Consider the following 72,089-nt stretch of genomic DNA (forward strand, 5'->3'; position numbering starts at 1 on the left):
GAGGGGGATAGTAGTCTTCATCCAGTTTGCACCCACAAATTGCAATGGGGAAATTCCCAAACTTTTCCATCATTTTTATATTTTGAATGGACAAGAATATACAGTTTTACTGAGTCTAGGTAAAAGCAATTGCCACTTTTCAAATTAATTATATGATAAGTTAAGATTGTATGTATACAATCTATGTCTAAATTAGCAATTTCCTTTGTCTCCCTTCCTACCCATCCAAAAACCTGAAATGCTTTTTTCAAATTCTTGTGTATGCTAAGTTAAGGCTTCTCTGTTGTTCAGTACCAATCATCCTGCTTTTTTCACAGAAATTCACACAGGGTACAAATCTTAACTCTAATCTTCTATTTATTTTTCAATTTTCTATGAAATACTTAAAGAAAGATGGATAGGTTTGGGTGTTAAACAATGAAAAAAACTCAAGAACAAGTGTCCCACTCAATGCCAAAATAAGATGATGATTTTGATTTCTAAGTTAATAAGTAACCCTAAATTAAGTTTCTAAGTAATCCCAGGATTTTTGAGATTAATTCAGAAGAAACAACTTTTCCAATATTCAGCCTTAGAGCAGTCAGTGATCTTCAATATAATGAACACCACAACACCGGACTAAAACTATGAAACCATGTGTCAAACAGTGAGCTATTCTGAAGCATTCAATCAATAGAATGCTTTATTCTTTACTTATTAGTTTTTTATGGCACATTTTATACAAGGCTCAAAGGAACATACATAGTTCTCTTCCCCATTTTTTCACAACCACAGCCCTGCAAAATAGGTTGGGTAAGTGCGACTGGCTCAAAGTCACCTAGCTACCTTCTATGGCTGAGGCTTGACAGGAGCTAACAGACCGGGGGACCCAACCATTACCAGTCAGAAGATCTTCCGTCCCTCCTTTCAATATTTTTTCATAAAATAAAAATGAAAGTTCATCCGTGCTTGCAAATCCAAGAAGTTTGCAAATGAGTCATAGTTCTTCCAAACAACCTGCTTTTCTGCCCCTAGATTTCTAGAAGCATCATGAAAACAAAGCAAATCTTGAGACCACTGTTCCAAATATAGTTGTTAAAACTATGATACAACTAGAACTGGTGTGCTCACTTGTTGAACCTACAGTGTGCACGGAGCTCTGATATGGGATTGGAGCTTGTGCTTTCTGGCCAGGCATGCAGGTGGACAAGTATTTCTGGATTCACCTTTTGGTTTTGTGCCCAAACCCTGACTCTTTACCTCAGAATAAGAATTTGGTGTGCTTATCAAGATACCAAATAGATAAACTCTTGAACCTCTTGCAATTGTGATTCCTATGCCCATTACTGATTTTCTATCACTTGGATATTAGCAATTGGAAGGTAAGGCATACTAGGTATCCCCTCCAATGATAGCCTACATCAGCAGTATCAAACTTGCGGTCCACAGGCTGGATCATCACATACTGGCCACGCCCACCCCATTTTAGCAAAGAGGAATAAAGTCATGATACGTCATGTGACTATGTGATGACATGAGTTTGACACCCCTGGTCTGGATGGTCCAACATTCTTCCGTAGCAACAATCCTTTGTAACAGAATTTGTGGCTGCAGCAGAAAGAAACCAGAACATCCAAGCATGACGGAAGCCACTATATCTGATGTCAATTATAAGATGGGAATTAATTTCATTTAATGAGGTAATTGCATCTCCCTTTTGAAGAACTTGGTAAAGTGCATCCAACCCAAAGTGTTTGCTATATGGCCTGAAACATTAAGAGGAAAACACCTTGTTTTTATCAGTTTCATTCTAAATGAAATAAATGCTCAAAAAACAAAATTCATGTGTCTTAATGTTTTACTATGCTTTTAATGGTATCTCTCATGGAACAAATGATGCAACTGCCATAGGAGACAATTTCAAGGCTCCCACTTTTAACTTTCTTGTTCTGTTAATACATACTTTCATCTAAAACATTATTTTATTATTTTATTAAATTTAACTCCCTTGTGATGGCTCTGGGGGGCTTACATGAATAAAATCCCAAATACAAATCCAACACACCTCACCCTCCTGCCACAGCGATCAAGCACAACATTTGATTGGCTCCATATCAACTCAGGATCGTGTTGGTAAAAGCACACCTTCAGGGCCTTTTGGAAGAGTAGCAAGATGGGGGCCAGTCTTATCTCTATGGGGATGATATTCCACAGATAGGGAACCACCAAAGACACAACTTTTTCTTGATCCTACTAGGTGGATTTCCTTGATGAAGGGTACCTGTAACATACCTGGCCTCCCTCTCTGGTGGGTGGGTAGATACAATTAGGAAAATATTCCAAATATGATCTTATTTATATTTATTGAATTTCAGCACCTCTGAAGATATTCTTGGGGACATCTGTTGAGGCCATTAAATAGTCTTTTACCTTTTACCTTACACATATCTATTCCTATGCCCCTTTTTCTACAAATTATCATGGGATTTTGGTAACACTTCACTTTGCAATTTGTTAATTTGGGGGGAAGGTGAACATCTACAATGAGAAATACCATGATGACAGAAAAAAAGAGAAAGACACAATACTTAGAAACACAGAGGAGGAGACTTAAACATTATAACATGCACTTTATTCAACTTACATTTCAATATTTTCAAGTCATGACTTATTTTAGAAGAAAACATTAGATTGTAAAAAGTGAGCTAAAGAATTGCTTGTGAAATAAATCTATAACTATCTGATAGCAAAACAATTTGAAAAGAAAACAATTTGCACACCACAGTTCACTCTATTCTCAGACCTAATTAGCAAGAACCTTCATTCACCTTATCTTCATTAACATCAGATGTTTTGCAATCTATCCTTGTTTGTAACATTTTCTTGTTCTAATGCTTTCAAGTCAGGCTTTGCACACAGGATCTGGGTAAGGAAGGTTGGGGAAATGTTTTTAAATATTTGTTAAATAAATGAAGTGGGATTAGCTGCCTAGAGCAGCACTACTCTAGGCAGCTTACAATAATAAAAAGGAGGAAAAATGAAAAGGCACATAAACAGAATGATAGTACAATGAAGTAAACAATGACAAAGACACAAATGAAAATAAATACATAAAATATGATAACTAAAAGATGGATGGTGGAGAGCAGAGAGCAAGGGAGAGAGGGGGAGTCTGCCATCAATCTAGCAGCCACCTCCACCACAAGGATGTCCACTGCTTGCTCTACATCCTTCTGGTGTTGTTTCCAGTCTCCATTTTCATTGCTGCTGGTTGACACCTAAGAGTCTTCCATAAAATAAAACTGAAATAGATAGTGGATAATGAAAAAGGGGCAAAACACTGTAGTCAAGAAAACTAAATAGACAGTTTATGAAGTCTCCAGATGAGAACTTGGCTCCAAAGAGACTACTTTTAAAGCATTTCCTACCCTTCTTTATACAATGTAGACGTTATTGTTTCATTCAGAAATGTTTGGATGTAACACCACCTTGCATGAAAGGTTAGGAAAAATTTCTGCATCCAGATTTACTTCAGTTTTTTTTCCAGTAAGAGCACTGGCAAAATACAACACTATTTGGCAGGAGACAAAAGAATTTCCTCTTGGCTTCAATGAGGCTTGCAGAAGCTGTGATTACTAGTTTGGTCTATGTTAACTCTATTGAACACTTCCCCACAGAGATAAGTAAGGTTCCTCTGCCTATATTATGATGCCTGGAAGTAATCCAAACAGAAATTACTTTTGGAAAATATGCAATACTTCTCACCTGATCCCTGTTGTGTTCAGCAACTTAGGAATTCACTGAAGGCAGAGAAAAAAATATCACAGAGCCTTTATTCTGCCCTGTAAATGAATTAACTATAAAGCAGGAATACACTTCTTCTTTTGGGTTCAGCGCTGCTCTGAGTCTTTGTCACGTTGTTCAAAATGTAATGAAATGCATTTAACAGTTATTCTCCATGCATTCAATAGTTTTCCTGTCCATCGCATTAAACATTATAATTCAGGAACAACTTCTGAAATAACTGTCAGGGAGAGCATCCAAGGCTCTTGCAGCTGCATGGAATTCAGATTTGGCATCTATACAGATAGTCCTCAAATTACTATCATATTTAACCCTTATAATTATAGTTGTAAGTTTTGATGGTCATAAAGCAAATCATCATGTGGCTGACCTGATTTTACAATCTTTATGGTGCTTATTGTTAAGCCAATGTGGTGGTGGTAAAGTGAATCTGTTGTTCTCTATGGGCCATGGATTTGTCAGAAACTGGAAGAAAATGTTGATTTCCAGGGAAAAAAAAGTTTAAATCATGACAGGAAGCTGCCAAAGGCTGTAAATGCAGGTCAGTTGCTAAGCACCAAAATGTGGTCACATGACCTCAGGGGGAGGTACCCATTGGAAATGGATCATAAATAACTATTGGGAATCGTAACTTCAAATGGCCCCTGGTGGTAAGTTCAGGACTCTCTGTATTTCAGATGCCATATTTCAACTACCAATAATCCCTGCTGCTCTTTGTTCACTCATCCTTTCCTTTCACTGCTTGTATTTAACAAAAAAAAATGATAAGGCAAGCCTTGGAAAATTAGATTCATAAAATATCAATCAGATCTAACAAGCAAGAAATGGAATAAAAAGAGCCAAACCAGGAGAATCTGATATATTTTACGAATGGTATTATACTGCAATGGAATGAGTTAATTTCTGTTTTCCTTTTTTCCATATTTATTCTGCTAGTTCTTTCCATGTTTTAAACTACAGTTCACCCATTCCCTGGAAGGGATTTCAAAAATATATGTAAAACTGTATGTTGACAACCCAAGAACTAGATCAAGGCATTTTCTTTACAGTAATTTTTTTGAACTCAGCTGAAAGGATTGCAGTTATTCAGTTATGTAGCTTGGAGATTCCATTCAGTGATAAGATGCATTCATTATCTATTTGTGCCAAGGAGAATTACAGATACATTTTTTAACAGAGCTTTACTCCATTAGATCAAAGCATACATAAAACCTTGGGATAAAATATGTCAGGCAAGATATTGTAGCTGTCAGACACTGTTCTAGAACTGAATGTCCTAGAGTTTGATATTTTAAAAAAAGATATTTTCCAGATCTCATTAATAATATTTCCTCTAATTATAATTTAAAGAAAACCTCCATCATCTATTATATACAACATTTCTATTGACTCCTCCATTTATTGCTCCATATTAGGCCCCTCAAAGATTTATGTACATAAAAACTGGAATGGAACAAGTCATAAAGGAAACTATTGCTACTGTAATAATGAGTGCCATTCTTCTGAATTTGAAGACTTTGGATTTTATTTTGAAGGAAAAAAAATCCTATTAGCATTTAAAACTCACACTTGTTAATATAAACGATGCAGTGCTTCAATGCTTAGAGGGCCTAGACATTGGTATTTGAAGAGAGATCTTTTTAACATATTGTATTATGTTTTACTAATCTAGGTGAAATACTTATATTGTTAGTCCATATATGATACCCCACATAATAAATCTGCAGTCTTATTTTATCATACGGTAATAGTATTTTCACTATAGTTCTAGAACCACTAACTGTTGTAACAGATGTTACGAAACTGTCTGCTTCAACCCAGAACCCAGAAAGGTGTCCTTCAGTGAGCTGAACTACACACCAGAAATTGTAGATGGGATTATGTTAAATTAAAAAGCCACTTAGGATGACTCTGGTAATGTTAGAACAATGCTTTAGTATTACATGTTATGCCAAGGGCTAAAAATGTATCTTTATTGGGGGAGAGAGGTTTAGGGTAAACAACAGATTTTGGCGGCATCATTCCAAGGCTTTAACTTCCACTTAGAGCAGAAGCAAGATTTTTAAATCTGTATTCTGTAATTGTTTCGTATTTACTTTCTACTTTCATCCCCCTTCCTTTTTAATTTCTTTGCACACCTACAGCTAGCATTTGAAGTACTGTTATTTATTCAACTGTTCAGTGATGTTTGCATTTGGGTGGGGTAGGTTTATAATTGCAATAACATTTACTACATAATACAACCTATTTTGTTTTAAAATAGATCTTTTAGGTAGGAATGACCAAGAAAACAAAAAAGCAATCTTTTGGCTTGTAATAGTCACATTTTTACAAAAAGTAATGTGTCTAAACTTGGAGGGGGCAAGAAATTCAGATAAAAACCCTCTAGATTAGGAAAGAAATCTTAATATCCAATGAATATAATACTCGCAAACCATCCTTACAAAACACTAGCTGAAATGCCTCATATCGAGCTCACACATTCAGCTTTATTTTTTACAGAAAAGTTAAATTAAAATGTAAGGCCCAGTTTGTACAGGAGACAGGTGCTGCAACACACCCTTTTTTGCCCCACACAATTGGGCCATCTCATTGGAATCCTTGCTGGGCCTGCTTCTCTGGCTTTTGGGAACTCTTTCCACCTCCCTCTCGCCTGCATCAGCTCTCCCCGGGGCAAAGAGAGTGGCAGGTGAGAGAGAAGTGGGTGTGGGAAAGGAGCAGGTGTCTTAGGCATTTGGCAGGCACCCAATGGACAGCAAGTTGCACAAAATGCGCCCGGCAGATGCAGCCGTTGCTTGTGGGATTTCCACAAAGGAATGAAGTTTCTCCTGTACACACACAATCCTGCATATCCTAAGAGACATGTAGGCCTACTACTCTTTAGTGCATTTTGTCTGCCTTTTCCAGAAAATGAAATGTCACTTTTATAAGATAGCCACTTAAAAACAAAAAACAGGGCAAGAGGCACTTTTTTTCATTATTAGGCCTTTGTTACATATGATATGTTGCATGTATACATTCAAAATTTAAAATAAATATGATCATGTTATTTTGCCATAATGAAGAAGCCTTTGACCAAGGGACCAATTTGTTAGTCAATATGCTGCTTAGATGAAGGGCGGATTCAATCCTTTCTGATGTTCTTTATTTTTTTAAACCAGATTTGAACATGAATAATCCTTTGAATAGAGGATAGGAATCTATAAAGACAGAGGCAATTTATTTCTGGAGCCAGACAAGCAATAATGTCTGGACTTGTTTCTTCTACAGACACGGTAGGTGAGAATTTTTTTTTTTAACCAAGGTTGTGTCCAACAGAAAAGAGAAAGATGTATTTTCAAATATTAAGTGGCACATGAGGATTGTCTAACTCATACATTGTGCCAGAATTTGAATAAGCACACAAGCACCTTAGATGACCACTCTAGTGTGATCACGAGTGTCGTTGTATGTTTCATTCAGAAATGCTTTTCACTAGAAAGCCTTTCAGGAAAAAAAAACATCAGCAAAGTTTAGGCTTATAAGACCTTTGTCTGGGATACTGTCCTTGAAGTAATCAGTCTCAGAAAGTAAAAGGCAACAATAAGGAGTGCATGTTGTCCCTCTCATCTCAAGAAAATCTCAAACTTAATTTCAGACATTTAAAGTAAGGGAAGTGTATAAATTCATTGACTTCAATATCTGCATTCTGTCACAAGCAAGGAGGAAAATTAGGGAGCCTCTCAACACATGCATAATGTCTTGTCCTTGTGGTAGAACTTCCTCACATAGGCGTATAAAATTCGGAACAATTTCCTCATAAAAGCCTAATAGCTAATAAATTGAGTTTACAGCATTTCATCCGATATTAATTTTTGGAGTGCCATTAAACTGAAATTAAACTAACCACTTTATTTACTCTCACCCTCCCACTACCCTCTCTGCAACATACTCTGTGATATCTGTTATCAGTAGTTGCCATGGTTAATAGGAAGAAAGTTTTGTTGAACACCATGTAACGAATCTTCTTTAGGTATCACTAACTTGCACTTTCCTAGCTAAAGTGTTTAATAGATCAAAACTTATAAAGTTAGAACTGCAAGTTCTTGTAAATGTTATAACTGCAGTCAAAAACTTTATTGCTAATGCTGGGAAAACAGAGAGGGCACATTAAAAGAGCCAATATTTTCCCCTCTCTTAACCAAAAAAATAGAAGGATTCTTCCTTTGGGCTGAGTTAAATTTTTAATGAGCATTTCCCAAGCAATAGATATTAAATATTGCCTTCCTCCCTTGTTTTCTGGCCTGGACATGTCTGGACACCTTCATGTTATTAGGCTGCATGAGATCCCATGTGATTTTGCTCGTTTCCTTAAAAGTTCTCCCTTCTGCAAATAGTATGAAGTGCACAGCATACTGTGCAGGAAGGAAGGGCAGAAGCAGCCAAGAACATTGCCATCAGCCAGAAAGTGCATGAATTAAATCCCCACTGGGTAACAGGCAGTGAGTGTGGTTGAACTTCCCAGGTGGGGTCATTAATGAGGAAGAAAAATGTTAAGATTGTGAGGTGTAGGAAATTGCTTTGAAGAACCGAAACAAATTGGGGGTGGGTTGAAGGAGATTTTTGAGTAAATTATCCTAAATCAGATTTGCCTATAAAACGTCACTATCATATAGAATATAATTAGAGGATTACAATATCAGTTGGAACAGTAAAACTGATTAAGTTTTATAGATAAAAACTACAAAACTGTGGGGGAAATGTTTCGGGTTTTTTGTGGACAGTTAATGCAGTTGTTTTAGTGAAGACAATTGTGTTCAAAGTACACTTCCAAATTTTGATCTTAAAAAATATTTTAAATATCAACCAGTCTTACTATTTATGGTAAGCTCAATGGTCTGCTGAGAAATTAAGAGACGGGCACAAGGACACTGGATATTGCTTTTTGTGCAAAATATACCTCTGGTCACTGGGACCAGAGTTTTAATCTTCTGAGCTTTTGGACTAGTGCTAGAACTCCTCTTCAGGGAACTTTTCTCTCACCAGAATATGTGCTTTCAGCTATTTATGTGATGCCTGGTTGTATGTGGTTTTTTTAAAATTGTTGATTGAGGTGTTATTAAATCATTGGCTGTTATTTACTTGTGCTGCCAAGTCCTTGGCTTCTAAATACCTGACAGGCTGGTGGTAAATCAACACTTCTGTTGACTGACAAGGAGCCTGTTTTCCAGGCTTCAATCATTTTCCTGGCTACTTTTGTACCTGTTTGGCCAACAATCTTAGTAGTTGCAAAATTGAATGTCCTTGTTCATTGCAATGTAAGGCTACCAATGAGTTCGGGTCTCCTCATCTTTAAGCTCCCTTGTGTTCTTGCAATCTGATTCTTAGCTTCCTCCTCATCTGTCCTATACAGTCACCGGGTCAATTCATGCAAGTGACAGGGACAATCATAGTTACAGGGGAAATTCATACAATGCCTCAACGGCTATGTAGGACACACAAGGCGAAAGCTAACCACCAGATTGCAAGAATCTGGTCAAGGAAATGACTGAAGCCTGGACTGAAGTCAGTCAACAGGAGTGCTGAGCTAAGGACTCGGCAGCACAAGTCAACAACAGCCAATGACTTAATAACCTGCCATTAACAGGCCATCAACTCAACAACTAAAAAGCTAGGCACAATTTGGCATCACATAAATACTATGCATAGAATAGCCCAAAGTAACATTCTGGTGAGAGAGAAGTTCCCTGAGGATGGGCTCCAGCACAAGTCTGGAAGTTTGGAAGACTAAAGCTCTGGCCCCAGTGACCGACCCAGATTGAATTCTGCAACATTATCCTGGGACATGTATATTTGCCTTCATTTGTGAAAATATACCTCAAACACTTACCTGGCTCAAAAAGAATTACTAGCAATCCAGAGTATACAGTATGGTGCAGCCCTTCCACATTCATTTTCTGAGCAGAAATCTGCATATTTCTATCCAAATTAAAAAAACAAGTACAAATAAGGTTTTTTTGTAATGCTTATATTATTTTCCTTGAACAACATGTATTGTCATTGCAATTTGTATAAAATTGCACATAATGTCTGATATAAAGGCTACAGCTGAAACAAAAATTGTTCTAGATCTTAAGTCAGATCTGATTTAATTGTAGAACCTGGTTAAATTTGTGAATCGGTACCGTGAGAAAAGTTAAATCACTTTTTATACAGCTGGAAATCAAGACTGTATTAACATCAGTGAAAGATAGCCTCAATTTACTATAACCAATTCATGTGCTTGAACTAGTTTGCCATCTGCTGTAAGAACACAAAAAACAAAACAAAACAAAGCACATCCTTAATTGCTGAATTTGCCCTGAGGCAATCAGAAACTGAGTTCTAACCCACAACTTTAGTACATACTTCCCTTCAATGAAACTTTAAAGGGATAGGGAAATAGGGGAAAAGGTTTGGAGGACTGAGAAATGCAGAGTGTGTATACAGAAAAAATGCTAGCCATTTCTACTCAATCAACACAAAATGGATTTTCTCCCTTGTATTAAGGAAATCCTCTCATTTCTGTGGAACCATAAGAAAGCATTCTAGATATTAACATCATATTAATTATGAGAAAGTATGGTATTTCCATCCTGCCCTATTCCCAAAAATATTCAGTTGTCTTTTTTCAGAGGCAGGAAAGAATCATTTTCCAGTTCCTTCAATTTGTACATTTCTTTATCTTCTCATTCTTTTCTCTCCTAAGTAAAGGAAATGGTCATACCTCCTGGAGAGACCAGATGCTTCGTGTTTGGTTGAAAATATAAACACTTTTAGAAAACCTATTTTTAATAGATAACCTAAGCAAAATACTAGCACCAAAGGCATATATAAATGTATATTTCAGTTGGGACTTCAGGAAAATTTAAAGCTTGAATTATGTTATTCCATATTATAGTAATTTATGTGTCACCAACTGCCATAAAAAAGCTAATTTACTTTTAGAGCCACCTGTATCCATAGTTAAGGATATGGTCTAAGATCACTGCTTTGGGAACAGAGTGAGGTAGCTGTGTCTGAGATGCAAGCCAAGAATTCTATCATGATCTTCCCCAAAAATCCCCATGGAAACTGAAGTGTGGTTGACGTTTTGCATTAAACTGGATTTACCATGTTATCTACTAAACTGGAACCAAACTTGGGATGGTTAATATCCAAACCACTAAAACTCTAAGAGCTTAAACTAAAGAATGAGGTTCCCCTATAACCCTTGTATGTTTTTGTGATTTTGTATATAGCAAAAACATGAAGCCTAACATTCAAATGGAAGGAGGCAAGGACTGCATCCCTCCATTTGTAACTGTCTCAAGATGCCACTTAACCCACCCACCTCCTTAACTATTCTTTTGACAGTATCTTCCTATATTCCCTAAACAAAAGAACAATATGAAGTCCCAGCCCGAAGCTGCTAAAGGCCTGGACTTTCCAAATTGTCCCAACAATATCACCCTTTCCTCCTACAAAATAAATAACATTGCATTTGAGGACAGACTAATGTTCATGCCAGAGGATGGATTGATCCTATAGCCATGAGTAGGAAGTTACAGACCCAGGATTGACCATTATAGAGAGATAGGAAGGGCTGGACATCCTTGAGAAAAGGCTCAATTAGATTGAGAAGTAGCACTTGAAGCGCTTCCCTCAGGTTCCTGTTTGATTTTAGCAGGAACTTCTGTTCCAGTTTTAGCCTCTCCTTCTGCTTCTTCCTTGGCACCATCATGTGTCTTCATATGCTTGCTTAGATGATCACTTCTCATGAAGACTCGGTTGCAAACTGGGCAGGTAAATTTTTTGGTTCCTGTATGGGTCTGAAGATGCCTCTGTAATTCATCAGAGCGGGTGAAGCGCTTTCCACAGAACAACCAATTGCAGACAAAGGGACGGTCGCCACTGTGCCATCTCAAATGAGCCTTCAAATGGGATGTCTTGGCATATGCCTTGCCACAACCAGGAATATGACAGTTGTGGAGATGCTTCTTTTTGGAATTGTCAGGGCACTGGCCCAACCTTTCAGCTTCTTGACAGTTAGGACATCGACAAGCAGCTTGGCCAGAGCTCCGGGTTACTGAACGCCTTGAGCTTTTTGGTCTTCCACTACTATCCCCAGCTTGCTCCATTGGATGAGGTTCTTGAGTAGAATCCAGGGATTTAATAACTTCTTGGTTCATGAGGTGTGGTGCTGAAGGCAGCAGATGATGAGGTGGACCACAGAGTTGATGTTCTGCAGAACCATAGCCACCCAATGCTGGCTGCAGCCCACTTGTGTGGCCTGGTGGTTGGAGACCACTTTGAAGATCCATCCAGCTAGATCCAGCATGGAGATCCCACCATGGATTGACATTGTCATCAGTGGGATTGCCTGAATGTGTAGGTCTAAACCAAGGTTCATAATGCTGAGACATATCCGGTGTTGCTTGTAAAAGCTTAGAGTATGACCCAGGTGGCAGCTGGCTTTCACTGTCCAGATCTACCCTTGAAGACCCATGCAGTTCGTAACCACTGTTATCTGAGTATTCCGTGTCAGGTGCAGTCAAAGGCAAGTGCTGGAGTTCCGTGGGTTGCAGAGGGGATGGGAAATCTCCCCCACTTTCTGGGCTAGTATGAGGTTGATATGTCTGCAGAGGCTGCAGCTCTAAGTGGCTTGGAGAAGAACAAGGTGTCTCTGAGCACTGGTTGCCAAGAGAACCACAGACGGCTGTGAGCATTGCAGAACTCCCGTTGTGAGTAGTTTCTCAGACACACCTAAGCATGAAAGAGGGAAGAAACAGAAGTAAGACATCACTATTCAAAGTATCCATGCATTAAAATTAACTCTCTTTTAATTAGCACAACCCCAACTTTCTGGCTTGGGCTCCAACCCAACTGTTTTTGACAAAATGGAAAAGATGTGCCTAAAATAGCAATAGCACTTAGACTTATATACCATTTTACAATGCTTTACAGCCCTCTCTAAGCGGTTTACAGAGTCTGCATATTGCCCTCAATAATTTTGAGTACTCATTTTACCCACCACGGAGGGCTAAAAAGCTGAGTCAACCTTGAGCCTGGTGAGAATTTGTACAAAGAAATAAATAACAGTAGTTCTGGACAGTTGAGCCAAAAATTTTCTTATTTAAATCTCCTCCAGTATTAATTCGCTAGACAAACACATACAATTTTTAAAACTTTCCTCTTACATGAAAAAACAAATACCTTGGTGAACAAGGTAAGTCTTTAAACAAAGTCCACTGACATAAAATAACTTGTTGTTTACAATTACTACTGAAAACTAGAGACATCAGTCAAGAAGAAAGGCAGTTTTTAAATATACAGTATAAATATGTCATCCAAAGAACATAAGGAAGAAATCCCAAATCCAAAAATCAATACTGTATAATGGTGAAAGCTGTTGAGTACATGTACTGTAAAGAATGTGTAGGCTCTCCACTGAGAAATATGGCCATCTTTCCCAATATTTGCTGCACTCACATGGATTAAGGCAGTGGTTTTCTCACTCCAGTAATTCAAAGCCAGCAATAACAAACTAGTAACTTCCTTCAAATAACTCTGATATAAACACCTGCCATAATATCCAGTGCCTTGAAACAACAATGATTCACAAGCGGCACTTCATATCATGATACTTCTAATCAAGTAGGATATATATACTGTATTTTCATGGTACTTATCTTGTATTTATCTTTAAAGGAAAAAAAAAACCAAGCACTGTGGTAGAGATTGTTGCGCTGGGAGTATGGGTTGGAGAGAAGATTTAAACATAGTTTACTCCCTGTTCTCTCTTTAAAAACCTCTCTTAGAGACAGACCCTCTAATCGTCAGCTTCTGAGAATAGATAACAGTAATTATATCATCTATATGCAGTCCACAACTCTCACTTCAGCCCAGAGGAAGGAGAAGCCTTGCCAAGTACCTAGAATACAAAACACTCAGCCTGTATTTCTCCAGAGGGAGGGAGGGAGGATCAACTTGCTAATCTGAATTGCTGAACTATCTTTGTCTTTTAAATACGTTTCAAATGTAAATATAGAAGACAGACTTAAAAATGATGCAATTTCTCTCTCTCTCTCTCTCTCTCTCTCACACACACACACACACACAAACACACACACACATGGGGGGGGGACAAGTTTACTCCTGTCAGGTTTCAACCAATTACTCTGGATAGTCCAGAAGACAAATAAGATCAGATGTGATGGAACATCCCAAAGAATGCCTATCCCTTTCTCCAGAATACCATGCTCTGATTCATTGTGTGTCTGTGTGAGAGAATTATGCTTCCTGTATTTACACACACCTCAGAAATCTCTTCCTTCTATCTATGCCAGATCAGCTTTTCCCAACTTGGTGCCCTCCAGCTGTATTGGTTTATAATTTTTATGGACAATGATGGGATTAGTAGTAGGACTTCCATCATATTGGGAAGATCTAGTCAAAGGAGAAATTGTTCTGATTTAACATTCTTCCACTCCTCCCTTTTTAGAGCAATTGAAGTTATTACCATAACTAGCTAATCTTCCTCCTAAATTATTCCTTGTGCAAACAACCTGCTTGTGCAAGCAATGAACAATCATATCCTTTCTGATGCTCAGAAATATCCAAGCTCTATCTTTCTTCTTGTCTCTATCAAGACGACAACACAAACAACAACAAAATGTCTCAATAGTTTATTCCAGAGTCCTAATAATACATGGCTATTGGAAACACTAATTGGGAAGAGCGACAAAATACCATCAGGTGAAGCTTTAATTAAAAAAATAATGGATTGTACAGAGCTAGACAAATTCATTATGGAATTAAAAGGCAAGGATAATCGAGAATATTATGTGATATGGGATAGGTGGTATGAATGGTGAAGAATAAAGATAGAAATTAATGTATAGTTACAAAACGAGAAACATGTATATACAATGACACAAACACTGTTAATGGGAATGAGAGTTTTGTATTTTTGGTTTTTAAAGAATAAAAATTTATTTTTTTTAAAAAGAAAACACTAATTTGATTTGCGTTTATTGTAAATCTTAACAGTTTTGCATTTTAAAATCAATATATATAGAAAAATTCAAAATTTGCATTCCTGCAAATTTTATTACTATCTAAAATGAATATCTGTAAAAATAATTACAGTATTTACAAAAACATGTATATTCAGCAAAGTATCTATGAATATAGATGTATAGGGAGAAATATTAATTTTTGTAGGAATTTTAAAAAGTTCACAAGTAATAGGAGAAAGAATTTAAAAATGAATAGAAAAAGTGATAAATTCCATTGTGTCAGCTTCAAATTTTAAACAGAACCAGAATATGTTGCTTATGAGATACATTACCTTTTATTTACTTGGAGGGAGAAATTATCAATTTTCTTTCTTACTTTACTTTTTAAGATCCTATTCTGAAAATACAATTACAGAAAAAGAAAATGGGACTACTATTAAGTGATAGATTTTCAGTAAACTGAAGGTAGTTTTTATCCTAGTTACTAATGATGACTGGGATTTTGCCTGATTACATTAATGACTAATGTCTCATCAGCATTATTTGTTTCCCATTTTATTTTATTTATTAAATTTATATGCCACCTGTTTCAATATCTGACTCTGGGCAGCTTACAATACAATATTTTCTTCATTTATTCAAAAATTGCCATTTTCCTCCAGTTTATTCACTGGCACATAATCCCAAAGCTACTTTAGCAACTGATAACAAGTTTATTTATTTTATTTTATTTTTCTTTCCTTTCTTTCTTTCCTTTCTTTTCTTTATTTTTCTATGAAATTCTGGAAACTGTACTTGAGGTAATGGTAGTAGTGACTCTATTAAAAATCACGACATCACGACAAATAAAAATTTAAAATACAAAAGAGCTGCTTTGCTCAAGAAGACAAATGACCAGTCTTATTTTTGCTTTTCAGAAATGCGCTATAAATATTTGATTACTGTAAGCTGACATTCTCCAGTGGGGTTCTAAGATAACTCTAATGGGAAGAATCCAGACCAATAACAGGAGTATTCCTAAGGTTTTTTAAAGCTCATATGTTTAAAATTTGCATATTCTTATTTTACATATGTAAATGCACCCAGGAAGCCATTTAATAGACATCTCAACATTGTGACTTTTTTAGTCTGCTACTCAAGCCTTATCATGTTGATACACAATTTCAAGTTTCTTCTTTTTCTTTTTATAATTAATTTTTAAACTAATCTGACCCTAACCCTAACCTTTCTAAAAAAGAAGATATATAGTCATCCTGCTATTAATGCATCACCATCAAACTACTATCTTGAGAGTAGTCATACACATCACATTCTGCAACTGCTCTAATATAACTGGGAAATTAGAGTAAGATATTACATTGCACCATAGATTTTAAGCCATTATGCAACCAGAGAAATGAAGGCTTCTGCAATGTGAGAATGAAGACTGAAAGCTAACTATCCTTTGTTAGAAAAATTCAGAATACAGAAGAATAAATTCTTTATCAATTAAATACTAAGGATGTTGTATTCTGTTTGGTGCAAATATGGCACAATCATACATAAGTATAACTTGAACTATAGGACTATCCAGTAAAAATTAATTTAGATATGTGAGTCCTTTCAACCAATCATCTGGAGAAGCCTTATAACACGGGTGTCAAACTCATGGCGTTATGTTGCCATCACATTATGTTTTGTGACACTTTTTCCCTCCACAGAGCTGGGGTGTGTGTGCCCTGAGCATGATGCATCTGGCCCATGGGCCGTCAGTTTGACACCCCTGCCTTACAATGACAAATTCTAACTTCCTGAAATATGGGTATTTTAGTTAGAGGTGAAATCATCCTAGATTTACATCACTGATAGAAAGATCAGCTTTGAAGAAGAGCGTGAATTCAATTGAGTCCATACAAAAAGAGGTAATCTGGGGCCAAGTTACTTTCTAGAAGAAAGTTTTTATGTTTTTATGTCTATGTTTTATGTGTGTGTGTTTAATTAAGAATTAAATAATAAAATCTCGGAGGAAGACTAGATGAGAATAATTATAAACAAGCCAGAGGAAAATATAAAGTTGATGACTGGATAGCAGATAAATCAGAAAGGAAATATGACTGAATAATGATTAAAGAGAAACAATGTGGAATTTGGTAAAGGGAATTTACGTGTTTATATGGAAATGGGATAAATTATAAGTACGTGATATAAAGCAATATGTTACCTGCCTTGTAAGGATATACAATGGAAAGAGGTTTTATGTTCTTAATGTTTAATGATGTTTTGTTTTGTTTGTTTGTAAAATCAATAAAACTTGTTTAAAAAAAAAAAGAAAGATCAGCTTTGCAAAATAAAGCTTTGTACAATACAGCAACATTTCCCAGCTTTATGATGAGTGAACCTGAATTCCCAGAATTCCCCATCCAATATGCTCGTTGGGGAGTTTGGGTGGAATGGGAAAACTTACTGCAGCCAACTCACCATGGCCAATTCACCACAGCCATTTTGCTACTGTCAGTTCGTTGAGACCAACTCGCCATGGTCAACTCACCATGGGACAACTCACTACAGGACAATTCAATACTTCAGCTTAATTTACTATAATTAAAACTTTTTTAATTTTTATCATTCACATTTCATTTCATTCCTCCTTTGGCATCCTTTCTTTAATGATTCTACTCCACCATTTCTTCAATATTACTGTAACTTTTATTCCATGGCAAGTTGGCCTATGGTGAGCTGGCCATGATAAGTTGTCCTGCAAAAAGTTTGCTGTGGCAAGTTGGCCACGACAAATTGACTGTGGCAAGTTGGCCAAGGCCAGTTGTCCTAGACCCAGTTTGGGAATTCAAAACACATCTTAAAAGTAGTTGAGGTTGATAAACACTGCAATACTAAAAGCCCTATTCAGCATTTGGTGGGCAATCCCATTTGATTAGTAACTTCCATGCATTTGCAGAGAATTGAACTAGGAATTAGGTTAGTAGGAAATATATAACAATATTTATCAAAAAACCTAATTTGCTTTTGAGCATCTTTTATGCCACTAATAGAAATAGTAATTTAATGGAAAGAGAACAGAGCTCATCCATACAAGCATTTTATCCTGATTATATGGTATTACTTCTCTTACTTTTCCTTTCAATACTTTTTCTTTTCTGTTTTCTTGTTTTTTTCTCCAAACCACTTTTATGATAGTTTTATTTTGTTGTCCACTCAATCAAATTTTCTTGGTGTTACTTGCCTAAGGTACATTACAATATTGCAACATTATCAAATATCTAGTGGAGGGTTGCTAACATTAATGATCAAAAGATATTATACAATCATACTGTCTTTTCCTCTTTTGGCAGATTGAATCAGAAAAAAAAAGAAGTTATACAGAATTGGGAAAAGATGGGTGAATTACAAGGGCAGAAATCTTGGGAAATTTTTTTGAATATTACATAGTTTTTTAAAAATTGATTTGAAGCTTCTTATGACTCTTAATGGTGGAATTCATTTTGAAGCAATAAAAACCCGTTTCACAATATTTTTCCTATTTTCTCTCCTCCTGCAAATGGGAAAAAATTAGAAAATAGAAATTTCATGGCTATATTCTTTTTTTCTTTTGCCAAGCCCACAAAACTGTACAAGTGTGAATAACTGGACAATATTTTGTACCGCTCTAGAGACAAATGTACTGTACGTTCTACAGAATTTAAGGATGCTGCCTGAAACAATAAGGGAGTAGATGTATGAATAAAATTGAACTATTAAAAAGTGGTTGCTTTTTAAAACTGCTGAGGAATCTAATCTGCATTCCCGCACAGCTGCCAAAGACAGATGCCATTATCAGAATTTGGAAAAGATATTTATCTAAAACAGTAGTAAAATATTTTAAGGACAAATTATTATTTTGTATGATTTTAAGCAAAAAATTTTTTTTAAAGCTTGATATTCCTAGATTATTAGTGAAGTAGGCCCTTGCAAATTCAATTATCATGTGAAAGATAATTTATTGAATCAGTATATTTGTTTTGACAGTGATGTTTTTAATCTAGAAGAGTTGCAATTTTCCTGTTTTATAACAAACTGGAAGATAAGCTGCAGATTACGAGAACTATGTCTGATTGTAAGTACCAGTAGTTTGTTTCTTTTATTTTTGTGTTGAGGAATACTTTTTTGGATTTGTAGTTATGACTTTGTTTTGTTTTTTATTTTTAAGTTTCTGTTTTGTTTATGACTATGGTCTCCTATGGACAAAAAATATTCCAATGACTGATTTACTATAATCAAATTACACTTCACATTGATTAGAAAACACATGAAATTTTAAGTATTAATTCATCAGCAAAACATCATCATACTTTCTCAGATGGTATTACTAAATGTTATTTCACTAATATAACATTTCTTTGAAAAAAAAAACATATTTATTTGAGATGTATATGATAGTATGCTACCATCATTGCTAAGTACTTCATGTTGATCACTTTATTTTAAAAATATTACTCACTATACCCAAAAGTTCAATTTGGGCTATATAATTTATTCTTATTGTATGTGTTTGCAATCCAGAAAAGTATATAAAATATAACTATTAGGAATTGATTTTATTGAGCTTTTATTCAGTGTTTCAGGTGGTTCTGTTTACAAACTTTAGGTTTTGTTTTAATTATGTTGCAACCTGCCCACAGCCTTCAAGCTAGGGTGTGAAACAATTCTCTAAAATCTCTTCTATGTCCTGTTGTAAATTAAGGTTAGTCTGCTTAGAAAGATAACCTCTATGAAGATTGGTTTGATGGCTATTCTATGCTTGCACTCCTTCCATTAGCACCAAACCCCCAAATTATAAGTACTTTCTACTAAATCAAATCAAGTCTTATTTTGCTCTCTGGGCTTACTGCCAGGTACATTTACATCAGATTACAGTCTGAAGGAGACTATGGCCTCAATTTATTATTGTTTTTAATCAACTAAAACCAATTAATCAAGCAATACATTCTCATAAATACTCATTCTAAAAAGTTTGCAAAATATATAATCTGAAAAACAGCATTCTCCCAATGTTCCACATAGGTGGGAAAACTTTTTCAAAAGCAATGCCTTTTATAAAACAGAAATTCATCTTGAAAGTAAAGGAAATGTTTATTTTTTTACTCCAGGTAAGTGAGTTTAGTTGATTATATGAAGTTAAAGCTAGTGCTCAATGGTTTCAATGATCCTGGATACAATACCTAAATTTTATTTGTGTTGTATCTTTTGTTCCAGTATTCATTTTAAAAGCAAGGGGAGACTACTATGCATACAATCAGTGGCCTTTGTACTGCAAAAAAATACACTAGTTAAAGTTTGAAATAAATCAACAATTATATATTCATACACACCAATATGTTAAGATAAAATTTGTTAAGAAAGTATATATAAAATAAAATATTATATATAAAATATTGTTTTATTGTCGTGCAATTATCTGGTATGTACTTAATATTTACTTAATCTCACTATAAGCACAACAAAAACTCATATTTAACTACTTATGCCCCTGCAAAAGAGATTTACTATGAAAAGATATGATGATATCTTTAATTAGCTTGAACTGTTTTGAAGAAAAAGCATAAACAGGTTTTATGATCTCTAACTCTGAATTCTACCTGACATCCTCTTATCAGGTGGATCAAAATAATACTAACCCCTAATGTAAATTGTTGAACGTTGATCTCTTGTAAAAAAATTACAAGTCAATCAGTTGCAAACATACAACAATAACGTGATATTCATATGAAAGATAGAAACACAACTTCTAAAGAAAATGCATAAAGAAAACTACTTTTTAAAAACTAATCAAAGACATGCAAGCAATTCTGTTTTTATGGCACTTGAGTTTTCCAGAAGGAAGACACAGAAATAATGTAGTCTCCCAGGTGAACACATACATACCATTTTGAAATTGGTTTAAGATAGTGTTATTTCACCTCAAAGAATCCCAGCACAATCTCTTCTAAGAGAAATATTTATTTGAATTAAAAATTTAGCATTATTTTCTCTAATTAACAAAATATATTCAACCTCAAATATTTTCTTCAGAATTATTTCCTGTATTTCATTTTCTATTAAAGGCCAATGCAAAAAATGTAAAACTTGCGTATTAGATGAGTAGATTTACTGGTAATTCCACCTCCAACAAATATTAAGACAAAACCAAATAAAATTTCACATGGGCACCATCTCAAATGTAAATTAGCAATTTTGTACTACAAAAGCGTCTTCACTTAACTACAAATTTCTGGGATTCTTTGGAGGAGTGGCAATTCTTTTAGGATAAAACATGACAATTTAGTGAATGTGATTCTTTGCCTGGCTTTATTTTTAATTTACTTATTTTTATTGAATGAAGGAAAGTTTATTCAGTACTTAAGAATGAGATCTTGAATTATTAATTTAAAATATGTTCAAGGCATCTGTTGTAGTTCAGCTTAATTAAATTGCAAGAAAGAATCCGTGATGTATTTGAGGGAGACATTTTTAGCCTCCCTGACAAAATGTTCTCTCCCTCCCTCCCTCCCTTTTTTCTTTTCTTTCTCTCTCTCTCTCTATCATTCCTTCATTCATTCAATTTTTAATCCTGCCTTTATTACTTTATAAATAACTCACAGCAATGAAGCATCTAATGCCATTTTCTCCAATTTAGCCCATATCAACATTGTGAGGTAAGTTGGGCTGTGAGCGGCTCAATATCACCCAGCTGGCTTTCATGCTTAGAATTCATAGTTTCTATGCCAGCACCTTAACAATTACATCAGACTGCCTCTTTTTCTTACCTATATGAATTAATTTATAAAACCAGTATTATTTTAATTAGCGTAACATGAAAACTACTATACACATTCACATTTTGAATACATCCTGTTAGCAGTAATTCTGCTCTATTATGTCGGCATTTTCATGCACAATATTTTATGCTTGGCTGTAAACTGAGGGCATATACCAGTCCACTGTCTGATTTTTTTAAATGTAGATAATGCTGCACTTCAATGGCCTAGTCATTGGTACGTGAAATAGATCTTATTAACATTGATATTTTATTGTTTCTACTAATCTAGATAAAATGTTAATATATTTTGCTAGTCCATGTATGATATACCATACACCAAATAAATAAATAAATATGCTCATTAAAAAGGTACAGGCCTCATCATTCTTCATAGAGATTTTTTAATTTTAATAATTTTATTATTGTTCCCAAGCTATTGTCTTTCATTTTTTTGATAGCAAATTTAGCCATGGAAGTTTCATTTTCATTTAAGTAATATTTCTAAGAAAAAACTGGTAGAGACAGGATAACTTCCCCTTTGGGCACCTCAGTTGCATATTTAATTCACCTAAAACTATATACTTTCATCCTCTATTCAACCCCTTGTATCATCTGCCTCCTTGATATTTTGTTCTTGATGTTTTATCATAACCCTAAGGCTTGGTGTGATATTTACAGATAAAGTACTTACTTGGTTAAATTGTTCATGACACTCCCATTACATTCAGAGGCAGGCATCAATTGTGCACACAGTATTAATATTCCAAATATTTGGGTGGATGGATATGTTGTCTGGTGTGCTAAAATTGTATACTGGGGTTTTATTTTATTTTTATTTTTACTTTTATTTAATGCATTCATATGGCTGCCCATTTCATGGAATATGATAGTACCTGGACAGTAGACAACTAAATATTAAAACATCAAAACTGTTGCGATATTTTCTTAAATGCCACTATTTTATACTTCCAACTCAGTAAATAACGAATTTATTTACCTTCTGGGAACTTCCTTTTTACACTATGTACTGTTTAATCACATTACCATACAATCTTCCTCTACATCACTTCAATATGGAAGTTTTTCTCCATCATCTTGACTAGATTTGTTATTGTTTGTCTCGCATATTAAAATGATTTTATTCTTTTTAACAGACTTTAATTTTTTTTACTCTTTCCTAGATTTCATTATCAAAATCATTTAGCTTTCTGCTATTTAATCTATATCAGAGATCAATATTACAGTCCTCTCGAGATTTTCTTTAACTGGATAGGTTAAATGTCAAAAGTCCAAACCTTAGTTGGCCAATTTTGAATTAATTTCTTCAATTTCTTCTTTCATTGTCTTCTTGCTCTTTTTTTTTGCTCTTTTTCAAACTCTACTGCTCTCAAGCCATCCATTAACATCAGTGTTATACTTTCTTACTACTAGTCATTAAGATTAACTGTGATTGTTTTATTGACTTGAAGGACAAGATGGTGCTTGTTTCTCATTATTTAAAGAATAACAATACTGAATGGGTGAATTTTACAATATCAGTGATGGGGAAAACAAGGCTCAGAGAATTTAAAAAATAAAAAGAAAGTTAGGACAACATTCTGTAATCTCTTCCAAAACCTGTCTTTCCTGTCCAATAAAATAGATTCCTATTGTATGCCTTTTGTGCTTCAGAATTTGTTATTAGTAATTCAGCTTTAATGTGACTGCTTATTAGATTCAAGGTACTGAGTCTGTGTGTATGTGTCCGGTATGGTGTCCTCTCACCCAATGGAATTTGAGATTTAGCTGAAGTGTTAACAGCCCAAGGAGGCTGCACTTAGTTGGAGAGCTATGTGCTTTTAAGACATGCTGTTCTTGAATGGAAGTCAAATATTCAATTTTCTAAGGTGTTAAAAGCTGAATTGAAAATATCAGTTATATATCTCATCCATAGAAGGAAGAACTGAATTATCCAGTTTGGGGAACTCAATGGATCTAGGCATTAAAAATATGAAATTAACTTCTTTGATTTAAGACTCTAATTCATTCATCAAAAACTATTTTATTTGACCCTTTAAATAATTTTTTTAAAAAGATGTACATTAGATTTCTTATGTTAACAATTTAAAGTTCTTTTAATTATAATCAACAGCTTTCAGTCTTTCTAGTGTCAGATAATACATGCTAAACTGCAATTTTATGGCTTTTCATGGCTAACTATCACTTTGATGGGCTATGAATATGAACCAGCTAGCAGCTGATCTCAAACAATGAGTTACTGATTTGGATTTGCAAAAAGGCTTTCTAGTTCTACCAAGAGATACTCTCTTGAGCCATTCAGCACACCTTCTCCAACAGTAATTTACCTTAGCTGCATAAGGATCCCAAAACTCAGAATGGCTTTATCTTTAACTGGATTCAATGCATCCCAAAGGCCCTACTGAAGGGAGATAACTCCCATTGAACAGAGACTGTGTACATGCAGTGAAGGAGTAATTGAAACAATGGAAAATACTATTCTATATTATCTGCTTTTCACAGTATTCACCAGGAATATCACCTAAACATCTTGAGACGTTCTGATTTGTTTTATCTTGAGTTGTTATTATTACATTAGTCTGATTTTATTTTCATTACCACAGCTAAGTACTGTTCTATAGTTGGCGTTGTATGCTGTAGTGTTTTCCCTAATCCTTTTTAGATATTTTAAAACAATTATATTTTTCCTTCCTTATCTGAATTGTGATTATTGGTTTTAATCTACTGGTCTAATCTGGTTTATTTATTTATTTAATTTAAAACTTAAATTAAAGTTGTCCAACTTCTATTCAGTTCTGGGTAACTTCTAATCAAATGGCCTAATAACGATTGATTGATTAAAAATTTAAGAAAATTGAAGGTTAATTTACATGATTTTATCTTTTTCCATTTGTTTATTGCACTTATATAGTTGCCAATCTCATTTGATATGACTCTGGGCAGTGTACAGAATTAAAACAAACCTATAGTATAATTTATAAATTAAAACAGTTAAAAACAGTTACAGGGGGTTTCAAATCAGTACAATTTAATATAGGAAGAATATTTCTTTTTACTGTCCTTTAATATGTTATTGAATTATATTCCTAAAACATTCAATTTATCTCTGAAGAGCTTTGACTGTTGATTCGGGAGCAAAAAAGATAATTCTATGTCACTGAAAACTAAATCACTCTCATTTTAAGGAACAAATTCAGGATAAATGTTTGTTATCCATTTTTGAAAACTTTTATGTTCTAAAAATATGAAGACAACACAGTGTACTGCTACATAGCCTAGATTTAATATGAACTGAATTAATTCCATAAAGGTATTTATACTTTATTTTTCTTTGTTAATTAATTAATTGGTTATATTTATTTCATTTAATTATTGCAAGATATTTATTAAATTTATATGCCACCCATTTCATTGTCAGGAGATTCTAGGCAGGCTTACAATATTATAAAAGAATATTATAAAACAATTAGAACATGAGACATTAAAAACATAAAGCATTATTTATTTTTTCCTTCACTGAATAATCACTAATATATATTAGGGGGGTTGTATTTCACATTTTTAACAAATGAAATTGATGATTAAAATTGGATATATTAATTGCACATTCATGTTCTTTTGCTACGTTATAAGCGAAGTTTCACATATTAATCCAACAACACAATTTTTGGGGGAGGAAATGAAAGAACATTGTTTTTATCAAATTGAATGAGACTACTTTAAACAATATATAGAAAAAAAGAATTACCTTTAAAAAGACAATCATCAGTAGGCGTCAGAGTTAAAACATTTTTTAAGCATTCTTCTATATTTTAGCCAATGCTTAAATGGCAAATATTGTTCCCTTCCTTTCCTGACACTTACCAAATGTCACTCGGTTTGCATCAAATGCATGTTTGTATTGTTAGCACTTGTCTCCATCAATGTGCTGAAATAAAATCGTGCAGCATAAAATAAATGGAATCTTTTACTTTCAAGTAAACGTATCTGTCAATCTTGCCTTTGTGTGTCATTTTCCTAACCCAGGAAAAATTTTTCTCATTAGATTCTAACCTGGAGCTTTCTGTTTTCCTTTCAGTTTTAAAATCAATTTGGAAAACTGCACCAGTGTGTTAAATCCATCTTATGATATCAGTGTATCAGTTTTATTCATTTATTTCATTTTTTTTTAAGTTTCTTTTGCAAACTTCATCTCATTTAGCCACATAAATATTAGGGTACTATATTATGGATGGATGGATGTATGGATGGATGGATGTCATTCTTTCATTCAGCGGAAACCCTTGAATCTGTTCTAACATCCAATTTCTCCATGAGGCAATTCATATAAAGCCTGTAAGAAATCCTCTATAGGCTGACTAAAGTCACGTTTGAAAGGGGGAGGGGGATTGTTTTCCCAGAGAATAATTTTTTTCAGTTAGATGGTTCTTTAAGAATTTTAATAAACATATTAATAAACCAAATTTTTATAGTGTGAGACTGCATTTGGTTGTTTAGTAGCATTGTGAAGGCTGAAATATGAATTATTAAATTTGTTTTCTGTCCATCTTGTCACAAGGCACAAGGGATTAATACAGGTAATCCTTGATTTACCGGCACAATTGTGGTTAATTCTTGATTTACTACCAAAATTTCTGTTACTAAGTGAGTTTTGTCCCATTTTATGACATTTATTGGCACCATTGTTAAGTGAATATTTGGAGTTGTCAAGTTAGTAATACAACTGTTAAGAGAATTTGGCTTTCCCATTGACTTGTTAGAAGGGTGCCAAAGGTGATGATATGACTCCAGGAGTGCAAGAATTTTGAACATGTGATCATGAGGATGCTACAAGAGTTGTTAAGTGTGAAAAATTGTCATAGGTTACTTTTTTCAGTGCTGTTAACTTCGAACAGTTACTAAACAAATGGCTGTAAGTTGAGGACTACCTGTATATGCAGAATAAAAATTATATCTGACTTCATTAAGATAAGCATAAATGCTGGAATTCTTAAAACAGGCATTTAGAGACTGTTTTGATCTGAATGAGTGAAAGCAGGTTGAAAATAGATTATTTGGAAGCAGCAACTGGTATAAAATGCAGTAGCTTGTAAGAGTGGTGCAGTGGTTAGAATGCAGTATCGCAGGCAAACTCTGCCCACTGCCAGAAATTCAATCCTGATGGGGTTCAAGCTTGCCTCAGCCCTCCATCCTTCCAAGGTCAGTAAAAGAAGAAGCCAGTAAAAGTTGGGGCCAATATACTGACATTGTAAACTGCTCAGAGAGTGCTATAAAATACTATGGATTTTACTATTTCATTAATGTTTTATTTCATTTTCCATAAGCTGTCTAGAATCAAAAGACTAAGCAGCATATAAATATGGGTGAATTAATTTATGACAGAGCTAGTCTGAACAGCCTTTGCAGAACAAAAATGTTATTATATACTCTACATCATTATGTATATTGTATAATAATAGAGTTTCATTTTTATTCTGATTTTACTTTTTTACTGTTTCCTGCTTTTATGATATAAAATGCATATCATACTGAAACACATTTTTTTGAAACCATATGATTTTTTCCTTTAACATTTAAAGTAATATTTTGATAATTTTTAGAGATCCTCTGAAGTCATGTTCAAACCATTAGGATCACGTTCAACTTTATGATCTTTGAATCCCTCTCAACTTCTTTTCCTGCCCATATGAAAAGCAATACCCAAGCATTTATAACTGCTTTTACTTATATCCATCACAGTTACCTTATCTATCATAGCTGTCAAATTTTAATATTTCCTAAGTTGATTTGATTGTCATGATGTTTTGAAGCAAGGCTGGAGAAAGATGTTTGATAATGAATACAAGTAATAACCTCATAAACTTTGTTCTCTCACCCTCCTACACATATATTTATATAAGGGCTGCAGTTCATTGATCAGTGCCGCTGACTAAAGTTTTAATTGCAGATTAAATTTTGCTTCTCATATAATTTGTATGGCTGCCAGTATGTAAACAGTAGTGGCTTTCTCATTAAGTAGTTATGGCCACACACTTCAAAGAAAAAGTATCCCTGCCCATCAGGAATCTCAAAAAGAGCATATGAAGTTTTAGCAAACAGATTTCATCAATTAATTAAGCTTATTAAAAACTATGATGTTAATCTTTTAAAACAATCCCATATACCTTTGTTTATAACTAGTTCAAAAAGCACTTCAGTAAGAACTGAACCACAGTACTTATTCAATGCTAAACTGCCTCCAGATATTTGAAATCAATGTAAAATTCTATGATACCAATCACAGAAAAAGAAGTATTTTCCTTGTTAATTAAAATTATGGAATTATGTTCAAACTTTTCAAATCTATTTGTAATCCCATTTATACTTTCTAATCTGCAGAACATAAAGATAATTTTGTTGCAAGTATTTTTGTAACAAAATATTTACATATTTAGACAAATGTTTGCCCTTATAATACAAAATCAAAATGTTTGAAATTTCTATCAAAAATAACCCACAGCATTTACTTCTTGGAAATCATATGGAATAATAGATCCATCTGGCAACCCTAGCCTTTGGAGATAAGGAATTGTATGTGCTTAGATCAATCTCTGCTTCAGAAAGATATTAGGTAGTATAGAACAAAATGGGCAAAAAGCCAAGATCTGCTGGCAGATGCTTGTAATATATTAGAGATTTCCAATTCCTGTTTAACAAAAATATTTTTAATTGAGTATCAAGCATCTTCATCTTCCCCTTGTGAGCTCTTAAGAGTCCCATCCTCCCCAGAAATCCACCAAAAAGAAACATGCAACTTGAAATTAAAACTTATCTGTTACTTTCACCTCTTCATTGCCATAATGGAGTGTTACCAAGTTGGTATACCAAGTTGGTGTAAACAAGAAGACTCTTTGTGCAGAAGAACTATAACGTTTATTCATATATTCAGAAAAATTCCTGGGCTCAAATTCTTCAATTTTAGATGTGTGTTTTCTAATCACGATATTTGGAGGTTCTAATTAAAAAATCTACCTGGCATTGGTTAAAACTGAGCAAATATGGCTTTTCCACAAAATAAAATTAGGACTCTTTTCAGAGGATGAATCTGGAGTGATACTAACAGAGAGAAATTGAAAAATGTCAACCAGATCTATTCAAATAAACAGTATTGGAATCCTATACACGACTATTTAAAAAAGGAGTATGCTTTAAACTTCTAGATCCACATGGATCATTTACATAAACATACATACAGCTTGTTTCCTGTTTTATAAGTACATAGGTGTTTGTTCCTGTTTTATGAGTACTTAGGTGTTCGTTGTTCTTGGTTCAGTTTGCCTGTTTTCATTTCACTGCAATTATCCGCACCAAGTGACTTGCTTTGAAGGCAGCAATTGTTTCTTTCACAATTCACATTTTTACAGTTATAAAAATAACTGTAAAAGCATCCAAAGCCCTATTGCAGATGACCAAACTGGGCACATACAAAAATCTATATAGCCAAAGATTTATGTATCTAGCAATTGGCATTGCAACCTCCATTTAAAATGTTCAGTTTAGTTTTAGAAATGTGCCAAAGCAATACATTTGGAGTACATGGTGAACCATGTCACTGAAATGGCCAAACTCTGCATTATCTAGACTCTGTATAGATTGCTTTTTCAACATTGATTTGATGAGTGAACCAACCTGAAGCAATTGTCCATCATAGAAGTATCTTGACTTTGCTAAATTTTCCTCAATTTTTATTATATAGTTTCAGAATAAAACTTTGGACAATTCACTTTAGAAGGGCATTATTGAATAAAAGCATATGAAAGATGGAAGCTATATAGCAATCACAACTACAATTCTTAAAGCCTAGAAAATAATTATAAGGTTTTATCATTAACGGAAATGAATAGAAATCACTTTGGAATAGAAAAAGTAAATTACCTTTTAAAAAGTAGGCTATGTTTCTAAATTACTAAATATGCATAAAAATAATAAAAATACATCTTCACTTCAACATTATGCACTAAATTGTTCTTTATGCATGTTTAAAATATGTTTGGAAATGTTATTACAAAAATTTCAAAAAACAAAAATATTATAAGCCATAGCATAGCATTGGAAGACTTAAGCTGGTCTGTCAAAGAGAAAGAAACTCCTTTCCTTTTAAATCCATTTAAATTTTAAACTGGAATAAGTAATAGAAGGCATCCACATATACATACTCCACTTTCACTCAAGGAAGTGCATAATATATGTGGAATTATAAAGTATTATATATGAAAGTACCTAATGTGGATGGTTTGTGTAGCAGAGTCTGATTTAGGCTGTGAAAATGGCCTGATGATGAAAATGCTTTTTACTTCCAAATAACTGATCAGATTTGCTTCTATGGCTAAATATACTCTCTCTCTCTCTCTGTGTGTGTGTGTGTGTGTGTGTGTGTGCGTGCATGAAAAAGGCTAATCAGAATTTTCTAGTATAATAGACAGCTTTGCTTTACGAATCAATTACTTCTGAATGCAATTATGGAATGTCTACAATTAAGGAAATTTCACTAAATGAACAACTCACCTTCTTTCAATTTTAGTTTTGCTTCTCCAATACAATGAAAATGCCACTGGACTGTGAACACCTGCAACTTATTGCGCAAATACCATATTGTCATTCTGATTAGAGCACAATACCAGCTGGAGAGGTACAAAATTTATGTGATAGCAATATATCTTAAAACACTAAACTATTTTTTTTTATTTTTGAAATTCATCTATTCTTAGAGATTGCTCAGAAAAAGAGAATTGCTAAAGATTAGAAAGTAAATCCTTAGAGGATTTCTGCATAAAATCCAGCAGCCTATTCCATACCTTAACTCTAATCACTGGGACTTTCATACAATTCAAGTCTAAACTTTTCCTCAGAAGTTAAGATCAATAGGATTATTTCCAGGTAAATTTACAATTCCAACATCAATTCTTGAAAAATTTAAGGAAGGGGATATTATTCATTACCAAGGTAACATTGTTGCACACCAGCAGAATTATTGCCAGTTTAATATTAGCATGAAGAAAAATATGCATGTAATAAAACTTCTTACCAAGTTTGCTAAAGAATCATCAGGGTTTCTACATGAAGAATTCTCTTTGAAAAATCCAGGTTTTTTCCTTAGTTAGTTCAATGTTAGTCTGGGGTTGGTTTGTTATCTAATACAATTAATGGATACATTTCAAGAAAAATAAAGAAATTGGCATAATTTGCGATTTAAAAAGTGAGTCAGGAAATATCTAGTTCAGCTTCTTTGCCAAAAGTAAACCACTGGTGTCCCATTCTCTGAATGTCCTGATAGATAAATACTGCTGGTCTGATTAAACATTAGAATAAGCTTGTAAAATGGGATGGTAGAAAGATTGGCAACATATAGATTTAATAAATAAATAAAAATAATGTACACAAAGCATCCTGGATGGGATCATATATGGTTTCCAAGAAGTAATGTATGTTTTTTTTTAAAAGGAGGAGATAAAATTAAAAATAGAACATGATAGGCTTTCACCCATGGCATGACTATCTGAATGTTTGCTTCACTCACTACACAGAAGCATGCCTGCCATTTAGATATACAATAATTACTCATAGCCATTGCCATCTCCCCCACAAATGATTTCATAGGTAGCCCACAAATTTACACTCATCACAGTCATAAGAATATTTTATAGGTACCCATTGAGAATTGAACCCGCACAATAGCTCTCAATTTCTCTTGTTCACTGCAGCAGCCATATCACAATGCAAAGAAAGTAAAGAGGATACTCCAGGCAGCCTCATGCCGAGCTCCATGAAGGACACATCAGGAAAACAAACAGGATAAATGCATGGGCGCATCTGCTAGGAAGTTTTTAGCCAAAGAGATAGGAAATAATGGAAATTTCGCATTGAACCATTACAACAATGAAGATTTATAAACCAGCACAAAACTTGCAAATTTCTGAGATTTCTTCATGACCCAAGATAGTGAAATGATTAGAAAAAGGAAAAGAAACTTTTCTCCTTTTTTATTAATTGTTAATAATTCATAAAAATGTATGATAAGGAATCTTGGGGAAACTGGAAATCTGTACACAGTAGCTTATTAGCCTTCAGTTGATGTAATATATTGCCTGAATGTATAGATTCCCCCACCTTTTTCATTACCCATTGCTTTTGCCTGAGATAAACTGAAATTGCGTAACAGTACAAACTGTATTCTCCATGAGTACTCAATATTAATTGCGTCTATGAATTTTATTCTAATATATCTTTGACTTCGCTATATGGTACAGTAGTGCAAATTACTTAAACTGGTTTCCCATAATCCAAAGGAAAAAAGACCTCCCTATTTCTCATCACTCTGTCCTTATGAAAGAATTTGCACCTTTTTGGAATTTCTTCTTCACACCTGAATGGTAATTGTCTATGGAGATTCTCAACTGCTCAGGTCATCGTTGTTCCATGGTTCCAAAAGGCAACTGGACTTCTTTAGTTTTTTCTTTGAAAATTTTTTGCTAAACTTTTCCAACAGAAAAAAAAATCCAGCACCTTTAGATGGTAATTGCTTATCAATCACCCAGTCATAATTATTTTAGCCCCAATGCTAAAGATAATTAACAAAATACTTTCTGCGTTTATTTATTATTCAAAGAAGTGCCTCATGATTATTTTATACAATACAGAATATTAACCTTGTGTTAGTCATTGTGTGCACATTCAATTGAGAACCATAGTGAATCTTCATTCCATAATAACTATATAATATATATATTTTCAAATATCTGTTTCTCACAGGTATAAAGTGGAGTATTTTTAAAGGGTGCTCCAATTAATGTAAGTTGTAAAATTGCAAGATTATTACGTTATAAATCTTGGTAATGCAAACACATTCTAATGCTAGGTGAATTCTCCCAATTGCAAAGCCAGACACTATGTCAAAAATTAGTCCCTAAGATCAGAATGTTTTTAATAATACAGTGAAAGAGAATCACCAATAATATCAGCATTAAAAACCACCTGCTGTCTAGTTCCATTTCTTATAATGAAAGGCTGCTTGTACCAGAGGACAGCTGCCAAGTTCTCCAGTTTGAGATTATGTTTTATCATTGGCCTTGAGCTAAGGACAGTAATTAAAGCCATAGAACAAACCTAATTGCCTCTCCTTTTAAATATAATTTTAAACAGATTTCTTATTTAAAGGAACAACCTAAACTCATTCATAAAATCTATATCATTCTTAATCAAGTTCCATTTATATCTATATATCATATAATCAAATTTTGGAATTATATTGATATCCATATATAAATATTGATATCAATATAATTCTGAAATTTGATTATTTCCAGAGTATTTTGTTGCATCTGCCCGCTGGACCGATATTCCCACTAATCCACATTTATCACGGTTAGTGATGCTTTAAAGGTTATTAACTTTGAAACATACTCACACCTAGTCAAGTGCTACCCAGATCTTTTCTGAGTTTGAAATGCAAGTTTTAAAACAAGCTTATTAATCATCTCCTTATCATCCAGTAGTACTTGTTGGTCTTTGTCTTTTTTCAGCAATATTTTAAGTCACTTTTATGCAACAATATGTATTGTCCAATAAGACTGCAATTCCATATGTACTTACCTATATTAGATTAAATTCAGACAAAAATAATTATACTTTCATACTAAAATATAAAGGAAAGTGATTGTATTAATTTCCTAATGCAGCTGATTCTAATTACCCAAAGGCTGCTTTCTCTGTAATCATTAATCCTTTCAGTTATTTTAATTAGGAAACGTATGCTTTCTCAATGAAAAGTTAATACTCCATTCAACGAGACTTGTACTCAAGCAAAACGTGCGCGTAAATTTAATTTGCTCCATTGTTCTTAGTATCCCACGAAATAGAAATATTTTATATATATATATATATATTAAACATATATATATGTTCCTTGTTGTGTCCTTTATTCCCTATATCTATATAGGGAATAAAGGACACAACAAGGAACTCCAAACTAAAGTATCTGCCAAAAGTTTAGAGAGTTTGTAACTAAAGAGTAGATACCAAAATGAACGTTTCTTATCGTTTTATCCACCTGTAGTCTTCGTTTTACTTATACGGCAGTTTGGCCTTTCCGTAAGTTCAGCATCTTTAAGCACGGACTTTTTTTCTAGCACGAAAGAAAAGGCAAGGGAAAGAAACCGAGAGGGAAAGAAACTGAGTTACGTACTGGTTTAAACTTGCTGGTGGAAGCAGCGGTCCTCCAGCAGGTTTTTCCACATTGGTTTGTCAGGAAAACGTGTTGCGGTCTCCAAAGCAAAATCCAGAATTCGAAGAAGTGAGGCAGTCCTCGGGGAACCCAACAGCGAGAGAACGTGACCGAGGAAAGCTAGACAGGTATATGCAAGTTAAGAGCTACTCTAGGAGTGACTGATTCAAGCCTTCACAGCTGGGAAGGACGGAGTAAATTCAAGTCACGCCCCTCACCCACACCCAGTACCTGATGGCTTTAACCCTTCCAAGTATGGACAAGTGCCTTCGCAGTGGGCCCCGCGTACAGAAACAAAACGGCACGCTCCTCTCTCTGAAGCTAGCCTAATTACAAAATGCGTTTGCGTATATACTCTCGGCTGGGAAGCGATTGAAAAAAAAAACCTTAAAAGACCCGCTGTATACTAAAAGACTACTTCTGTCTTAGGCACAAAGCCAGTTGGGTCAGTCATGCGCTCCCTCTCAGTGCTAAGAAGAAAAGAGTGGTGAACCACTTCTGAAAACTCTTGCCAAGAAAATTGCAGGAACTTGTCCTCACAGCTACCAAAAGTCAAGAATGCTCAATTAAAAAAAAAACCCTTATGGTAGAGTTATCAGCATTGTTCTACATCCTCTTCCTAAAATTAAACGATATGCTCTGTTGCTTAAGATACGTGCCAAAGTCAATTTGTATTATTTAACTTTATATATTGCTCAGTCGTGTAGAAAGCTATATAAATTTACTAAATGACTAAATAAATTGATTGCATAATTCTAATCCTTATCAAGGTCTGATTTTGAAGTCAATAAAACAGGAATCAGGTAGAACCTTTTCTCACTATCAAATGTTATTTGGTGAGCTGCCATTCTTTTCATCAGATGCATAAAGTAACTAGACTGATAAACAGATTTAAATGGGATGAGAGGGATTGAAGACTGTCATACGAATTTTAAGAATAATATGTAAAAATTCTTTATTGAGTGATAAACTGAGGCTAATATTAAAGTAAGAAAAAGGAAACATTGGTTAATTTGAATAGTTTCCTTAGAGACAAAATGTTGCTACTTACAGTTTAAAAACATTGAGAGCAATCAACATTCAAAAAAAAAAGTCTGAGGCAAAATAAACAGATTTTGAAAACTCTGACCAACTGACTGGCTGTGGAAGATCATGGAAAAGTGATGTAAAAGGTCATAACTTCTGAACTACGCTTCATCCTTCATCTCCAGTTTAATTAAGCTCAATTCATGGACTATCTAGTACAGGGGTTGCCAACCTTTTGGACCTCAGGGACCACCAAACTCATAATTTTAAATCCCAGGATCACTAATTGGTTCTGTATGTGTCGCCTAATTTGTGGGTGTGGCTTGGTGGTCATGTGACTGGCTGGGCATGGCTTGTATGTAAATATTATAAATATTTATATAAACATTGAATTTTTTAATAAAAAAGAACAACTTTTACCCAAAATCAGGCAAAGCAGGCAGGCAGATTGAGTTGCTCACAGAATCACAGATTCATTCAGAGATCTATCTATCTGCCATCGGCTACCTCAGTCTGTCACATAAATTTTGCTAGCAAACAAACTCACAAAATTAAGGTTTTTTTAAGGTTTTTTTTTCAATACACCATGCATATAAATATTGATTTTTTTTAATAAAAAAAGAGCAACTTTTACCCAAAATCAGGCAAAGCAGGCAGGCAGATTGAGGTGCTCACAGAATCATTCAGTGATCCATTTATCTTCCATAGGCTAGCTCAGTCTATCACAAAAAAGTTGCCTGCTGTGAGTCTGCACTGAATAATAGAACCTTCAGTCCTAAGGAAGGTTCGACTGTGCTTAAAAGCAGAGCTGAAGATCTAAAGACTAGCTAGAATGCAAGAAATCCAACCATTTCCTGCTTCCTAGCTAATCTAAATCTCCTGGCACATCAGAACAGCTGATGGTTCGGAAAAAGGAAAAATAGCAACTTAGCAGGCAAGTTTGTTGGGTAAGGAGTGAGTGTGCGGGGAAGGTTCCCACAGGCCATGTGGGTGGTGCAGCCTTGTATTTCTGCGCAGCTTGGATTAATTGCTTTGGGGTGTGCTCTGGAGGTTACATTTCTCTGCAGCCCACCAAAATTTTCTCGCGGTCCACCAGTGGGCTGCGGCCCACTGTTTGGTGACCATTGATCTAGTATTTACCTCTGTAGAACATGAAACAGAGGCATCCATGAGTACTGATACTCATTTACTCTGTTCCAGAAAGTTGGAAGTACAAGCTTTTGGCTTATGCAGAAGCTGAGTTTATTCATTCTGCCAAATGTGAAATAGTTTTATATTCCAGCTATGAAATACAGATTATGTCTCCCTGACTCAAAATATTTTGTGAATACCTTTTTTTGAAAAGATCTTCATGTTCTTCATTAGTGTCATTAATAAGAGTGGTAGATGCATAAGTATTTTATGTTCACAAATGATACAAGAAAATTTATAGCAGAATGTGAATTTTACTTTCCTGAATACAGGTAGCACTTGAGGTACGACCAGTTATTAATGGTCATTCAAAGTCAGTTATTAATGGTCATTCAAGGTAGATAACCCCCCCCAACAGATACATATGAACCCATTTCAAAGTTATGGTGGCTGCAGTGGTCCCGCAGTCATTCACCCTTATGACCAACTACAAGGATCCTCTCGCTTCGTCTCCCACATTCTGTCCTGCCAGGACCTTGTAGTCCTTAGGCCTGCTCCCCATACATCCATCGCTCATTGGACTGACCTTTTGAAGATCTTTGGATCTTGGGAGGCCAGAGATAGGCAATCCGCCTCCCCCATCCCTGAGGCAGCCTATCAGTGGTGGGATTCAAATTTTTGTACTACTGGTTCTGTGGGTGTGGCTTAGTGGGCATGGCAGGGGAAGGATACTGTAAAATCTCCAGTCAGAGATGGTATTTGCCGGTTCTCTGAACTGCTCAAAATTTCTGCTACCGGTTCTCCAGAACTGGTCAGAACCTGCTGAATACCACCTCTGCAGCCTATGCTTTGTTTAGTGACCTGCACATTTGTTTAATAACTGCATTAGGAAGAATAGGGATGGAGGTGTGAAGAGAAGCCATTTTGCTTAATGGCTGCAACAACATGTGCCCGAATGAGCAGGCTGCATTAGAGTCATATCTCAAGGACTGCCTGTATATCCCAGTGATGTGAGCTTTAATCATGGACATTCTGTACTCAAAAAACCCTGCTATCTATACCTGAAATAAATAATGTAAATTAATCATGTCTGCTTACTCTTCTGCTTGCTTATTATGTTCTGCGTTAGCTAATTATGACTATACAAATTCTGGCTACCATCTTTCTTTTCCCTTTCACTAGACATAGCTATATATATCCACCCTGTTATCGCTGCTATAAGAAACAAAATCATTTTTGCACTGAAGCCAAATACCTTGGAATACTAAGTTCTTCTCCTGGTTGTAAATTTATTATTCATGAAGTATGATTTTTGAACACACAGATCTTTGGCCATTTGGAAACTGCTGTTAGTCCTATTGACAATAGCACCACCTACTGACACCCCAGTATCACTTGCTGAAAGAACTGTGGGAGATTCCAGTTATGGTTGGCTTTGCATATCAAAAGCTGTGGATTTTTTCATGCGTGATCCTATCTACCAAACAGTAGGAATCCCTTCCTCATTTGCTTGTATCTGATCTTGGCAACTCCAATATTTACCTTTGAACATATGACATTGACTTTTTTATGGTTTCTTCAGTAAATATACAAAACATTTCGGTTTCTGAAAATAATGGTTTTTTTCTGCTAGAAATGACAGAAATGTACAAAAAAACAAAGTACTTGGCTAAATTTCTTGGTTGAAGGAAGGTGGTTAAGAACACAACTCTTGCAATGAGTGACCAGAAATATAACTTGCGAAGAAAGAAGCTGTAGCTAGATTTTCTCTCTTAAATTACAGGTTGAGAGAAGTATTGGACTTGCCATTGATTAAATATTGACCAACCAATTATCTGAAAACACTGGTACAGTACTGCCTATGAGGACAACAGGTTTCATTAAGAAGGTACTGTGAATACAAGTTGAACACTCATGTTCACATATTCTATAGCTCTTTTTACTATATCAAGGAACGAGTGTCACTTAAAATTCTAGTTAGAGAAGTGTCAGGCAGTTTTCATTTCTACACAACACAATGAAAAAAGTACATCATAGAAAAATAGCTAAAGGTAATACCATATCTGGCAAAAAGTAGGACAATTGCAACAAATCTAAAACAAGTTCTCAAAGTAAACAAGTTTTCACATTGTGGACTAACCTGGACATATCAAGGAATACATGTATACATGTTTTGCATTTGTGATGGGCCATATTACATTGATCAATCATAACCTGAGGATACTGCTTTACATATAATGTGATTGATCCCTAATAATCTTCATTTCTTCCAACATCAAAATGCAAAGAACAATGCAAAGAACAATGCTAGTTAGAGGAAGGATGAGCTGCGCAGAAGCATGAAAGAAGAATTTGGGAGGAATAGACTGCCCACAGTTGGTTGCTCCAAAGTTGCAGCACCCACAGTGTGGTCAGTCTATTCTCTATTAATACAAAAGTCCAGTTGCATTGTGATTTTGCATACTCAGCAACAAGACAGCATTGACTTGGCTTCTAGATACAGCCAGCCTCATTTTTCCATGATTATTAAATGGATATGGCTTTCCCATTGACTTTGCTTTTCAAAAGCCACCTGTAAAGGTTACAAATGGTGATTACATGACCCCAGAATGCCACAAACTTTGTAAATATATACCAGTTACCAAGTGCTCAAATCACATTCATGTGACCATGGGGATGGGGCATCAGTTGTAAGTGTGAGGCCCTACTTTTCAGTGCCATTGTAATAGTGAATAATGGTTAAATGAATGGTTATATGTTGAGGACTATCCATATGTTGATAATAAGCAATGTTTGCTCATCAACAGACTTTAATAGTTAGCAAGTTTTCCATGCATAGTCGCATTACAATATATTGCAGTGATGATGTATTATTTAATAGATATGTTAAGCCTCAGAGCTGCTAAACAGCCACTACTTCTATCTAAAGCACCTTTATTTAGAATTATTGTGAAAAGAAAGGAAGAACCTATTATACATCTATCAATAAACATAGTTTTACATCCTAAGGACCAGCTATAAAACATGAAGTTTTTTTTAGGGCTGAAGCAAAAAAAAAGTTTTTTTTTTTCAAGGCCATGGTTCCCTAGGGACAGGTAGGGGCTTGCCCCCAGCTTAGGATCATCTTCAGGAAGAGAGCCGGCATCATCTCTTTACTCAGGCCTCGCTAGCACAGAGACCACACAGGTGGAGTAAATAAAGTTAATGCTGTAGAATTACCGTCGGGGCATTTCCTTGCTGAGGAGCGTTTGAAGCACTATGCCATGCCTTGAAATTACAGCTAATTATAGAGGCCATTTGCATAAATTACAAGGAGCAAGGCAGTTGTCGCCAATCCTTTCCATGCACTTAGGAAGAAAGTTCCGCTTGCTGGATGGCAATAAACTGGAGAGGGGGGCTGGGCTGGAAAAGAGACCCACCCCTGAAGGTGATGGAGATGGATTCAGAAGGCAGTGGATGGTAGGGGAATCCATTTACAGAGATACAAGCTTCTAAAGATACACTAGAGACAAAATTGCTTTTGGATGGAGGCCTAAATGTGCCAAATGAATTGGGGAAACTTCACTTTGCAAATTGGAATTTTAGAAGTTGGTTTGTCATCATCCAAAATATGATTCTTTTGTGAAAAATATTTTTAGTGTCCAAAAGTAGTCACATTTCTACTACAGTGAGTAGTTTTCCCTGTAACTTTGAAGTTTTCCCTATAAATTTATGAACGATAGCAATCTACCTTACAAAATTTGTTGTTAGCAGTGCTAACATGACATATGTGGAGTGATGGACCACTGCTATAATTAGCCTTTTATAGTTTCACAATTCTCTACTATACCCTTCTTGTGGTAAACATGTTATATCAAGTAAGATAAAGGTGTCTCTGTGGGTTTTTAGAGGGTGGTGTTCATCTTCATTTCTTAACCCAAAGACCCAGCTTTGTCCGGAGACATTTTCATGGTGATGTGGCCAGCATGACATCACGCTGAAACACAGAGCATAGGGGGAACATGCAACATCATAACAAAGAAAAAATATGGATATTTAAGCAGACTGTGATTCAAATTTCAGATTTTCACTACTCCCAAGAGATTTATCCCCTCTTATAAACCAATATGCAGCAAACCTTCATAGTGATTGTCTCCACTGTTCTTCATCATCAGCTGTATTTGGATATGAGATGTGCTCTTCTATGTTAATTAGAATATTGACAATCTCTCAGCATGTATCTTAAATACAGGAACAATTATGGGATGTAATATGAGACAGATACTCTATAACATTTTGTATTTTTATTGTATACATTATGTGCTTTGCTTTCTTTGAATCACATAAGCAGTTTTGTTTCATCAATGACTTTATTTTAATTCTGGAAATAATTGGAAGACATCTGGAAGACCTTAGAACACAGAATAAAAGAGTTGAAAAGGGAGCTTGGAGGTTTTCTAATGTAATCCCCTGCTCAAGCAGGAGACCCTATTATTTCAGACAAATGGTTATCCAGTCTCTTTTTGAATGCCTGCAGTGATGGAGCACCCACAACTCCTGGAGGCAAGCTATTCTATTGATTTATTGTTCTATTAGGAATTTTCTCCTTAGTTTTAGTTTGCTTCTCCACTTGGTTAGTTTCCATCTTTTGTTTCTTGTCTTCCCTTTGGGGTTTTGGAAAATAGTTTGACCCCCTTGTCTTTGTAGGAGCTACTTAAATATTGGAACGCTTGCTATCATGTCTCTCCTAGTTCTTTTTTTCATTAGACCAGACATACCCAATTCCTGTAACTCTTCTTCATATATTTTAGCTTCCAGACACTTAAACATTCTTGTTGCTCTTGTCTGTACTCTGTCCAGAGTGTCAATGTCTTTTTTATATTTTATATATTTGAACTGAGTGTAACATTCTAAGTGTGGTCTTACCTTTGTAAAATGGTACTAGAGTACCTTCAAGTTGAGAAGTACCATTGACAAGAAAGAGCAGGATGTGAAGCTCAATATATCTAGCACTATCTTACCAAAGATTTCATTTGACTGTGTCCTTTTCCTGTGTCAACTTTTTACCCGCTGCCCCCCTCAAATTTTAATGGAGAAATATCAGGCCAAGAGCTCTATTGACATTCTTAATAAGAATGGCGGTAATTACAATGAGCAGAGTTCTTATGACATTTAAAAAAACAAATGCTTTTAATTATTCAAGGACACTAAAATATAAATATATAAATAACTAGAAATACATAGGTAATATGTTTTTCCAGGGGCCAGCAGAAACAAATCTTTCCTATAAGTATTGTACCTTAGAAATAATTTGCACAGATCTTTTCATTGGGATATCCGAAAGTGGTCAGACTTGATGAGTATCAGCTCTAGCTTTGGGAAGACTCTGGGAAAGCAGCTTTCAAACAAATCGTTTTCTACACTAATAGATTTATTTGGTCAGCAAAAATTAAGTCAGATGGCTGCCATTAGTTCTTCCGTCCCAGATGGTATAACCCTTGAAAAAGCTTCCTGCAGTACCAAAACTTTAAAACAGTTTCTGCTGACAATGAGGAAGGCCATTTTATAACTTTGTGGAAACTGGGGGGAATAGTTTTTCAGTCACCTGTATATTGGAATGATGAACTTTTCCTTTGGAACAGAAGGAGCTAGCCATGAAGAACAGCAGTTCATTAGAGAGATGATAAGCTTGAAAAGGACTATGCAAATCAGAAAATCAGGATACTCTACAAATAAATAAGCCATAGACTTTCTGTGCTTGCATTTGTACTTCATCAAAATCCATAAGCAAAATATTCCTTGCATTGAATGTTGGTCCATGTGTGTCCATGCAGCTTCTTTCTTCTGATTGTCCTCATGACACTGCCTTCATTTGATCTCTAGCCCTTACCTGAGGAAGCCATAAGGTGCTCCTAGCTCCTAAATCAACATTCCTTTTCATATATCAGAACAGGTTTTACCATGGAAACAATCTGATGTGCTTCAGAAACCATTTTGTTGGAGGCGCACTCATGTGACTGCCTAGAGAGTGGAATTAGACTGGCACCTATTAAGCACTTTAGGCTGATGCAGATATGCCCTCTACCTTTTGCTCCCTGGGCACTATCTTCAAAGCCACTCTGTTTCGGGCAATGGAAGAACCTGCTTCTTTCAGACTAGGCTGTTTATGCATATCTAAACCAATCCACAGCTCCGAGAACTGGATCAGACTGAAGACTGGAACTGGGAGTGAAGTAGGAAAGGAACTGCACAGTGAAGCAGGAGATAGTGAGAAAGAGTCCCTGCTTTTTCAGGCTCCATTTCCACCTGTCAGATGTTGTCTGGGCTGCTTTCATACATAGGTATAGGATTATTCTAAAAGAACATTTTATTTCTGCTTGAAAGGAGCGAAATTTTCACCTGGTATCAGCTGATTGTCAGGGTCCCTTTGAACACACCCATACAAAACACTTCTACAAAGCCAGATGAAGTTTTGACAGATGACTCAACCCACTAGTCAAGCCATCTGTCAATATTACTGTCCTGCCCCAGTCTATATTAAGGAGGGTGATTGGTGAATGTTTTCCTGGTGATGTTTAGTGAGACAGGGAAGGAAAGAAAGCTTGAGTACTCATCAATCTCTATTCTTAATATGTTCTGTACATCTTCAAATGAACACTATTGTATGTTGACAACCTACCTACAATGCAGGCAGCAAACTCAGACGAGTGCACAGATTTTAACACAGATATATGACAGAATGTCAAACTCACATCATCAGGTTGTTGTCACGTGACATAGCATGACTTTTTTCTCCTCCGCTAAAATGGGGTCGGTGTGGCCAGTGCGTGTCGCATTCGGCCCATGAGTTTGACATCCTTATTAAATGAGAACAGAGACACCAGCTGCCAAATAATGATATTTTTATGCTACTGAAGATCTGCATTTCCTGTGTAGATCATTATTTATATTCTGCCTTTTAATACTTTTTAAAATTTTCTCATTATTTTTTCCTTTAATTAAACAGAACTGAAAAAAGAAACAAGGAAAAGGAAATAAGAAGCAAAACAACAAACGCATACATAAAAGAACTTCTTATGTAGTTTTACACAGCAGTTTCAATAAAAGAGGACTATATCTTATTCTAATCTTCTATACATAATCCACCTCTGTTAATTTTCCCTATTGCTGCTATTTTGGTCTAGAGGTTAAGACACCAAGCTACAGAACAGGAGACCGTAAATTCAAGTCCCACCATGAAAGCCAGCTGGCTGACTTTTGGGCAGTTGCTTTCTCTCAGCCCAACTTACCTCACAGAGTTATTTTTGTAGGGAAAATAGGAGGAAGGGGGGTTGGATATGTTCACAACATTGAGGTATTAGTGAAAATAATAAAGGTGGGATACAGATAAATAATAATTTTATGTAGCCTATTAATTCTTTTTACTGTTTTAGCCCACTTTAGGGCCTGTCCAACATTAACTTATGTATGATCTGTGAATATTATAATGTTAGAGTAGAGCACGGCGAGATTAAGTTTTGCAGGATTTTTCCTTGAAATTTTTGCCTGATTTCTCAGATTTTCCAGATTCAGTATTTGCAGTTTCAAACTTCTTTTCTTTTTAATAATACCTCTTTGCAGTCTTTTTTGTCAGGAATTCCCTCATCATTTGGAAAAATCTTGCATCCTTATTTCTTAATTGTTTAAAAGAATAACAGGGAAGTTTGGGGTTTTCTGGGTCACTCTCCCTTTTATTTTCCTTTAGCCACCTCCCTTCTACCAGGTTGTGTGCTTTCATTTTTCTTTTCTTTTTTTCTTTTCTTTTTTTTTACCTGATAACAGGAAAGACCTGCACTCAGCACACAGCAAGGGCTTTTTGTCCTGGAGACGGCGCGTCCGTCGGTGGGTTTTTGATGTCTGCAGTTCAGAAGCCGCCCTTCCAGGTGGCTCAAAAGCATCTCTGTGGCTCAGACACATAGACTCGCGTCTGTATCTCCCACCCCTGCCTCAAATCCCTTCTTCCTCCTCCTCTGCCGCTGTCTTAAGACTTTGCTTCCTTCCTCTCAGGGATCTGTAATTTGTTCTCTCCCCCCCCCCCCACCCTGCGCCCCACCTTCCTCTTCTTTTGTTTTATCCCTTTTTCTCCACCAAGTAACAGTGGTGTAAAAATCATAGCTGCCAGATTCTTAAGATTAAACCACCAGTACAACACCAGGGCTACCTTTCTATCCTTTCTGGTTCTTGTTTTACGTAAATTCTTATTTTCTAGTCCAATTTTTTTTTGATACGAATTTATTTTCTTTTGGAGATGATGCATTCCTGGAGTTTTGTAGACATATAATTGGGGATTTTGGTAAGCTAGCTGCTGCAAAGCTTATGCATTCATTAGAATTTTTCTTATAATAGTCAAGCAATTCATTACTATGAGTCTGACCTTCTTTTTCTTTAGCTCCTTTTTAGACAGAACTCTTACATATGCTAGTCCTTGTCTTTTTTCCCAGTAGATTGACACACTTCCAAACAACATTCTTTGGAGGAGGGGCTTAGAAAAAGACTTGAAAATAAAGATAAAGCTGAAGACTTCTACTATGACTTACGGCATGCCAAGTTTGCATTTATTACAAAATGTAGGATATATATTTTATTAAATGTAAAGCATCAAATGGAATAGGAAAACTAATGGGAACTAACTACAGAGACATTAGTATCCTAAGTATCACATTGATGTTTCTGGTTTGGAGTAAGAGTAGGGCTGCCAGATTTGGATGGCAAAAATCCAGATAATTGCTATATAACATGAAGGAGATAGAAGGCAAATAACTCCTCTTTACTGCTCTTAAACAGCCACCTAGATTTTTGTAAACTAGGCATGGAAACCGTAGATAAGAGTTAATGTTTTTGCAATATTATATCACCTTTTTATAAATTAGTACATGGGAACTGAACTATTAGGTTAGGCAGTTATTAATATATGTTTGGCAATATTCAAATTACTATTAATGGTATTAAAATAATTATGAATGATGCCAAGAATTGGCAGAGTTTCCCAAATGAATTTTCTATTATTACTTTCATATGATGAAAGACACAGTACGATTTCATGGCTCACAGGAATTTTATTCTCAAAGAAGCAGAGCAGATGGGAAACCTGAACTTTTCATAATATTAAAGAGGCATATGATTTTATCCCTTTTATCATTTGACTCCATTTCTCCACCAGTATCTACCTTTGGCAGTTTTCCCCTGAGCCAGATAATATCTGTGCTTCAGGACAATTGATTCTCTTATGTGCCCTATCTGTCACTTTCTAACCCAAGGACATTTTATTTAGCACCAGCACCGTTGATGGTTAAGCCACTCCCATTTTACTGGCCCCCATTGTTACTGTAATCTACCACCATCATGTTATGAGCACTAACTAGGAAGCTCGCTGATTATTCCACTGAGAAAATTTTTTGAAAACTATTTTCACCATAATACAAAAATGGCAGCCATACCCCAACCAGCAGCTATCAATTCTTGAGTTCATTTTCAGAAAGGAAAAGCATTAAGAAGGAAATGGTAACCTCCTACTTGGTTCACTATTTTGTTGCTGTGATGGATTTCCCCTCCTCCCAAACTTGTACTGCATGAAGCAGTGTCAATAGGGCTCCTACAATTGACTACCATTGTCTCAGATTATATCCCGCCTATGTTTCAAGAAAAACATTTGCATTCTTCCCAAAGTAAGGCACTGTAGAGAAATGTGAATTTTTGACTCAATATGGTGCAGCAGGAGAACAGCACATCTGCTTGGCAGGAAGAGCAATGAGAGAGAGAGATTGGCTATGCTGCAGACTGGAGGAACAAGGAGAGGCTTAAAAAATCAGTGGCAGAAGGAATACGTGGAGACTCTTCATCATGAGCTAGCTGGCCTTACATTTGACCCAGGCATTAATAAGAATATATAATGCTAAGCTTTGGTTGATTGATTAATCCACAATTTGCTGGGTTTGTATAGATACCATAATAAACTATAGATTGCTGCATTTATATGGTAGGATGGGTTGGTCTGAACAATGTGCAAGGTTAAAACTAAATTTTACATGTAATATGTACTTGGATTTAGAAGACGTTTGAGGTAGTTAACTTGTTAATCTGTTAAAGCTTTTTTCCCCCAATTAATAAAATTAAAATCAAATGCCTATCTCAATGCTGGCAATTATGCCCCATCTTCAAAAACAAAAGGTTAAGATTTCCCTCCATTTTACGGATGGATCTCAGGGCAGAGGAATATTTTTCATGTTATCTCTCCTACCAGGTTATACTAGCATTGCATTATCCAATTTTGTGACTCAACACAAGCTAAAACAGACATGACATCATTGGAAGAATTAGTAATTATTTTGTGTCTTTTCAAAGAAATAGCAGCCACACATTATCACTGATTAAAACCAAATCTTACAGAAATACTTTTTCCTTTAATTTTTGCCACAGTCCTGGTTTAGATTAGAGGTCAGCACCAGAGCTGCTTGAGAGAAGAAAGGATTCTACTACACCAATGTGGATTTTCCTTTAAAGGCAAATAGAAGCAACAACAGTTTTCAAGTCCAAATCTCTTCTCCACACCCTAGTACTGTTTCCTCCCCTAAAAATAAAACCTATACAAACTTGAATAAAATCATGACTGTTTTGAGGTATGTATATTTCAAATAGGCACGACCAGTTTAGGGGAATTGCAGCCTATATGGGAATTTCCAAGCAGAACAGCTGGCTAGATGAGCAATAAATGGGTATGGATGTGAAATGAGCTATGGCTGCTTGAGAAAGTATGGTGAGTTTGCTTTGCTTCAATTGGTCTTTCAGGTGGGCAGGTCATCCACATTCTAACCTAGCCATGGGGCACCCAATGGGAATTGAATCAGCAGGATTTTGGACACATACCGTATTTCCCCATGTATAAGCACCCCCTTTGTATAAGCCACCCCCCCAATTTTTGGACTGTGAAGTTTTGAAAAAAATATTTTATTAGAGAAACAAGTTATGAAGAAAGAAAATTTACAAAGAAACAAAATTCAAGATTCATAATAATCACTCATACACTCATCATCACTATCTGCTCCATCACATTCCACGTCTTCTTCAATATTATTGGCATCTAATTTAGCTAACATTTCTTCTTCCTCTGTGTCATCTTCATCGTCATCTTCATATATCAAATGATCTTCTGAACCATCAAGAGAATTAGATATTCCACATTTTTAAAGGCTTTGACAATGATCTCGATCTTCACACTGTCCCAAGCCTTCTTTACCCACTTCAAACTTCTCCAATTGATGGTTTCTTCAGTCGACCAGTTTTGGTAAGATTGTCTCCTGCTGTCGTCGTCATGTAGTGGTTCCATTCTTCTCGTAGTGCCACCTTAAAAGCTTTATTAATGGAAACATCAAGGGGCTGAAGCTGACAAGTCAGGCCACCTGGAATAACCGCAAGTTGGGTTTTCATAGTCTCGGCAATCTTCTTAACATCCTCAGTCAAGTGTCCCCTGAAGGAATCGAAGACAAGCAAAGCCGGTTTCTTAAGCAGAGCTCCTGGTCGGCATCCAAATATCTTCTTGAACCAAATTTGCATACCATCAGTATCCATCCAGCCTTTCTCATGCATGTGAAGAAGTATTCCGTTGTGAATTTTTTCTTTAGGGAAAGTCTTCCTCTTAAAAATCAACATTGGATTTAGTTTGGTTCCATCAGCAGCACAACCCAAGACGACAGTGTATCTGTTCTTCTCATTTCCAGTTGCCTTTATGGAAACTGTCTTGGCACCTTTCAGATCGACTGTTCTGTTGCTTGGACAGTCAAATGTGACTGGAGTTTCATCCATATTATAAATTTGAGAAACATTGTAATTCCAGTGCTTTCTAAGGTTGATGATGAACTTATGAAACTCCACTATTTTTGCTTCATAATCTTCAGGCATTCTTTGAGCAAGTCTGGTGCGAGTCCTCATTGACAGCTTCTCTCTCTTCATGAAGCGATAACACCAATTTGCTGAACCAGTAAAGTTTTCAACTTCTTTTTCTCTTGCTATTCTTTTGGCTTCTTGCAAAATCATCTTGGTTGTAATAACTACACCATGTTGACGTTGCTCAACTATCCATGTCTTCAATTCCTTCTCCAAATGTGGCCACTTGGCAGACTTTCCACGACATGCCTTTTGCATCCTTGGCATTTTTCGAAGTTTCTCTTCCTGATTTCTCCATCTGATGATTGCCCTCCGATCTGGTGGAGGTCCAAATTCCCACTCAGCTGCATGATTACCAAATTCTTTGGCAAACTTAATGACTTTTAACTTAAAGCTTGCAGTGTAGGCTTGTCTCTTCATTTTTCAGCCATTTTAGAATTTCAAAATAACACAGTAATGAATACTGTGTACAATCTTGCAAGTCGCACGAAAAACGACGGTGTGCTGCAACACCGTCTGCCCCGCGATCGCCGGCAGGTCGACTGACGGTCACCGCCAAGCCCGGCGGCGTCCCGACGTGGTGGCGACAGGCGAAAAAGCTTCAGATGAAAGTCGTCCGCGACGCCTAGATCTACAACCCGGTCATGACGCCGAAAGTGGTGCGGGCGACGCTTGCAATCTACGCATCGAACGAGAGTACGGTAGGAACGAAGCATTCAGGCCGATTCAGGCCGATCATCACTTACAATTTTTACAAAAAAGTATAGCATACTGCTGGAAAACCAGTTCATTCCTACTTTATTATTTTATGCATTTTTCATGTATAAAAAGTGTACCTGCTTTGTATATGCCACCCCCCTACTTTTTGGGCTTGAAAATTTTGGAAAAAAGGGGTGGCTTATACATGGGGAAATACGGTAGTTTTAGTTTGTCACATTGAAGAAATCTATAATCAGTGTTAATCTAGGACCGCATGGGAAGTCTCCAAGTTCCTATAGTACTCTCCCCCTCCCCAAATCTTTTATACCAGCCTGAGAAAAGAAAAGTCTTTTCTAAATTCAGGAGGACCTTATAAACAATAACAATTCCTCATTATTATAGCCATCCAAGTTGAGATGGTATTCCTGATCATGACCATGTGATCAAAGATCTGACCCTTTTTATGTGGACATAAATCAAGGGTTTTCACTAAACAGTCATGGCCATTATATTAACTTTTTTGATCCCATATGCAATTACACACACACACACACACACGCACACACACACACACGTGTCACACACAATTTTAAAAAAATGTTTTAGAGTTTGTATATGCCCTGCCCCTCTGTGTAATTTATGAAGGCAACTTATTATTTATGTGAGCCTGAAAAAAGTTGCTGCTGCTTTGAGAGTCCCACAATTCTCTTTAAAGTTGCATAGGTTTCCTTCAGATTTGTGCAGGAAAGGCACCAGTTATATATATGGAGTCCCAGGTACACATGGGACTTTTATGGATTTCACTTTGCCTTTTTGTGGTATTGATTCATTGCAAGTGGGTGTTGCCAGATTGGGGAGTAGAAGATACAGGTTTTATGGCAGAATCTGCAGACTGCTTTGAATTTATATTATTTCCACACCCCTCCTTTTTTAACATTGCTAGTTTCTGTAAAACAAGTAGTAGTTGTGCTTTGTGAGGACAAATATGTGGTTTAATATTTTGGTATCTAGACACCAAATCTTAATATTTGCCAAATAAACAGGAAGTGTAAGACATAGAACAAAAAATACAAAGTGAAATTTACATAGCTTTAGAATCAAGGTCTTCTTTGACTAATCTCATTTTTCACTTCCATTGACTATGCATTATGTCAACCAGAGACCCAGTGCAAAAAAAAAATCAAACTAAATTTCCAGATTTAGACATAATTACAAGCCATGTTTAAAGAGTCCAGGAATCATAACCTGTCTTAAACTTTGGTTTCAAATGTTCGCTTTTTACCCCAAATAAATGTTTTGTTTTGAGTAGGTTCAGATAAGCATATGAATCAAAGATAAAACAAATCCTAAATTTGCATGTTTGAATTTGTTGTATAAGAACCAATACCCCCTGCTTCTCTTCATTAGAATGTCTTAACTCATTGTACTAATCATTTCAAAACAGAGCTTGGGAAGCAGTATGAGAGATTAGCTATCTCAGTGGTATCTCCACATGAACAGCTCTATTCAACAAGGGGAGATGGCAGTGGATGGTTCAGTATCAGAGAAACTGTTTTTAAAGTTTACTTGCTTTGTTACAATTATACAGATTTGCAAATTTTGATGTGGTTACTTCGTTTTCCCATTGGTGGGAATACTTGTCTCACCTTGCCTTTTGGCTCCTGTGCTTTGTACATTTTCAATTATTTCATAGCATATTTATATGGGATGCAGGATTTATAGCTTTGCACCAAGCCATGTTTTTCAGAAAAAAGTGCTGCAGGTTTAACATTGACAATAGAAAACTGTTTAGTTAAAATTAAATTAAATCAAAAGCTTAGCATTGAAAAATTATGATTGACACATTCAGATGCATGAGACACACTAGAGTGCTATAGGGGTGGTGCACCAATGCTGGGCATGCTGTATCTCTTTGATCTTCACCATGATTGAAATATTAAAATAATTTATACAAAATTGTCAAAATTGTTGAGGAAATTATGCAAAGTCACCTGTATACATTTACATTTACAACAAAGATGGGGAACCATAAGGTTTCAGATCTTGCTTTAAGCATTCTTCACTATTGTCCATGCTAGCTCGGAATGATAAGAATTGTGGTATATCTTAGAGAGCTAAAAAGTGTCTATCTTGTCAGGTTGCTTTTCTTAACAAGTCAGAGTAACGCAAACTTGGGCTAAATGCATTTCAGAAATTAATTACCATGGAGTGCAAGTATCTTGCTTCTTATCACATTCCAGACCACCTACCCTAAGAGATATTCAGCAGTGAAGCTCCTAGCAAGATAGTATCAGTATAAATGCTGGAGTAGATATAAAGCTCTATTAATTATTTTTTGTGTGTATGTGTGTATGTGTGGCATATGTGAGTTAAGCCAAACCCAACTATAAATCACTCATGTACTGAATTCCACACCCACAGAACAGGGTGGGGTGGTGTAAAAGAGATGGTAGCAGGGAAGGAATACTTTTGTTGTGCCTTGTTCCCTTTGGAGCAGGGCATACTTATGACAGAAAGAAAAAAGGTAAAAAGTTCAGGTGAAGGTCAAAAGGATTTCTGGTATGGATAAATCTACAAAAGGGGTTTTAACCATAGGGTGATTTGCTTTTATTTTATAGAAAATGTCTATTTCCAGCATAGCCCACCAAGGCAGAAAGTCTTGCAGAGTCCCATATGGTAATTTCAAGGTGCTTCAGTTTGGCTTTCCAAAATTGCCATACATTATGCAAAACTGGAGCCCCCTCACGGCCCAAACATAAATCAGTACAGTTGAAGATTTTAGTCATATCAGTTACCATAAAAATCAGTCAAAGTGATTGGTCATTATATTTCTCCTTCACTAATTCATTGGACAGAGACTAAAAGGCTACCATGCCAGAACAGCTGCATAGTTAAATTATTCCTTTCTCCCCCCTAAGTTTCAGTTTTCTGGAAAGCTAATATTAAAAAGGGGATTTTGTTTACTCTGTTCACAAATTTAGCAGTAATTATATTTAAATGTGAAACAGTAAAACATTAATTTAAAAATAAGAATAAAAATAGAAGCACGGAAAATAGGATTGCAGTCTTTCATTGTTCTGGAAGTAATGTCTTTGTACTTCTTAGTGTGTCTGAATTTGCAGCAAAATGTATCTTTCACACTGGAAGTTCTACAGAGCTCTGGATGAGTACTTCTTCTATTGGTAAGAACCTTTTCCTCCCTACCTGTCAACCTCTGGCCATCACATCCATCTTCTTAATTCCTAAATAAAAAAATCATTTGGTGGCCCAAGCAAATGAATGATTTTTTTCACTTCTTTATTTTTGACCTTTCTCTTCTCCTGTCTGTTTTTCTTAATCTCAGCTGAAGGCATGTTTTGAAAGGATGGAATCAGAGGTGGTATTCAGCAGATTCTGACCAATTCTGGAGAACCACTAGCAGAAATTTTGAGTAGTTCAGGGAAAACCAGTAAATACCATCTCTGACTGGCCCCGACCCCATCTATTCTCTGCTTCCCGAGTCCCAGCTGATTGGCTGGGTCTTCTTTTGTTGCCCTGCACAGGAAAACGGAGCTGGAAAGCAGGTTAGTGGGTTGGGGAGGGAATGGGATTTTGCGGTAACACTCCCCTGCCATGCCCACCAAGTCATGCTCACCAAGCCATGCCCACCAAGCCATGTCCACAGAACTGGTAGTAAAAAAAATTGAATCCCACCACTGGATGGAATTTATGTACCTGAACCTGGTGGGCTGTTTGGTTTGACACCTGGATGAAGAGTGCTTTTGTGGTTTTATGAATCTGGGTAAGCCATTTATAATCATTATATGAGATAGTCTCATATGTCTCATATAAGCAGTATATAACTCCTGGAACTGTCTAATAAGTTAGAATGATGAAAACATGGTAAATTCTATTCAGTGGTTTGCAGGCTTAACCAGAGTTTTTTTTTTAAATAGGGTCACATATCCAAACACAATTTCTCAAACTGTAGAGCATCTTATTTTGCATATAAAAACTTCTCAGTTTAGTTTCCAGATTTCAATCTTCAATCAGGAACATTGAGCTGGATACATTGATTCTTTGAGTTGCTTTGCAGCTAATAGAATATGTCAGTTCAAATCACTATAGATTTCTCTAGTGTAGCTCATTTCAACTTGCTGTCCTTTGGCCATTCCAGCATTGTGCAAAGTGCTGGATGTCGCAAAATAAAATCTTAATGAAGTAACAAAATGTTTTTAAAGAACAGGATCAACATTAGTCACATTTAACTGAAAAATATAAACCAGCATGGCTACACAAAGATCTCTCTGGCAAATTGAAAGAAAAAAAGGAAAAGTACAAAAAATGGAAAGAAGGACATACAACTAAGGCAGAATATCAGTAGCTAGCCAGAATCTGCAAAGACGAAGTCAGGATAGCAAAGGCTCTGAACGAACAAAGACTTGCAACAAAAGTCAAAAATAAAAAAACGTTTCTTCCAACATATAAATAACAAGAAAAAAAACCAAGGAAACAGTCAGTCCACTAAAGAGAGTAGATAGCAAGGAAGTAACAGGCAACAGAGAGAAAGCAGAACTGCTTAACTCATTCTTTGCATTTGTCTTCACGCAAAAAGAAACTATAGTTCAACCCACCAAAAACATAACTGTAAAAGGCAGACCAGAAATAAAAGTTAAAATAAGCAAAAAAATAGTAAGAGAACACCTGTCTGATCTTGATGAAAATAAATCACCGGGGCCTGATGGATTACATCCCAGAGTTTTAAAGGAGCTGGCAGAAGTCATCTCAGAAACACTGCACCATATCTTTCAAAAATCCTGGAGCACCAGGGAACTACCAGAGGACTGGAAAAGAGCTGATGCGGTTCCCATCTTCAAAAAAGGGAGAAAAAAACAGACCCAGGAAACTATAGACCAATCAGCCTAACATCAATACCTAGGAAGATACTGGAAAAGATAATAAAAAAAACAGATCTGCCAACATCTAGAAACAAATAAAGTAATAACTAGCAGTCAGCACGGGTTTGTTAAAAACAGATCATGCCAAACCAATCTTATTTCATTCTTCAACACGACTAAATTAGTAGACCAGCAAAATACTGTGGACATTATATATTTAGATTTCAGCAAGGCATTCAATAAAGTAGACCACAACCTACTTCTTAGTAAGCTAGAAAAAAGTGGAATAGATAGCACCACCACTAGATGGATTTGCAACTGGCTGGCAAACCATACTCAACGAGTAGTCCTTAATGGGTCTAAGTCTACATGGAGGGAAGTAAGCAGTGGGGTGCCACAAGGTTCCATTATAGGCCCAGTACTCTTCAATATCTTCATTAATGACTTAGACAAGGGATTAGAAGGGGAACTTACCAAATTTGCAGATGATACTTAGCTGGCAGGAATAGCTAACACCCAAGAAGATAGGATCAAGATCCAGATGGATCTTGACAGACTAGAACACTGGGCCATATCTAACAAAATGAAATTCAAGGTAGAGAAAAGTAAAGTCCTACACTTAGGCAAGAAAAACCAAAAGTACACATATAGACTGGGTGAAACCAGGCTCAATAGCAGTAACTGTGAGAGGGATCTTGGGAGTCTTAGTGGACAACCAGCTAAATATGAGCCAGCAGTGTGCAGCAGCAGCCAAAAAAGCTAATGAACTCCTAAGTTGTATTAACAGAGGGATACAGTCAAGATCAAGGGAAGTACTAATACCACTCTATAAAGCCTTAGATAGACCACACCTAGAGTACTGCATCCAGTTTTTGTTCCATATTAGCAGACTTGAAACCCTGCATTCCCATTGGTCCGTTTCAACCGCTACCTGACTGGACAACCAGGGCAGTTATGATTGGCTCGCTAAGAGTCTGCTGCGATTGGACAAAACCAAGCACAGGAGACTTGAAGCAATATCATTGGCCGCCAAGCCCCGGCGAGCTCTATAAAAGAGCCGCGGCGGCTGCTATTCTTTTGAGCTTGTTCTAGCCGAAAAATAAAGAGCTGTTGTTACTGAACCGGAGTCTCTCATCTTTATGAGCCCGACCTTCTGAACTTAACAGTTTTGGTCACCACATTATAAAAAAGATATTGAGGTTCTAGAAAAAGTACAGAGAAGTCCAACCAGGATGATTAGGGGACTGGAGGCTAAAACACACAACAAACGGTTGCAGGAACTGGGCTTCCTGGTCTAGTAAAGAGAAGGACCAGGGGAGACATGATAGCGGTCTTCCAATATTTGAGGGGCTGCCACAGGGAGGAAGGGATCAAGCTATTTTCTAAAGCTCCTGTAGGCCAGACAAGGAATAAGGGTTGGAAACTGAACAAGGAGAGATTTAACATGGAAACAAGGAGAAACTTTCTGACAGTGAGAAAAGTCAACCAATGGAACAGCTTGCCCTTGGAAGTTGTGGGAGGGCCATCAGTTGAGACTTTCAAGAAGAGATTGGACTGCCATTTGTAGGGTCTCCCGCTTGGGTGTGGGGTTGGACTAGATGACCTACAAGGTCCCTTCCAACTCTGCCATAAATGTCATTTTTAAAGATGTCTTCACACTTCTTTGTTATTATTCTTTTTGAAAAATGAGATAAAAAGCATAGATCATAAATTCATTTTTTCTGTTTTATGCAAAAAGCCCATAGGGAGTTTCCAGTCAGCAATAAACATAGATATTGCCTATTTTCTGAAGTCAATTTGGCCATCTCAGCAAGTTCCATCATCTTCCCTCATCATTCCTCTATTGTGAATAATGCTGAATCTTTTTATCCTTGTGCATAGAATAATCTCACATTGTAGGTATCATTTCCAAAACAAAGTTCCACAATTTTTTTCCAACTGTTGTCCTTAATCCCAAAAGTAAAACCTCTAGTCTTAATTGTATATTAATCTTAAAAATCCTCGGAATCAATGTATTTAGTGACATACACCAATGTTACATCATTTCATAAAAATTCTCTTTCAGATTATAACAAAGTGTAAATTTCAATCCTTTCAACCACATGTTTTCCCATCATTTCATTCATATATTATAAATGAAATTTAACCTGCCTTATCATAAATTATTTCACTTGTTCTTCTGTTTCAAATTTCAATAAAAAATAATACATTTTAGCAATTATGTGTTCAATTCTATACAGTTCATATCAAATTTGGTCTTACAATGATCATTTCTTGTTTACTTTAAATGTTTCTAATAATTGTAAATAAGAAAAGCACCGACTACTTTATCCTTTTGTCATCAAACCTCTTGATTTTACTTTACATTGTTCTTGACAGAATTCTAATATATCACCATAATAGCCCTTTCAATTTAATTGAAAATTGCTTCATGATATTTTATGGGAAGTAGTATATAAATATCTAAAAAAAATAAACAGAATGTTTTTTTTAATGGCTCAATGCTTTAAAAAAGAGTTAATTAGTAGCTGGGGGCCAACTTTTTATTCTAGTTCTTTCTCTTCTGCTGATCTCCGCATCACAAACAATGCCAGCTGGCCTCACTTTCTTGACTTCTCTCTTGGAAAATATTCAAAGGTTGTAAGCGAAACTCTTGGTGAATCTGGGTGCCTATCTGGCTTGGCTTCCCTTTTCCAGCTGCTGTTTCTCCTCTTCTCTCAAGGCTGCTTCCATGCAGGTGCTGAGGAACTTCTTAAATCTTAATTAGGAATGGGGAGCAATATAGAAGGAAGGGGAGGAGAGGCAAAGGGAGAGAAGGAGGGGGAGAGGGTAAGGTCTCTTATTCCCTCAGGGCAGAGCACATCAAACAACTCAAGCTGGCTCTTGATGGCAATTTCCTCTTCTGTCATAAAACAAATTATTATTTGTCAGGAAAGCAGGTTAGCTGGTTGTGGAATGCCATGTGCACGCTGTGCCCTACAGCCTGGGTGTATTGCGCTGGGGCCTTAGCACGGGGGGTGGGGGGTGGGGGGAGATATAGGATGGTTGTGGCTGATACACAGAGCTTATCAGAAGGGAAGAGAGGCTCAGAATCATAGGATATTTGTTCTTGTGAATATTTTGAGGTTTCCTAAAATCAGAAAATGGTTTTGGGAGTCCATAAAATTTAGATGAGCCTAATACAGCCTTATTTAATCTGGCATCTTATAGACTTGCTGGTCTTCAACAATGAACTAGAGGACATCAAGTTGAGGAAAGCTATTCTAAAACCTAGAGCTAGAGCCATTATATTAAAATTTCTTTTTTTATATATGTCTTTTCTCTGAAATTAGTCCCACTACAACCAGCAATAACCATATAAGTGCACTATTGTTATAGGGACAATCCACTGGGAGAGTCATCTTCATGCAGCAGAAAAATCAGAAAAGAGAGCTTTTACCTGGGTTATGTGCGATAGGTCAGAAATTTCTACGTAATTCTGCAAATTTAACTGCTGTTTCAATAGTGAAGTGAAAAATTCAGACTAAGAGTTTCACTTCACTACTGAAGTAGTAAAGTTTGCAGAATATCTCCACCACAGTTAGCTACAAAAACAGATAACCTGCATAGCCCTTTTATCCTTAGCTGTTATGCTATCTACTGCCTTTGAAGGACCTTCAACTAATGACCCTGCCCCAATTTCTCATGATGTGGTTGAAGGACTGCTGTCCTTCCTTCTTTCTTTCCTTTCCAGGTGAAATAGATAAGAGTTTGCATAGTTTCCCCTTTTAGCCCAAGAAACAGGAAAGAATGAGAAAGTTATGCTGACAGACATAGGGGAAATTGATAAAGGGATGCTCATATTAAAAAGCTCTTAATGGAAACAACATTCCTTTAAACAATGGGAAGGTTCTTGATTTTGAAACTGCAGGTTCTTGATTTTCAGGTGGAATAGGTGGGAGACCTAGAGAAGCAGGGGAGTTCACCAATTGGAGGCCATATTAGTCACAGCCCAGACAGAAGATCAAGATATTGCTTTGGCCATAGCATAGTAGGTTGAAATTGGAAGTGATTTCTTAAGCCAGCAGCTTCATTTCCAGATAAATTCATATTAAAATGTTACTCTTTAAAAAAGATTATAATAAAACAATAAAACCAACTTACATAAGCACATCTACATACTGTTGGTTCCTCGTGACCTGTTCTTCCCAACCCATTTTTTTTTTTTTTGCTTCCATTCAATCCTGCCCAGTTCTTGGGGATTGCCTGGACAAGTTTGTGAAGCTTTCTTGGCAAGATTTTTACTCCTCCTTAAATACATGAGATTTCAGAACTATTATTGACCAGAGCTCCATTTATTTATACTAATAAGAAATGAATGTTCCAATTGTTGATTTGTAGATTGAGCTATCAAATTTCCATTTAAAAAAATTCCAGACACCCACATAAGCAGTAAACTTAGTATTTATTGTTAAGCACTAAAGAGATTACAGTAAACACTAAAACACTATCATCATTTTGGCAAACCATACCTAGTAGCCTGATTTTATGATAGACAAAATAAATCTAAGCATTCTCAGTGAGCTCAGAAGGGTATGTTCTAGGAAGATAGATATCCCCTTTTTTTGGCATGAAACTTTCGGGGTCTCTTTGGGAGCACTCTCATTTTAGGGATCTCTAAAGTCTACCTGAATTTATGTGATGCAATTTTGGCACTCAGAAAATGAAAGTTGGGGGGATTTAATGGCCCCAAGGTTATGATCACTCCCCTTGATTTAAAATATTAGTACAAAAACTGGATGGATTTCCTCTGGGATGACCATGTGTCCTCAGAAATTGTTTCAGTGGGACAGCTATCAAAGATATGTGGGTGTGAATACATCTTATTGCTTTTCCAGTAAAGGCAGGAAACAGGAAAAAAAAGTACTTTTCTTGCATATGCATTCTGTTGTGGGTGTGATAAAGAGGACGTGGAACAACAAGATCCAATTAATTCAGCAGCCATTTTAAAAAATCACTTGATCTACTGTAAAAATATGATAGAATTAATCTACAACATTTTTAGGATTATTGTAAATTAGACATTTCTTTAGAATTATGGTTGAGTGCTCAAAAGTTTGATATAACAGATCTACAACTTCAGGTCCCTTGTCTAATATTTGCATGCCTCATTTTCCTTTTTTTAATTTTGATTTTTTAATTTTAATTTCACAAAGGAAAAGAGCTTCCACTGGAACCACAACGGTGTTTCTATATCAAAGATCTTGTCTGAAATTGGAATATTTCTTCCACTTTTGGAAAAGGAAGCCAAAGAATCTTATGACCTCTAAGATGCTCTTTCACAGATCGTAAATTATAACTGAAGCCAACTAAGGATTTTATGGTTTATGATATTTTCACAATCTTCAGAAAGTATCACAGTTACTGACAGTCTGCACTTAAAGTGAAGAACAATTTCTTTCAAAAGTTAGCTAATTAAACTTAAGCCCTCCCCCATTGCTTTTTTAAAAGATTTTATGAAAACTCATTGTCACCCCTGATTCCTTGGGAGATTATAGTTTGTAAAGGTTTATTTGGGGGAGGGGTTCCTTCACAGCTTTTAATACCCAAGTAATTAAATGTAATTAATATGCTATTATTAATATCTTATTTCCTTACAATGTTATTTTCTCTCTTTTTTGGTATCTGAAGAATTGTATTTAATTCCTTTTACAGCCTTCATCTATCTATTTTACATTTTCACTTGGTTCTTAATTCTCTTCATATTTTATAATTTTAGATTTATAAGAAACATTATTGTAGTCAGTGCCTACAATTTATAGGAAGTATGATGTTTCCAAATATTAGAGGATCAGAAGAAGTCCAGCTCTCAGTTCTCTCAACTTTCAAGAAGCTGTTAAACATATTTGTGGCCACCAAATCTCCTCAACCATTCAGAGCATGTTGCAAGTGGTGAATCAGTTTAGATGTCTCCGTAAATAATAATAAAAGTGACACATCTCAAGTTCTACAGCAGAAATGTTTAATGTAAGGATTTGGAAAATTTAAAAATGGAAGGAAATGGAAATAGTAGGACATTAGAAGATCAAATGTGTGCTTATATGAAAATAAACCAAATAAGCTAGATAAGTAATATATTTCTATGTTCTCATGATTCTGGTGTCAGCTTTGGAAGCCATATTCAAAGTATGAATATGAAAGTATGTGTAGAATTAAGGGTGTTGACACAAGGCACTAGGAGGATGAGAAATTGAAATAGGATCAAATAGTTTACTTGCTTTTATAACTAAACTATCATGGTTCTTAGGTATAATGTTATATACATTTATCTTGAATACATTGAGAGATTGGTAGTGTGTTTTCCCAGCCCTTTCCTTTAATCTTCTTTTTGCTCTTCTTTTCTACTTAAATTGTATTGTATTTATAGTTAAACTATCATGGTTCTTAGACATAATTTTATATAAACTTATCTTGAATACGTTCAGAGGTTGTTAGTATTTTCCCCAGCCTCTTCCTTTAATCTTCCTATTGCACTTCATATCTGGTTAAATTGTACTGTATTTATCATTACAAGTCTTCAAAAAATCTCTGAATGCTTCTGACCTTTCAGAAGAAGAAAACCTTTCCTTTCCTAACGTTTTCTAAAACAGTCAGTTTATTTATTTATTTTATTTATTTGATTTGTCAATTGCTTACAAGATAATAGATATAAATATAAACATGAGTAAGAATAAGGAAATAGGTACGAATAAATGGGGACAATAGGACAGGGACGGTAGGCATGATGGTGCACTTATGCACAACCTTGAATAATTCATGTCTGATTTTTAATTACAGCAGCTTCCTTTCCCTCCCTATTCTCATTAGAAAACATATATTGTCATCTAGGGAGGGGAGAACCTGTCTGACCAAATTTAAAGCTATTGAAGGAAATTTTTCAAGATTTAAAGACAAATAAATGTGATGATAGAAACAGAAACAGGAATTGCTACTCAGCCCACACCTAAATTTCATCATCTTGGGACTTATTTGAACTTGTTAACATAAAACAGACAATGTTTTACAAACAATTAAGTCCACAAAGATATCATGTAAGTCATTTTTGAGTTTGGGTTTTTGAGGCTTTGAGTCAGAATCTAGGCCTTTCTGTACCTAGGGTTTGTCCATTTCTTATCAACTTGGACAATCATAAAAAACAATGGAGATTGCTAGGCATGTACTAACCATATATGGTGCTTGGTTGAAATGAAGGCTACTTACATAACTATATTTTAAGCTTTTCTAATTTGACACAATAACAGTAGATTTGTATGTAAAAACAAAACAACACCAAGTCACCTAGAGTGTTCTGAGGAGGTAAAGGCCACTACATAACATGTGTTAAGATAAGCAACTTTATAAATAAACAGAGCTGATTACACCGTTCTACAGAAATTCTATTTGAATGCATAGAATATGCAATTATATACGGTAGTTGTGCTTGTAATGCCTGCTAGAGGAAACGGTATATAATTTTATTCTCATCCTGATATTTCTTTCAAATGCCTTTATTCTCTAGGGAGTAGAAGAGCTTGGATTTAATTGTTATATGGACACATTCAAGAATTTTCTCCTGGAGGTGTTGTTTTTTTTGGGGGGGGAGTGTACGGAGGAGGAATGTTTCAATCTATTTATTTATTTATTAAATGTATAAGCTATCCATCTCAGTATTGAGAGAGTAAATAACCACTTAGTAATTCTCTCTACTAAACTAGATCTGAAAGGTTAGGAAATTTACAACCAATATTTAATTCTAATGACCAGACAGACAAGATATAGGAGATGACCAGGCTGAGATCAAGGGAGGGGTCAAGCACATTATCAATTTTGAGTTCCTTAGCACCTACAGGAGATCCAGTCCATTTTGAACTCCGTTGACTCTGACTTACTATCAATTTGCTTGGATCGTTAGTAGTTCAGATTCTTGTAGAGAGTGTTAGCATGCAATAAACCTGTATTTCTTTGAACCACATTAAGTCTGGATTTCCTGCATTTGACATAAGCCTTGATAGGTACACTTCTACGTAGGATTCTGATGCCATTTGAACAGCACTGTTCATGTAGCCAAGGCAAATTTGTTCTGGCTTGGGTGCTTACAATATCACAAATTTTCATTTTTTCAATGTAAGATACAGGCAGTTTACCTATTGGTAGAAACTACTAAAAATGGCTTCTCCTGGCCAACTTTGAACTATTGCATATCTTCTTATTTATATTACAGTACTAAAAAAAGTTATTTAGGATAAAACTAGAATGTATTTTTGTATAAAATTTAATACAATGTCCTGATATTACTAATGATTTCCTCAGTTCAGTACACACTCAGAAATATTCTGAACTTCAATTGTAAGAAATTGTTCATTAGTCAAACCCTCTATTAGACTATTAGACTTCACCTAGTAGACCATTGGATAATATTAAAAAGCATAATAAATCATCTCATTCATATTCTGTACTTATAGCTATGTTCATGCTTATAATGTATTGCATTAATTCACGGTACCAAGAACTTGTAATCTTCTAACTTACAAAGATGCACTAACTTTGAATAATCAATATTATAGAATGAAATCAATAAGTATTAACAATTTCAGGATTCAGGATCCAATTTCTTGGATTTAGAGACTCTGCTATGGACAAAACAGTGGAAATAATAAAGGTATTTAAAAAGGTAGCAACAACACCAGACCCATAGTATGTAATTTTAAGAATGTCCCGAAAGCACTTGCTTTCAACTTGCAACAATTATGGGGTACTTCTTAATGTATGTGATTAAGAATCTTCTGAAAATTCTTGTAACAGTTTTCTTTGTCAATATTTCATTTACAATGCTGTTTAATAACAGAGTTAAGTATGGTTGTTATCAAAAATAAATTATCATGGTGAATATTAATAATAAATATTATCAGCCAAATGTTTAGACAGAATCTGGAATTTTTATCCACCCAGTGAGTCCTTCCTAAGGACCTGGGATAGGCAGACATTGCTCTTCTGAAAGTGTTAAATGTATCATTGCATTCACTGTCTGTTTTTGTCTTCTCAATTCTGATTTATGCATTTGTTCTTTTTCTTTAAATAAATGGTATTGTTTTTTAAGACAAACATAGACAAACAAACATAAAAACATCAAGCCATCTTCCATATATATACATACAGTGTGTTGGTTGGTTTACAAATTGTTTTGTGCTTCCACTTTGTAGTCTTCAATTACAATTACATTGTATATATTCTCATATTATCAATCAAATATTAAGTACATTAATATCATTATTAATCATTTGACTATACTATTATTCATTCATGTTTTATGAGATAATCCATATTTTACTTAATTTGTTTTATGACAGTTCATATTATCATCTCAAATCTATCATACAATCATTTTGTAGATATAATAAAAAATACATCTTTATATATGCATTATTTTCTAAAAATCTACATATTTCATTACTATGTTTTATTGTCTAACCATTGATAGAATAGATCCCAACTTTTATAAAATTGTTTATAATCTTGTTCTCTGATTTCAAATGTCAATCTACTCATTTCAGCACATTCCAATATTTTCTTTTTTCTTTTTCTTTTTCCAGTTTTTGGCAAATGCAATCCTAGCCGCTGTTAATACATTTACAATTCTTTACTATATATTTCAGGTAAAATTCCCAATAAAAATATCTCTGGTTTCAAGTCTATATGCTTTTTGGTCAATTTTTCCAACCATGTGTGGATTTTAGTCCAATATTTTTTGGCATCCGCACAAGTCCACCACATATGGTAATATGAGCCAGGTACCTGATGACATTTCCAACATTTTTCAGATTTGTTCTTGAACATTCTTGCTATTCTTGTTGGGGGAAAATGCCACCTATAAAACATCTTATACAAATTTTCTTTATATGCTGTTGACATTGTCATTTTATAATTTTGAGACCACAATTTTTGCCATTTCTCTAGATCAATCCCATATCCAAAATTCTTCCCCCAAGCAATCATTGTTTCTTTAACTTGTTCTTCTTCTAGTTTAATTTCTAATAAATATCCATGCAATTTTTTAATCACCTTTTCATCAGTACCTGTCAAAATTTTATCTAAATCAGTCAGTTTATCATAGAAACCTTCTGTTTTAGAATCTTTATCATACCTTGAATGTATTTGCGCATATGAAAACCGATTCATCTTTATACCTTGTTCCTCTAATTTTTGCATAGATTTAAGTTCACCCTTTTCATTCAATATTTCACCATATCTAACTGTTTGTTCCTTTTTATATATTATAGGATAGGAAAATGCTTCAATAGTCGATAGCCACATTGGAATTTTCAAATAACATTGTCTTTTAATCTTCTCCCAGTTTAACCACAGAGAGTCCCATATATAATGTCTTCTAAAATACCCCTGTGCTTTAGTTCCTTTATACCATAGCATTTGTTCTTAAGGCTTTGTCTTGTGCAAACAGAATTAGTATCTCTTTCTCCAATTTTCTTCCTTGTAGCCATTCCAGGTCTTGCTGTTATCTAACAGAATAAGAGTTGGAAGCGATCGTGGTGGTCTTTTAATCCAATCCCCTGCTTTTCTATTTTGCCTGCCATTTTTTATGTATTGTTATTTTTATTCATTAAAGGGGATTCAAACACCATCACATTATTAAAGATGAACAGGCATGAAATGTGATTGAGAGAATTAGTGGAAATCTTAAATAGAAATAGAATAATCTTAGACTGCCTACTGTTGACCTCACCCCATTCCTAAGAGGTCTGTAAGGGGCGTGCATAAGCGCACCAATGTGTTTACCATCCCTGTCCTAATGTTCCTTTTTAATTGTATCCATTTCATGCATTCATAATCAGGTTTATGATTTATACATATTATTTAATACATACTTATTAATAAATAAATAAAAATAAACCAGAATTGCAAAGTTAAAGCTGTAGAACTGTACTTCTACAGCCTTAGATCGTAAGATTGTAATTTTTAATCTGATTGAAAGGAATATTATTACCTACATGATGAAAATATGATCATGTATGCAGATGCAGCCAATTGTTTTATTATTTACTAGAATATATTAAGTCATACATCAAAAGCAAAATGTTTGCTTTGTTGACTACAGAGTACAGAATAGGGGCTCCCATTTACTTATATCAGTTTCAAATTATTTCATACCATGTTTGGATTCTTTGGGGAAAATTAAAGGATACAAATACTTTTGGCTGCATCTCTCCCCACCTCTCCCTCCCTCCCTCCTTCCCTCCCCCTTTCTCTCTCTCTCTCTTATAATTATAGTAATGACATTTAATTATAAATGAAATAAAATAAAAATTACTTTTAGTTCCATCTTTCAGAATAGAATAGAATAGAATAGAATAGAATAGAATAGAATAGAATAGAATAGAATAGAATAGAATTCTTTATTGGCCAAGTGTAATTGGACACACAACACATTTGTCTTGGTGCAAATGCTCTCAGTGAACATAAAAGAAAAGATACATTCGTCAAGAATCATAAGGTACAACAATAGCCATAGGGTACAATAAACAATCAAATCATGCTAGGAAACAGTCAATATAAATCATAAAGATACAAGTAACAAAGTTACAGTCATACAGTCACATGTGGGAGGGGATGGGTGATAAGGAGTGATGAGAATATTAATAGTAATAGTAGTGCAGACTTTATAAATAGTTGGACAGCGTTGAGGGAATTATTTGTTTAGCAGAGTGATGGCGTTCAGGGAAAAACTACTTTACAGCCCACTCTAAGCAGTTTACAGGGTCAGCAGATTGCCGCCAACAAACTGGCTCCTTATTTTACTGATCTCAGAAGGATGGAAAGCTGAGTCAACCTTGAGCCATTCAGAATTGAACTCCTGGAGTGAGCTGTGAGTTAACCTACAGTACAGTGTTCTAACCCCTGCGCCACCCCAGCTCTTGATCCCTTGCCACCCCCTCAAAATGCTAAGCACAACCCTTGATCCAGAAAAAAGTTCTGCACATCTGCAACAAATGACTATATTAATTGAACACTGAAGTTGACAAGCAGGAATAGCAAGGAAAGATGGACAGCTCTAACACAGAAGTGGAACATCAGCTCCTGGGGCTGCATTGCTCTGGGAGAAGACTCTCTGGGGATTGCCTGCAATAAATGGATCAATCCATTATTTCTGTGTCACTTTATCATATACCAACATATTCTTTTTTAAATATGTATACACATACATACTCCTCTTTTCATTTTCCTTTCTTCTCTCTTTTTAATTAATCCCCATTGCTTCTCCTCTTTCCTCCTTTCTTTTCCCATACAGATAGATGTACTGACAGATAACTCCAGATATGTTTCTGAAAATGAATTAATACACAGTTGTTAGTTAAGGTAGTTTGGTCTCTCATATTTTATGTACACAATGTAAATATCTTGCCCACCCAGGAATAAATGATAGAAAAGGTTTGTTTGTTGGGGAAGATCAAAGGGATATGAAATTATGAATGAGCCAATTCAAACAACGTCACAGCCACCTGGGGCAAGAATGACGCCATCAGAGTCAGATTAGTGCTGCATAAATTACATCTCCTGTGGGTTACAAGGCCTTAAAAATGAAGTTCACAAGCCAAATTCTTATTCTTCAAAGCCATTAGCCATGCCCACTGATTGAATTATTAAGGTTTAAATGAGGAGGTCTATTGATCTTTACAAAGATATATCTTTTTTGCACTTCTTAGAATTATATTTTCCAGGGGAAAAATTGCTTTCATCTTAAAAATCCTGTGTCACATGATGATATCCCATTGACCTTGCTTTTCAGAAGTTTGCAAAACTTAATCACATGACCCAGGGAATACTGCAACTGTCATAAATATAAGCCAGTTGCCAAAGGTCTAGATTTTAATCAGGTGATCATGGAGGTAATGAATAGTTTTAAGTGTGAAAAACAGTAATAAGGGTGAAAATAATCATAAGTCACTTTTTTCAGTTGTAAGGTGAAACAGTCACTAAATAAATGGCTGTAAGTCAAGGACTACCTGTATATGATACAATAAGGGGTATCATGTATTCTTGGGTTTTTAGCATACTTCAGTCATTTATAAATGGCTGGCTTTTTCCCTGTCATTCCATTATCCTGATACATAATTAAATATAGCTGTTCTAAATATTTTCACATTTATTAGGATATCAGAATGCAAGTGTGCATGTCTATAGTCCACAGAACCTATTGAGAGAGGGGAGGGGGGGAGGGAGAAAGAGAGAGAGAGAGAGAGAGAGAGATTAAAAGAATTTGTATCAGTAGTACTACCAGTTCGGTGGGCATGGCTTGGTGGGCATGGCAGGGGAAGGTTACTATAAAATCCCCATTCCCTACCCGCCCCACTAACCTGCTTTTCAGCTCCGTTCTCCTGTGCAGGGCAACAAAAGAAGACAAAGCCAATCAGCTGGGACTCTGTTCAGCTGGGACTCAGGAGGCAGCAAATTGATGGGGGTGGGGCCAAAGATAGTATTCCAAATTACTCAAAATTTCTGTACTGGTTCTCCAAACTACTCAAAATTTCCACTACTGGTTCTCCAGAATTGGTCAGAACCTGCTTGAATACCACCTCTGATTTGTATGATTATTATACATGCACATCATCTCTTCTTTATGCTGCTTTCTGCTTATGAGCCCCTGCTAGCCATGCTACTGCTGTGTCATAGCGAGATCCCAGAAGATAGGAAGGAGGTACTTAAATCACAACTGATCACTCATGCTGCAGCAAAATGCTGCCACTTCTGAAGAAGCAAGTCCCTGTTGGTAATGAATTTTTCCTATCCGCAGGAAAAATTAAAGATGTAGATATTTTTTTTAAAAGTGATTAGGTTGATTTAGTACTGAAACTCCCCTGTATATATCCTTTCCTGAAATACATCTAAGCAAAGGACTTTTTGGTTTAGGTACTCATGAGAATGCAACTCCTTAGACTTTTAAATATACTTAGTGTCCCATAACAGTCAAGGCAACCTTCTCCACATATATCTAAAGGACCGCTTTAAAAAAATATCCACAGAATTCTGCATGTTGCCACTGTCTTCTGTAGGGGCAGGTCAATGAATCACATTGATGACATACAATACTTGCATTCTTGGCTTGTATGTCTCTCCTCCTCCCTGCTTCATTGTGGAGTTAGAGATATCATGGTCTATGTCTGTTTTCTTTCCAACTCCATCTTCTCCCCAAACCTGTCAGACCAGCTGCCTTTCTTCCAAAAACCTGTCTGATTGCCTAAAACCTGCAGATCTTGGTGTCATGGTTTTCTGAGAATAGAAAGGAAAGCTGACAGCTTAGAAATGAGTCAAAGAAGGTACAACCTTTCCAATAGGTGCTTTTGATCATTTTTTTAAAAAAATGCAAGGCTGGCTCAATACCTTTGATAATGCCTATGGCAAAAAATTATAACAAGCAACACATCTCCACCATGGCAACCAACTGTTGATCACATGGTAATAGGACATCTTTGTTCTCTAAAGCCATCCAAGAACTATTTGCATGACATTTTTTTTTGAGAGGAGTGGTTAAATATTTCTATACTTATATCCCACACATTTCTACATTACACATATACTTCTTTAAAATGCATGGGAAAGATGATAGGAACAATTTGAGAGGATCAAGAAAGCAATACATGGCTGTGTTTTCATAGCACTCTGGGCTAATGCAGAATATTATATAATAATACAGCTAGTTTATTTCAGGCTACGCTGAAAGAGTGCAGTTGGTTAAGTGTGAGACAAACTCAGACAGTAAGAACTGATCTAACTGATCAGTTAATAATGAATACACTACATTGTTTGTGCATATCTTATAGGTATTGTTGGGGATTTTACACCTTCAATTTTTCTCAATATGATGAGTTGGTGATGATACCACAAATTTTATAGTAGCTGAACTGACCTTAACTTGATTAAATACCTTGTGAGAACTTTTATTAATTTATACAGGTAACATAGGTTTTCAGTAGATAATTGAGGTTTCAGCCAGGAAGAAAATCTGTAAGATTGTGTGCATGCTGGCTTTCTAATATGCAAATATATGTATTTAGAATGATGTCAGCAGATAATGGAGGTTATTCATAGTGCTCTGGATAATATAATGCCTTATAAAGCTATTACTACTTTCAATGGTGCCAAGGTCCTCAAGCTAGCAGTAATTCTGACATCATAGTAAACAAGAAGCAAATTTAGATAGGGAAATTATGTGTATAAAATTATGATGAAGAACAAATGTTTGATGAAAAATGCACAAATGTACATTTCTTGCTTTTTAAAGTGATATTAGGGATACTATTGCCATGTTTTAGCTTTGAAATGGCTGCTTTCATTTAAATTATTATTAATTATAGTTTTATTAAATGTTTCAAAAACTCAAACAGGACTTGCTGAGGTTGTGGTGGCACAGTGGTTAAAATGCAGTACTGCAGGCTAACTCCTCACTCCAGCAGTTTGATTCTCACCAGCTCAGGGTTGACTCAGCCTTTCATCCTTCCAAGGTCAGTAAAATGAGGACCTAGATTGTTGGGGGATTATGCTGATTCTGTAAACCACTTAAAGAGAGATGTAAAGCACTATGAACCAGTATGAACCAGTCTAGGTGCTATTGCTATTGCTACAGCAATATTAATGATCCAAAATATTGTACTGCAAAATCATTTGCCTCAATTTTGCAGGGTGAAGTTCAGTTAAATCTGAATGAGATAAAAAACTGTATATAATAAAGAAAAACCTGATATTATTCTTGATAACATTTGTGAATTCCTCTAAGTGATACAACCAAATCAACAAAGTTGTGAAACTAAATGAATATGTTAAACAGGAAAAGCAAAGTTCCATTGTCCACAAGTCAAATGCTACTTAATAATTGTAATTTGCCATTTCTCTCCTAAATAAAAAGAGTATTGAGGTAAAATATTACAGAAAACAATAGTTTTTATTAGCTAATGAATGCTGTTTAACAGTTGTGCAGTAATTATAATTTTAAGAGTACTATATAAAATATATTAAACCAAACCAATAAAAGAAATAAAATGTTTATTTATTTATTTATTTATTATAAATGTTATATTTATTGGGTTCCCCCTTTTTCCCAGATGAATTACTGCTTTACTATCAGAAATTACATTGTTTTCTAGTGGGATCAAAAATACTATATAGCTTCTGAAAATGAACTGTCTTGAGTTGTATGAACAGTAATACCTATCACCCATTTAAGATACACTAAAGTTGAAGCAAAGTTTTCAAAACGTTTCTTTCAAATAGAAAGCCCTAAATGAATAAAAATCCGGACGTCTTTCTTTATTTCTTAATTCCTATAACACTGGACTTTATCCAACAATCTAATAAGGGTCTTTTCTCCTTTTTGATTACAGACAATAAGTTAATATGTAATAGATAAGCTTTAATTTTATCCTTCTCTAGAGGCTTTTTTTATATAAATTGGCAAATTAATTTGTACAAATTTACAAAATAATGTTGAAACAGTAGTTTCAAGGCCATCTGTATCTCATTCTACAAAGCACTTTTTTAATCATTTTTGTATTTCAAGGAGTAGCCAAGGTACTATTATTGCTTTTTATAGCAATATTTTCCCATAGTAAATTTTTTTTGATTAGATACTTACAATTTCCTTTAATTTCCATAGAAGTATTTTTGTACTTTTCTTTCATAATATCAATGGCTTTTAATTTGTCTATTGAACTTTATTTCCAGCTTTATAACATCAATTTCTTAACACAATTATCTGTCCTAATAATCTTTACAATCAACCTAACTACAGACTTCTAAATATTTTCTTTAGAGCAGTTTCCAAAAATGATTCCCAAGGCAAATCTACTATCTTTACTGTATTTGCATAATGGGTAATAATTCTGTACCAGAATCTTATAGCCTGAAGATAATTTATTATCTTTTTTTCCCCCATTAATTTTCAATTATTAGTGAATTGACAAGAAATATTTGTTTATTTATTTACAGAAATTATATGGCTACCTAGTTCATATAATGATTCTTGGTAGCTCAAAACAACCCATAAAAATTCAGATAAACACAGAAGCATCATTTTGTCAGGAACCGGATCAAACAGCTTCCCAGCTTAAACCACTTGTTCAGAGCCCCCTGGAAGACTTAAAAGGTGGGGATCTCTGTGATCTCCGGTTAGAGTGGAGCTTTACCATGTCCACTCCATCTAACCTAATAGTATGGGCAGATATCCTCAAGGAAAGGGAGTCTCACAAGTAATGTAGACTTGTGCCATATGGGACTTTCAGGATAATTGTCCAATATGGCACCATTTGGCACAAATTTAGGTTACTTCAAGAAGATAGCTTCTTGAATTTTATCCAGTTCAGTTAACAGAGCAGCAGTATTACTCCAGTGAACCATGGAACACCAAAAACTGGAAAATTATGGAAAACGCATTCTGGACCATTAAATGCTTATGGATTTTCTTCAAAGGCAACCCCAAAAAGAGTGTGTTGCAATAAACCAAATAGGAGCTGACCAAGGCATGAATGACTGTGAAAAAGGCTCTCTGAAAGAGCAAGATGGATTTGTACAAAAGTAATCCTGCTCATAGTTGCTATGTTCTGGACAAACACCAGATCCAATGTGTGATCACCATCATAATTTTGCCATGAGACAGACTGTTATTTAAGTTGGACCAGGCCCATGGTTGCTATAGTGGCCACATACTTCCAAACTACTTTCAACCCCAGACCTAGAGAACGCAAGTCCCTAATCACCATCAATTTGGAGATTTCCACCATGGAATCTGTTAGAGTTCCTCCAATGGTCATTCTTTCCATGCTGATGGTGTTCAAGTAATGTTTCAGATGGTTTAGAATTAGGCACCTATTACTACTGGTATTATCTTTGCTTTCTTATGCCACAGTCATTCTACTTCTATTCGCAGATGTTTATTTTTTGTTATTTTTTTTCCAGTTCTTTCTCTTCTATTCTGTTGTCTCTGGGTACTGCAATGATCACTATCCTGACTTTTTCGTTTTTCTTATTAACAATTGTTAAATCTGGGCAGTGGTGGGATTCAAATAATTTAACAACCGGTTTGCTCAGGGTCAGATTGGCTGTCATGGGAGGTCATTTTTTTAATAACTTTTAATAATAGTACATTTTGTTGTCCCAAGAGTTCTAGCTTGCAAGGAAGTGGCATTTCTTACAGATAGTCAAGCGTACCATTGTTGCCATTTTGTCATGCTGTTGGTTACAATCAATCTGTGGGGTCCCTGTGCAACAGCTAACTAGGTGGTTCACTGTTTCTTCAGTTTGCTTGCAGAGATGGCATTTACTGTATTATTATTATATATGCAATGTGAAATGAAAGATTTCTTTAAGCTGGCCTTCATGTGCCAACTTAATTCTTTCAAAATATGTTTTGTATGGTTTATTTACCAATGTAGCATATAAGATGTCGGTCCAGCATTGTGTCCTTTTTTAACTGGAAATGTTGGCAAGACATAGATATTCTAAGTACTGTCCAATATTTTATGATATGGCACCCACTGTGCCAATTATCACTAGAGCCACGGCAGCCTATTTATGCTATAATTCTTCAA

General features: G+C 35.4%; 1 protein-coding gene across 2 annotated transcripts; it reads right to left on the minus strand.

The window, feature by feature from the left end:
• Positions 1-2,589: 2,589 nt before the first annotated feature.
• Positions 2,590-34,247, minus strand: SP6 (Sp6 transcription factor). Of its 2 annotated transcripts, XR_015740352.1 has the most exons (4): positions 33,812-34,059; positions 11,354-12,546; positions 9,653-9,741; positions 2,590-3,281 (listed from the first exon to the last, which is right to left on the minus strand). XR_015740352.1 is itself a non-coding variant. In XM_026710732.2 (2 exons), the coding sequence occupies exon 2, from the start codon at positions 12,507-12,509 to the stop codon at positions 11,409-11,411; it is 1,101 nt and encodes a 366-aa protein (XP_026566517.1). In that variant the 5' UTR covers positions 12,510-12,546; positions 33,812-34,247; the 3' UTR covers positions 9,797-11,408. The 2 variants fall into 2 exon arrangements, 1 of the variants encoding a protein (XP_026566517.1); XM_026710732.2 differs by lacking the exons at positions 2,590-3,281; positions 9,653-9,741 and having other exon boundaries at positions 9,797-12,546; positions 33,812-34,247.
• Positions 34,248-72,089: the final 37,842 nt, after the last annotated feature.

This window comes from Pseudonaja textilis, chromosome Z (genome assembly GCF_049901715.1).
Source record: "Pseudonaja textilis isolate UNSWEBS1 chromosome Z, rPseTex1.2, whole genome shotgun sequence".
Classification (NCBI taxonomy): Eukaryota; Metazoa; Chordata; class Lepidosauria; order Squamata; family Elapidae; genus Pseudonaja; species Pseudonaja textilis.

Coding starts and splice junctions, on each gene's coding strand:
- SP6 (XM_026710732.2), bottom strand. CDS start 12,509: ATGCTCACAGCCGTCTGTGGTTCTCTTGGCAACCAGTGCTCAGAGACA.